We start from the raw sequence: 72089 nt of genomic DNA on the forward strand, positions 1-72089 counted from the left end.
TGACCAATTTCAGGCACAGAAATGACTTTAAAAACACTTATTTTAGTTGAAAAATTAATAATTCACATACAACAGTCATTTACAGTCAAAAGATTAAGGGGCAGATTTCTGAAGGACTTGCGCCGCCGGTGCGTCACTTTTAACATGGGAAAAAGTGACGCACCGGCGGCGCAAGTCCTTCATAAATCTGCCCCTAAATGTTTTCAATTTCATCAATAATGACCATTTTGGGAATATTCGACACGTCCGGGGTCATCGTTTTTCATCAGAAAACTTATTTTTTGGACTGTACCAATAATTATTCAAAATGTCAATTGGATCGTGCCTCATGTTGAATAACCACTTTTTAAACCCTCACAGTGACCAAAATTGACATTTTTACAGAGTTTTGCTTACTCCAAAGCTTCAATTTAGACCAATTTCAGGCACAGAAATGACTTTAAACACACTTATTTTAGTTGAAAAATTAATAATTCACATAAAACAGCCATTTACAGTCAAAAGATTAAATCTTTTAAATTTAATCAATAATGACCATTTTGGGAACGGTCGACAGGTCCGTGGTCATCGTTTTTCATCAGAAAATAGATTTTTTGGACTGTACCAAAAATGATTCAAAATGTCAATTGGATCGTGCCTCATGTTGAATAACCACTTTTTATACCCTCATAGCGACCAAAATTGCCTTTTTTACCGAGTTTTGCTTACTCAGAAGCTTCAATTTTGACCAATTTCAGGTACAGAAATGACTTTAAACACACTTATTTTAGTTGAAAAATTAATAATTCACATAAAACAGCCATTTACAGTCAAAAGATTAAATCTTTTAAATTTAATCAATAATGACCATTTTGGGAACGGTCGACAGGTCCGTGGTCATCGTTTTTCATCAGAAAATAGATTTTTTGGACTGTACCAAAAATGATTCAAAATGTCAATTGGTTAGTGCCTCATGTTGAATACCCACTTTTTAAACACTTTTGAAACCCTCAGAGTGACCAAAATTGCAATTTTTACAGAGTTTTGCCTACTTAGAAGATTCAATTTTGATCAATTTCAGGCACAGAAATGACTTTAAACACACTTATTTTAGTTGAAAAATTAATAATTCACATTCAACAGTCATTTACAGTCAAAAGATTAAATGTCAAAATTTCATCAATAATGACCATTTTGGGAACGTTCGACACGTCCGTGGTCATTGTTTTTCATCAGAAAATTGATTTTTTGGAATGTACCCAAAATGATTCAAAATGTCAATTGGATCGTGCCTCATGTTGAATAACTGCTTTTTATACCCTCACAGTGACCAAAATTGCCATTTTTACAGAGTTTTGCTTACTCCGAAGCTTCAATTTAGACCAATTTCAGGCACAGAAATTACTTTAAACACACTTATTTTAGTTGAAAAACTTAATAATTCACATACAACAGTCATTTACAGTCAAAAGATTAAATGATAAAATGTCATAAATATTGACCATTTTGGGAACGTTCGACACGTCCGTGGTCATTGTTTTTCATCAGAAAATTGATTTTTTTGGACTGTACCCAAAATGATTCAAAATGTCAATTGGATCGTGCCTCATGTTGAATAACCACTGTTTAAACCCTCACAGTGACCAAAATTGCCATTTTTACAGAGTTTTGCTTACTCAGAAGCTTCAATTTTGATCAATTTCAGGCACAGAAAGGACTTTAAACACACTTATTGTAGTTGAAAAATTAATAATTCACATACAACAGTCATTTAGAGTCAAAAGATTAAGGGGCATATTACCAAGGGCATTATGGCCGCATTGGCGGGACTTTTTCCCGCTAATGCGGCGATAATTTTATCGCCCTATTACCAAGCTGTCGCTAACACCAGTTAGCGACAGCTTGTAGGCGATAGCGGGCATTTAGGGGCCCACTTTGCATGTCAGCGATAATTATCGCTAATGACATGCAAAGTGGGCGTGCCAAGATGTTAGCGACTGAAAACAGTCGCTAACATCTCTAAATCCTATTAACAACTTTTGGAAATATTCGCGCTAAGCGCAAATATCTCCAAAAGCTAACGCCTGCTGAAAGCAGTTCTTAGCCATGTTATCCAATGGAAGGTGGATAACATGGCTAAGAGCATTGTCACGATAATGCAAGTATATCGCTGATTTTTCAGCGATATTCATGCATTTCGCAGGATTTTTACCGCTTTTGAGATAAACCTTGATAATATCAAGGTATCTCAGCGGTAAAAATCCTCGGCGATATTTGTTTCCCGCTAACCAAGCAATAGCGATAATTATCGCTATTGCTTAGTAATATGCCCCTAAATCTTTTAAATGTAATCAATAATGACCATTTTGGGAACGTTTCGACACGTCCGGGGTCATCGTTTTTCATCAGAAAACTTATTGTTTGGACTGTACCAAAAATGATTCAAAATGTCAATTGGATAGTGCCTCATGTTGAATAACCACTTTTTAAACCCTCATAGTGACCAAAATTGCAATTTTTACAGAGTTTTGCCTACTTAGAAGATTCAATTTTTACCAATTTCAGGCACAGAAATGACTTTAAACACACTTATTTTAGTTGAAAAATTAATAATTCACATTCAACAGTCATTTACAGTCAAAAGATTAAATGTTAAAATGTCATCAATAATGACCATTTTGGGAACGTTCGACATGTCCGTGGTCATTGTTTTTCATCAGAAAATTGATTTTTTGGACTGTACCCAAAATGATTCAAAATGTCAATTGGATCGTGCCTCATGTTGAATAACCACTTTTTATACCCTCACAGCGACCAAAATTGCCATTTTTAGAGAGTTTTGCTTACTCAGAAGATTCAATTTTGACCAATTTCAGGCACAGAAATTACTTTAAACACACTTATTTTATTTGAAAAAGTAATAATTCATCTCCAACAGTCATTTAGAGTCAAAAGATTAAATGTTAAAATGTCATCAATAATGACCATTTGGGAACGTTCGACACGTCCGGAGTCATCATTTTTCGTCAGAAAATTGATTTTTTGGACTGTACCAAAATGCTTCAAAATATCAATTGGATCGGGCCTCATGTTGAATAACCACTTTTTAAACCCTCACAGTTACCAAAATTGCCATTTTTTACAGAGTTTTGCTTACTCTGAAGCTTCAATTTTGACCAATTTCAGGTACAGAAATGACTTTAAACACACTTATTTTATTTGAAAAAGTAATAATTCACCTCCAACAGTCATTTAGAGTCAAAAGATTAAATGTTAAAATTTCATCAATATTTACAATTTTGGGAACGTTCGACAGGTCCGGGTCATCGTTTTTCATAAGAAAATTGATTTTTTGGACTGTACCAAAAAAGATTCAAAATGTCAATTGGATCGTGTCTCATGTTGAATAACCAGTTTTTAAACCCTCACAGTGACCAAAATTGACATTTTTACAGAGTTTTGCTTACTCAGAAGATTCAATTTTGACCAATTTCAGGTACAGAAATGACTTTAAACACACTTATTTTAGTTGAAAAACGTAATATTTCACATACAACAGTCATGTACAGTCAAAAGATTGAATGTTTTAAATGTCATCAATAATGACCATTTCGTTTTTTATCAGAAATTAGATTTTTTGGACTGTACCAAAAATGATTCAAAATGTCAATTGGATCATGCCTCATGTTGAATAACCACTTTTTAATCACTCACAGTGACCAAAATTGACATTTTTACAGAGTTTTGCTTACTCAGATGCTTCAATTTTGACCAATTTCAGGCACAGAAATGACTTTAAATACACGTATTTTATCTGAAAAATTAATAATTCACCTCCACCAGTCATTTAGAGTCAAAAGATTAAATGTTAACATTTTATCAACATTGACCATTTTGGGAACGTTCGACAGGTCGGGGGTCACCGATTTTCATCAGAAAATAGATTTTTTGGACTGTACCAAGAATGATTCAAAATGTCAATTGGATCGTGCCTCGTGTTGAATAACCACTTTTTAAATCCTCACATTGACCAAAATTGATATTTTTACAGAGTTTTGCTTACTCAGAAGCTTCAATTTTGACCAATTTCAGGCACAGAAATGACTTTAAACACACTTATTTCATTTGAAAAAGTAATAATTCACCTCCAACAGTCAGTTAGAGTCAAAAGATTAAATGTTAAAATGTAATCATTATTGACCATTTTGGGAACGTTTGACAGGTCGTGGGTCATCGTTTTTCATCAGCAAAAATTGATTTTTTGGACTGTACCAAAAAAAATTCAAAATGTCAATTGGATCGTGCCTCATGATTTATAACCACTTTTTAAACACTCACAGTGACCAAAATTGTCATTGTTACAGAGTTTTGCTTACTCAGAAGTTCCATTTTGACCAATTTCAGGCACAGAATTGACTTTAAATACACTTATTTTATTTGAAAAAGTAATAATTCACCTCCAACAGTCATTTAGAGTCAAAAGATTAAATGTTAAAATTTCATCAACATTGACCATTTTGAGAACGTTCGGCAGGTCCGGGGTCACCGTTTTTCATCAGAAAATTGATTTTTTGGACTGTACCAAAAAAGATTCAAAATGTCAATTAGATCGTGCCTCATGTTGAATAACCACTTTTTAAACCCTCACAGTCTTAAAAATTGCCATTTTTACAGAGTTTTGCTTACTCAGAAGATTCAATTTTGACCAATTTCAGGTACAGAAATGACTTTAAACACACTTATTGATTTTGAAAAAGCAATAATTCACCTCCAACAGTCATTTAGAGTCAAAAGATTAAATGTTAAAATTACATCAACATTGATCATTTTGGGAACGTTTGACAGGTCCGGGGTCATCCTTTTTCGTCAGAAACTAGATTTTTTGTGACTTTACAAAAAATTATTTAAAATGTCAATTGGATGGTGCCTCATGTTGAATAACCAATTTTTAAACCCTCACAGTGACCAAAATTGCCATTTTTACAGAGTTTTGCTTACTCCGAAGCTTCAATTTTGACCAATTTCAGGCACAGAAATTACATTAAACACACTTGTTTTATTTGAAAATGTAACAATTCACCTCCATCAGTCAATTACACTCAAAAGATTAAATGTTATCATTTCATCAATAATGACCATTTTGGGAACGTTCGACAGGTCCGGGGTCATCGTTTTTCATCAGAAAATTGATTTTTTGGACTGTACCAAAAATGATTAAAAATGTCAATTGGACCCTGCCTCATGTTGAATAAAGACTTTTTAAACCCTCACAGTGACCAAAATTGACATTTTACAGAGTTTTGCTGACTCAGAAGCATCAATTTTGACCAATTTCAGGCACAGAAATGACTTTAAATACCCTTATTTTATTTGAAAAACTAATAATTCACCTCCAACAATCATTTAGAGTCAAAAGATTAAATGTTAAAATGTTATCAATACTGACCATTTTGGGAACGTTCGACAGGTCCGGGGTCATCGTTTTTCATCAGAAAATTTTACTTTTTTGGACTGTACCAAAAATGATTCAAAATGTCAATTGGATTGTGCCTCATGTTGAATAACCACTTTTTAAACCCTCACAGAGACCAAAATTGCCAATTTTACAGTTTTGCTTACTCCGAAGCTTCAATTTAGACCAATTTCATGCACAGAAATTACTTTGAACACACGTATTTTATTTGAAAATGTAACAATTCACCTCCAACAGTCAATTACACTCAAAAGATTAAATGTTAACATTTCATCAATAATGACCATTTTGGGAATATTCGACACGTCCGGGGTCATCATTTTTCATCAGAAAACTTTTTTTTTGGACTGTATCAATAATTATTCAAAATGTCAATTGGATCGTGCCTCATGTTGAATAACCACTTTCCAAACCCTCACAGTGACCAAAATTGCAATTTTTACAGAGTTTTGCCTACTTAGAAGCTTCAATTTTGACCAATTTCAGGCACAGAAATTACTTTAAACAAACTTATTTTATTTGAAAAAGTAATAATTCATCTCCAACTGTCATTCAGTGTCAAAAGATTAAATGTTAAAATTTCATCAACATTGACCATTTTGGGAACGGTCGACAGGTCCGTGGTCATCGTTTTTCATCAGAAAATTGATTTTTTGGACTGTACCAAAAATGATTCAAAATGTCAATTGGATTGTGCCACATGTTGAATAACCACTTTTTAAACCCTCACAGAGACCAAAATAGCCAATTTTACAGTTTTGCTTACTCCGAAGCTTCAATTTTGACCAATTTCAGGCACAGAAATTACATTAAACATACTTATTTTATTTGAAAAAGTAATAATTCATCTCCAACAGTCATTTAGAGTCAAAAGATTAAATGTTAAAATGTCATCAATAATGACCATTTGGGAACGTTCGACACGTCCGGAGTCATCATTTTTCGTCAGAAAATTGATTTTTTGGACTGTACCAAAATGCTTCAGAATATCAATTGGATCGGGCCTCATGTTGAATAACCACTTTTTAAACCCTCACAGTTACCAAAATTGCCATTTTTACAGAGTTTTGCTTACTCTGAAGCTTCAATTTTGACCAATTTCAGGTACAGAAATGACTTTAAACACACTTATTTTATTTGAAAAAGTAATAATACACCTCCAACAGTCATTTAGAGTCAAAACATTAAATGTTAAAATGTCATCAATATTTACCATTTTGGGAACGTTCGACAGGTCCGGGTCATCGTTTTTCATAAGAAAATTGATTTTTTGGACTGTACCAAAAAAGATTCAAAATGTCAATTGGATCGTGCCTCATGTTGAATAACCAGTTTTTAAACCCTCACAGTGACCAAAATTGACATTTTTACAGAGTTTTGCTTACTCAGAAGATTCAATTTTGACCAATTTCAGGTACAGAAATGACTTTAAACACACTTATTTTAGTTGCAAAACTTAATATTTCACATACAACAGTCATTTACAGTCAAAAGATTAAATGTTTTAAATGTCATCAATAATGACCATTTCGTTTTTTATCAGAAATTAGATTTTTTGGACTGTACCAAAAATGATTCAAAATGTCAATTGGATCGTGCCTCATGTTGAATAACCACTTTTTAATCACTCACAGTGACCAAAATTGACATTTTTACAGAGTTTTGCTTACTCAGATGCTTCAATTTTGACCAATTTCAGGCACAGAAATGACTTTAAATACACGTATTTTATCTGAAAAATTAATAATTCACCTCCACCAGTCATTTAGAGTCAAAAGATTAAATGTTAACATTTTATCAACATTGACCATTTTGGGAACGTTCGACAGGTCGGGGGTCATCGTTTCTCATCAGAAAATTGATTTTTTGGACTGTACCAAAAAAGATTCAAAATGTCAATTGGATCGTGCCTCATGATTTATAACCACTTTTTAAACACTCACAGTGACCAAAATTGTCATTGTTACAGAGTTTTGCTTACTCAGAAGTTCCATTTTGACCAATTTCAGGCACAGAATTGACTTTAAATACACTTATTTTATTTGAAAAACTAATAATTCACCTCCAACAGTCATTTAGAGTCAAAAGATTAAATGTTAAAATGTTATCAATACTGACCATTTTGAGAACGTTCGGCAGGTCCGGGGTCACCGTTTTTCATCAGAAAATTGATTTTTTGGACTGTACCAAAAAAGATTCAAAATGTCAATTGGATTGTGCCTCATGTTGAATAACCACTTGTTAAACCTTCTCAGTGACCAAATTGCCAATTTTACAGTTTTGCTTGCTCCGAAGCTTCAATTTAGACCAATTTCATGCACAGAAATTACTTTGAACACACGTATTTTATTTGAAAATGTAACAATTCACCTCCAACAGTCAATTACACTCAAAAGATTAAATGTTAACATTTCATCAATAATGACCATTTTGGGAATATTCGACACGTCCGGGGTCATCATTTTTCATCAGAAAACTTATTTTTTGGACTGTACCAATAATTATTCAAAATGTCAATTGGATCGTGCCTCATGTTGAATAACCACTTTCCAAACCCTCACAGTGACCAAAATTGCAATTTTTACAGAGTTTTGCCTACTTAGAAGCTTCAATTTTGACCAATTTCAGGCACAGAAATTACTTTAAACAAACTTATTTTATTTGAAAAAGTAATAATTCATCTCCAACTGTCATTCAGTGTCAAAAGATTAAATGTTAAAATTTCATCAACATTGACCATTTTGGGAACGGTCGACAGGTCCGTGGTCATCGTTTTTCATCAGAAAATAGATTTTTTGGACTGTACAAAAAATGATTCGAAATGTCAATTGGATCGTGCCTCATGTTGCATAACCACTTTTTAAACCCTCACAGTGACCAAAATTGACATTTTTACAGAGTTTTGCTTACTCCGAAGCTTCAATTTAGACCAATTTCAGGCACAGAAATTACTTTAAACACACTTATTTTATTTGAAAATGTAACAATTGATCTCCAACAGTCATTCAGTGTCAAAAGATTAAATGTTAAAATTTCATCAACATTGACCATTTTGGGAACGGTCGACAGGTCCGGGGTCATCGTTTTTCATCAGAAAATTGATTTTTTGGACTGTACCAAAAATGATTCAAAATGTCAATTGGATTGTGCCACATGTTGAATAACCACTTTTTAAACCCTCACAGAGACCAAAATTGCCAATTTTACAGTTTTGCTTACTCCGAAGCTTCAATTTTGACCAATTTCAGGCACAGATATGACTTTTAACACACTTATTTTAGTTGAAAAATTAATAATTCACTTACAACAGTCATTTACAGTCAAAAGATTAAATGTTTTAAATTTCATCAATAATGACAATTTTGGGAATATTCGACACGTCCGGGGTCATCGTTTTTCATCAGAAAATTGATTTTTTTGGACAGTACCAAAAATTATTCAAAATGTCAATTGGATCGTGCCTCAAGTAGAATAACCACTTTTTAAACCCTCACAGTGACCAAAATTGCCATTTTTACAGAGTTTTGCTTACTTAGAAGCTTCAATTTTGACCAATTTCAGGCACAGAAATGACTTTAAACACACTTATTTTAGTTGAAAAATTAATAATTCACATACAACAGTCATTTACAGTCAAAAGATTAAGGGGCAGATTTATGAAGGACTTGCGCCGCCGGTGCGTCACTTTTAACATGGGAAAAAGTGACGCACCGGCGGCGCAAGTCCTTCATAAATCTGCCCCTAAATGTTTTAAATTTCATCAATAATGACCATTTTGGGAATATTCGACACGTCCGGGGTCATCGTTTTTCATCAGAAAACTTATTTTTTGGACTGTACCAATAATTATTCAAAATGTCAAATGGATCGTGCCTCGTGTTGAATAACCACTTTTTAAACCCTCACAGTGACCAAAATTGACATTTTTACAGAGTTTTGCTTACTCCGAAGCTTCAATTTTGACCAATTTCAGGCACAGAAATGACTTTAAATACACTTATTTAATTTGAAAAACTAATAATTCAACTCCAACAGTCATTTAGAGTCAAAAGAATAAATGTTAAAATGTTATCAATACTGACCATTTTGGGACCTTTCGACAGGTCCGGGGTCATCGTTTTTCATCAGAAAATTGATTTTTTGGACTACCAAAAATGATTCAAAATGTCAATTGGATTGTGCCTCATGTTGAATAACCACTTTTTAACCCCTTCTATGCTAATGACAAGGTCAGCTTGTCATGAGGCACACTGGAGCTGTGCTCATGACAAGGTGAACTTGTCATGTATAATGGGATTATCAATCAGTCAGTCGAGGACGGGAAAAGCCTTAGCAGCCAAGGTGTTAAACCCTCACAGAGACCAAAATTGCCAATTTTACAGTTTTGCTTACTCCAAAGCTTCAATTTAGACTAATTTCAGGCACATAAATTACTTTAAACACACTTATTTTATTTGAAAATGTGTCAATTCATCTCCAACAGTCATTTAGAGTCAAAAGATTAAATGTTAAAATGTCATCAATATTGACCATTTTGGGAACGTTCGACACGTCCGTGGTCATTGTTTTTCATCAGAAAATTGATTTTTTGGACTGTACCCAAAATGATTCAAAATGTCAATTGGATCGTGCCTCATGTTGAATAACCACTTTTTAAACCCTCACAGTGACAAAAATTGCCATTTTTACAGAGTTTTGCTTACTCAGAAGCTTCAATTTTGACCAATTTCAGGCACAGGAAGGACTTTAAACACACTTATTGTAGTTGAAAAATTAATAATTCACATACAACAGTCATTTACAGTCAAAAGATTAAATCTTTTAAATGTAATCAATAATGACCATTTTGGGAACGTTCGACACGTCCGGGGTCATCGTTTTTCATCAGAAAACTTAATTTTTTGGACTGTACCAAAAATGATTCAAAATGTCAATTGGATAGTGCCTCATGTTGAATAACCACTTTTTAAACCCTCATAGTGACCAAAATTGCAATTTTTACAGAGTTTTGCCTACTTAGAAGATTCAATTTTGACCAATTTCAGGCACAGAAATGACTTTAAACACACTTATTTTAGTTGAAAAATTAACATTTCACATACAACAGTCATTTACAGTCAAAAGATTAAATGTTAACATTTCATCAATAATGACCATTTTGGGAACGTTCGACACGTCCGTGGTCATTGTTTTTCATCAGAAAATTGATTTTTTGGACTGTACCCAAAATGATTCAAAATGTCAATTGGATCGTGCCTCATCTTGAATAACCACTTTTTATACCCTCACAGCGACCAAAATTGCCATTTTTAGGGAGTTTTGCTTACTCAGAAGATTCAATTTTGACCAATTTCAGGCACAGAAATTACTTTAAACACACTTATTTTATTTGAAAAAGTAATAATTCATCTCCAACAGTCTGTCAAAAGATTAAATGTTAAAATTTCATCAACATTGACCATTTTGGGAACGTTCGACAGGTTGGGGGTCACCGATTTTCATCAGAAAATTGATTTTTTGGACTATACCTAGAATGATTCAAAATGTCAATTGGATCGTGCCTCATGTTGAATAACCACTTTTTAAACACTCACCGTGACCAAAATTGACATTGTTACAGAGTTTTGCTTACTCAGAAGCTTCCATTTTGTCCAATTGCAGGCACAGAATTGACTTTAAATACACTTATTTTATTTGAAAATGTAACAATTCACCTCCATCAGTCATTTACAGTGAAAAGAATAAATGTTAAAATTTCATCAATATTGACCAATTTGGGAACGTTTCACAGGTCCGGGGTCATCCTTTTTCATCAGAAAATTGATTTTTTGGACTGTACCAAAAAAGATTCAAAATGTCAATTGGATCGAGCCTCATGTTGAATAACCACTTTTTAAACCCTCACAGTCACTAAAATTGACATTTTTACAGAGTTTTGCTTACTCAGAATCTTCAATTTTGACCAATTTCAGGCACAGAAATAACTTTAAACACACTTATGGTATTTGAAAAAGTAATAATTCTCCTCCAACAGTCATTTAGTCAAAAGATTAAATGTTAACATTTCTTCAATATTGACCATTTTGGGAATGTTCGACAGGTCCGGGGTCATCGTTTTTCATTAGAAAATTGATTTTTTTGGACTGTACCAAAAAGCTTCAAAATGTCAATTGGATCGGGCCTCATGTTGAATAACCACTTTTTAAACACTCACAGTGACCAAAATTTACATTGTTACAGAGTTTTGCTTACTCAGAAGCTTCCATTTTGTCCAATTTCAGGCACAGAATTGACTTTAAATACACTTATTTTATTTGAAAATGTAACAATTCACCTCCAACAGTCAATTAGAGTCAAAAGAATAAATGTTAAAATGTCATCAATATTGACAATTTTGGGGATATTTATCAGAACGGGAAGCTGACTGTGCCCTTTTTCCTTCCATTGAGCCTGCCTTTGCTGCTTGGGACGCCGCAGGGCAGTTCAAACCGCGCTACCACCACTGTGAAGGGGGTAGTTTACCTCGACCGGCAGGGCTGCGAGCACCGGCAGGGACTCCGAGGACCAGGAGTCCCTGCGCGCCCTAATTTGACCAGCTGGGCTGCTCTCCCTGCCGGCCCCGCCCGCCCGCCTGCAGTGTAAAAGGGCTGCCTTCTAAGAAGCGAGTGGGATATTTATCAGAACGGGAAGCTGACTGTGCCCTTTTTCCTTCCATTGAGCCTGCCTTTGCTGCCTGGGACGCCTCGCCGGACCCGCTTTGCGGGTACCGCAGCGCAGTTCAAACCGCGCCACCACCACTGTGAAGGGGGTAGTTTACCTCGACCGGCAGGTCTGTGAGCACCGGCAGAGGCTCCGAGGACCAGGAGTCCCTGCGCGCCGTAATTTGACCAGCTGGGCTGCTCTCCCTGCCGGCCCCACCCGCCCGCCTGCAGTGTAAAAGGGCTGCCTTCTAAGAAGCGAGTGAGATATTTATCAGAACGGGAAGCTGACTGTGCCCTTTTTCCTTCCATTGAGCCTGCCTTTGCTGCCTGGGACGCCTCGCCGGACCCGCTTCGCGGGTCCCGCAGCGCAGTTCAAACCGCGCCACCACCACTGTGAAGGGGGTAGTTTACCTCGACCGACAGGGCTGCGAGCACCGGCAGGGACTCCGAGGACCAGGAGTCCCTGCGTGCCCTAATTTGACCAGCTGGGCTGCTCTCCCTGCCGGCCCCGCCCACCCGCCTATCACAACTCTTGTTATTTAAAGAACGCCAAGATCCCGCTGCGCGGGAGCGCCCGGGGCTAAGCCCGGGCAAAGGGCGGGCCCTCTGAGGCCCTCGTAGGTCAGCGTAGGCTGGGCTGGGCCCATCCTCTAACGTCTGCTGATTGGAGCCCCTTGTTACAGGTTAGTCCAATGGCCATGACATCCGAAGAGGGGACACCTGGGAAGAAGGGAAGACTTCGTAATGGGTCACTGGACAAATATTTCCCCAAGGTCTTGACTGAGGGAGATAAGGAATTGACCATGGCTGAGCGAAGGGCTGAGCGGCGACGCTCAGTTGAAAGCCTGAAAAACAGATCCCTTACTGACATTGCTCCTTTTTCTATGACCCAGGAGGGGGAGGGAAACCGTTAGCCAAGAAGGTTTCCCCCTTCTGCTGCGTGATTGTACCCTCACCCCTTGTATGATCCCAGATCCTATTGTAATTGATTCTCCCACTCATAGTCTTTGTGGCAATACTATTTCTTCGAAGACTAGGAAAACGAAACCTAAACAACTAGTGGTAGCCCAGATACACGGCCCACCACCGAGTAAAAAAAGGAGGAAATTAAGGGTGGGGCTAGGCAAAGCAAAAACTCCCCACTCTGATTTTGGCAAAGGGCCTAAACTACCCACTACACATGTAAGGGCAACAGGGGAGGTGCCAGTATCATTAACACCTGACGCACCACCACCAGAGGTTACTCCGCCCGTTATGGTCCCAAACATAGTGGGTTCTGATATCAACCAGGGGCCCATAACACCAAATAGACTATCCCCCCCGTCACTAATGGGGAATTTGGAATTTCTATTGAGGTCTCTGCTCTTACCCATTAATGAGAGCATTAAGAAAGTTGAAATTAGACTGACACTAATAGAGTCTGCTATAAATAGTATGGTTACGTTAACCAAGGCCCAGGGGAGCGGGGGGGCTCAACTCATACCTGTCGTTAGGCTTCCGACTAATCAGACTGTTAAAACCCCAGTCAAAACTCCAACTGCCCCACTTCAGTTGCCTAAACAGATGTCACAGCCTCATGGTAGGGATGTGACTGGTATTCAAAAACCAAACCCCCTAAAACATACAAATATTCCAGCAGTAGGGACAGAGGGTAACTCTCAAAGGGTAGCGCCAAAGGCACCTGTAGTAAATAAACGAGAGGGTCAAGGGGAAGGGAGACACACTAGATGTCCAGTAACTAAGGTCCCACAAGTGGAGATTCCCCCACAAGCTGTGCCCTATGTAGTAGTTTTGACGGGGGTTCCGCCATTAGCAGAGAACAAGAAGGAGGGTCATGCCCAATTGAAAAATAAAATAATTCATTGGTTGAGGACTTACAGGCCTATAGCCCAAAATTTGGATGGAGATATAGTACATGTTAGGCGGATCACTTGGTTGGGCAGTAGACGTAAAGATATTGAAGGGGATCTAGTGGTGGTCAATTTTAGAGATCCTCGGGCAGTGGATTATATTCTTAACAGGCCCACTGGAGGTGGGGGAAATTGTATCTCACCTAGGGCTTTAACCTATTTCTACCCGAGGTCGGCTTTGCACCCCCCTAACCACCGGAAAGAGTTCTATCCTCCGAGGCCTATCCCACAATTAGTATATAGTAACATCTATCCTCTATACGGCCAGTATCCCTCCCAGGCCAATGATCAGTTTGGCTGGACTACGATACCTCAGAGACATAACTCAAATCACAATGGTGGGATGGAGCATTTAAGACCCTTCACCCCTCTGGACACTTGTAATAGGTTCTCGCAGCTCTCTGGTATGGAGGACTGCGATTGATGTTCACAGTCTAAGGAGGAGGGTTGTGGACAACAAGGTGTGGAACCCTCGCAAGCAGGGGGAACTGACGACAAGTGCCAGGAGGGTACCCCAGTAGATCTTAATAAGATTAGCATCTGTTCGAACGTGACTCCCCTTGAAGCTTTGGGTGTGTATAATATTGCTGGCTTTATAGCACCCCCCAAGCAATCTAGTTGTGTGGGTGATACTTGTATGAACAAGGTGGGAACTGGGGGGGGGAGAGGGTGTGCCTCTACTAGCTCCTAAGGGCCACCGAGTAATACACCTGTTATCTTGGAATGTAGCAGGGCTAAAAAGGAAGATGGGTATTCCAGAATGGCATGCATTCATCGAGAAGTTCGATGTCTGTCTGTTCCAGGAAACCTGGTCTCTGCTACCAATAGATAAATCGGGTTATACTACCTTTTTTTCCCCAGCGGCAAGTAGAGGGAAGGGCAGACCAGCAGGAGGTCTTATTGTCTGGATAAGAATTGATCTGGACTGGGACATGGCTATTCACGACCCTGAGTGTAGTGATATACTGCACCTTTCATCTAGGGGCCATATTGAGGGGAATAGGCTTGATCTATTTAATGTGTATGCTAGAGGTGCTCCGGGGGATAACACCTCTGCAACCATAATGAGTTTAGATTCTGCTTTAGCTAACTGCCCTCCTGCAGCTAAAATTATTGTGGGTGGGGATTTCAATTGTACGGTCGAAACCCTCCTTGGAGATGATCCCCTAGGCACTGAGGAAGAAGACTGCAAATGGTCTATCCCACTTTTGTTAGTACCACCCATTCGAAAATGGTCCGCAAGGGCAATCCAAATGAATGCCCTCACCAGGGAACACAAACTAAGAGCTCTTAATGGCAGGACCTTGTCTGACAAGACAGGTGCAATGACTTTTAATAGGCTTATGGGCCCGTCCAGAATAGATTACATCTTAATGGACGTTAGTATGTGGTCTGACCTTATCGATATGGAGGTGGTACCTACTCTGGATAGTGACCATAATCCTCTATGCAGTAAGTTTAAATGGGGGAAATGTAAAGAGAGGGGGGCGAGTGCGCTAATGAAAATAACTAAGGAGATTATCCCTTATAATAATAATCGAAGATTGAAATGGGATAAGGCTCATTTAAATGTAGACCAATTAGGGATCATTAAATCCTCCGTTGAAGATCTGTATCGAGACTTGGAGGTAAGGGAACGGGAGGATGGTAGTGCCCCGAACCCTACCTTCAGCCTTGATTCTGTTTATAAAGCCACGATAGACCAAGTGAGTCATTATTTTATTTCCAAAGGGAAAAGTTGTAGACCAAACAACACACCGCCCATCTCTAGCAACCCGTGGTATTCGGCCCAATGCAAGGGGAAAAGGAAAAATTTGGCAGCTGCCCTACTCTCAAAGAATCCAGTACTAGTTAGAGCGGCTAGGAAGGATTATTTGAGAGTAATAGCACTGGCCAAACGTGATTGGGAGGAAGAGCACTGGAAGGATATAACAGATGCTGTGAGCAAGAGGGATACGATGTTATTTTGGGACCTAATTAACAGAGCTAGACAGGGGAAATCCCAGCCTCTAGCTGCCCATATAACTAGCCAACAATGGTTTAATCACTTCTCAGCTCTATATGGTGGCAGTGAAGATACAACCTGTCCCATGGTAGTTAGCGGTGGGGGAGGGGAACCCCTCGGGGAGATTGAGTGTCCATTTACGGCCTCTGAAGTAGCAGTGGCTATTAGACACTTGACCCCAAAGAAGGCGGCCGGCCCGGATGGGATCCCAGGAGACCTCTTGATTGCAGAACCCTTGGCCTGGGCCAATCTTATTGCCACTATAATGAATTTGATAGTAAGGGGCCACCCCGTGCCAGACTCTTGGAAGGGCGCTGAGGTGGTCACTGTGTATAAGAAGGGGGCAAGAGACGACCCTGCCAACTACAGACCCATCAGTCTGATAGACATAATCCAATAAGTGGTTGGCAGGGTCATCATCTCAAGGGTGGGCGATTGGATGGAGGAGGAAAGTATTCTCTCTCATCTCCAGGCCGGTTTTCGCCGGAAGGTGGGCACGATGGACCAGGTCTTTCGCTTTTTTGGCATCTATTGGAAGACAGTTACCATCAAAAAGGGCAGCCTTTATATGGCCTTCATAGATCTCAGGACGGGTTTTGACCTGGTCCCTCGTGCTAAACTGTGGGAGATCCTGGAAAGTATGGGCTTCCCCGGTACACTCTTGAGTCTAATTGTAAGGCTCCATGAGGGGACTTATGCAAGGATCAGATGGGGTGCCCAGGGTCAGCTGACAGATAGGGTACCCGTGAGGAGTGGAGTCCGCCAGGGATGTGTCATGGCTCCGACCCTCTTCTCCTTGTTTGTGAATGGAGTGGTGGACCACCTAAGAGGAGAAGAGACGGATGCTCCATCCCTGGCGGGGGAAAAGATCCAGACCCTGCTCTTCGCCGATGACACCTTACTGATAGCCAAATCCCCGATAGGCCTGCAAAAACTCTTGCACCGATTTAGTTCATTTTGTATAGATAGAGGCCTAACCATCAATACCATGAAAACCAAATTGATGGCCTTTTCGCCCTCCCAAAAATTTAAAAACAACTTTCTGCTTAATGGGGCCCCCTTGGAGTTGGTTGACGCATTCGACTATTTAGGGGTCCGGATAAATAGCCGAATGAATTGGAAGGATCACCTGGCTAAAATGTCACTGGGCCACAAAAGAGTATCTGGGGTGACCCTGCGGGAGTATCGGGAATCGATTAGCAAACCAGTGACACCGGTTATGGCCACTTATGAGGGTCAGATACTCCCGGCTGCATTATACGGCTCCGAATTATGGGGTTTCGAAAATGTTACTGAGTTAACCTTAGCAGAAAATAAGTTTCTGAGAGATGTGGTGGCCCTCCCTGTTTCCACCCCGCTGATTCCCCTGCGGCTAGATCTTGGTAGACGAGCCCTAAAGGACCTAGTGAGGCTGCGCCCACTGCTCTTTTGGGTTCGTTTAAGAAGGACTAAGGAGCTGGCCAAATATGCTGAAGGGTTTAATCTCGCTTGATATCGGCAACAAAATTGGATGGCTGAATAACGTGAGGCACTTAGTCTTACAATTGGGTCTGAGAGATGTATGGGAGACTCAAACTCCCCCGCCCAAATTAGTGATCAAGAAGCTATATTGGGATTGGGTGCAGGCCGAGGCAACACGCAGCATGGCTGGGGGTTCACTCACGGAGCGTTTTCTTGAGTTCAAGTGGGCTAGAAAACTGGAACCCTTTTTTGATCTTATAACCAAGCCGCTAGATAGAGCCCTATATTTAAAACTAAGGTACGGGACCCTCCCAGTGCATGAATTCACCACAAGGTGGTCTAACTATGGTGGCCCATCGCGATCATGCCCGGGTTGTGCGGCTCCTCAGGAGTCTGTGGCCCACTTATTTTTTGCCTGCCCCGCTTATAAAGTGGCACGGAACATCTGGCTGAAACCAGTCTGCAGGGGCTTGAGGCTGAGGTGCCACAGATCGGCATTAAGAGTACTTTCTTCGGACTCATCATCTACCACCCTGATCTGCGGGGTGGCAACATTTTTGAGCAGTGCCTGGCTTATACGTTCAAGAATTCTGAAAATGAACTCTAGGCTACCAATTGATCAGATTGGAGATAACTGATGGTCATTTATCTAAAGGAATTGCTGAGAATCCTTGCTCGTGGCCTATATCAATTGTATTGTCTTGTGCTGTGTTTATATTTTAACCATGGTTTTTTCTCTTGATGATAGTCATTATTCCTTTAACTTGATGAAATGTATCTTTTAAAAGTGTATAATGTAATCTTTTATGGTGAGCAAATTTTACAGAATAAAGATATTCAACAACAACAACATAAATGTTAAATGTTTTATTAATATTGACCATTTTGGGAACGTTCAACAGGTCCGGGGTCACCGTTTTTCCTCAGAAAATTGATTTTTTGCACTGTACCAAGAATGATTCATAATGTCAATTGGATCGTGCCTCATGTTGATTAACCACTTTTTAATCCCTCACAGTCACTAAAATTGCCATTTTTACAGAGTTTTGCTTACTCAGAAGCTTCAATTTTGACCAATTTCAGGCACAGAACTTACTTTCAACACACTTATTTCATTTGAAAATGTTACAATTCACCTCCAACAGTCATTTACAGTCAAAAGATTAAATGTTAAAATGTCATCAATATTGACCATTTTTGGAATGTTCAACAGGTCCGGGGTCTCAGTTTTTCATCAGAAATTTTTTTGGGGGGACTGTACCAAAAATGATTCAAAATGTCAATTGGATCGTGCCTCATGTTGAATAACCACATTTTTAAACCCTCACAGTGTCCAAAATTGCCATTTTTACAGAGTTTTGATTACTCAGAAGCTTCAATTTCGACCAATTTCAGGTACAGAAATGACTTTAAACACACTTATTTTAGTTGAAAAATTAATACTTCACCTCCAACAGTCATTTACAGTCAAAAGATTACATGTTGAAATGTCATCAATATTGACCATTTTGGGGACCTTCGACAGGTCCGGGGTTATCGTTTTTCATCAGAAAAAAGATTTTTGGGACTGTACCAAAAAAGATTCAAAATGTCAATTGGATCGTGCCTCATGTTGAATAACCAGTTTTTAAACCCTCACAGTGACCAAAATTTACATTTTTACAGAGTTTTGCTTACTCAAAAGATTCATTTTTGACCAATTTCAGGTACAGAAATGACTTTAAACACACTTATTTTAGTTGAACAACTTAATAATTCACATACAACAGTCATTTACAGTGAAAAGATTAAATGTTTTAAATGTCATCAATAATGAGCATTTCGATTTTCATCAGAAAATTGATTTTTTGGACTGTACCAAGAATGATTCAAAATGCCAATTGGATCGTGCCTCATGTTGAATAACCACTTTTTAAACCCTCACAGTGACCAAAATTGACATTTTTACAGAGTTTTGCTTACTCAGAAGATTCAATTTTGACCAATTTCAGGCACAGAAATGACTTTAAATACACTTAATTTATCTGAAAAAGTAATAATTCACCTCCAACAGTCATTTAGAGTCAAAAGATTAAATGTTAAAATTTCATCAACATTGACCATTTTGGGAACGTTCGACAGGTCGGGGGTCACCGATTTTCATCAGAAAATTGATTTTTTGGACTATACCTAGAATGATTCAAAATGTCAATTGGATCGTGCCTCGTGTTGAATAACCACTTTTTAAACCCTCACAGTCACTAAAATTGCCATTTTTACAGAGTTTTGCTTACTCAGAAGCTTCGATTTTGACCAATTTCAGGCACAGAACTGACTTTCAACACACCTATTTCATTTGAAAATGTTACAATTCACCTCCAACAGTCATTTACAGTCAAAAGATTAAATGTTAAAATGTCATCAATATTGACCATTTTTTTTCCGATGAGGAAGATGGCGGCAGGCTGATGCCGGCTGCGAGAGCTCTGTCCCGAGCGAGTGATGCCAGACGGATAGAAGTGCCTCGATGCAGGGAGACGGAATTAAAAGACTCCAGCTAATATTTTAATGCGGTGCGATTGCGGGGGGTTTCGGCCGTAACGCTGAATAATTTCCGTATGTTAATTGGCTTTGTGCCTTTCATTCATTCCTTTTCGAGCTGTGAAGTGGTGAGCGCTAAGACCTTGAAGCCCGCGGGTGGCCTGGACTGGGAGGAGAACCCGAGCACGGAAGCAAGGTAGCAGATGACGTGGCTTTGGACAGTGGAGGCGGAGGCGGAGAACAGCAGGAGCAGTGTATGAGGGGCACACATCGTGCTAAAGCCTGGCGCAAAATTCGTACAGCAGCAGCACGAGCCTACTCACGGCATGCTACAATAGCGGTGAGCCAGTATTGTTTCAAATTTAGCCTGAAGCGGAAAAAGTCAGCCTTGTGCCCAGATGGTTTCAATATCATAAAATCAAATATTGAGGTGATTGTTAAGACAGCGGGGGAGTTAGATTCTTCTGAGCCAGAAGGCAGTAGGGGAATGGACATTACAACTGAAGGTACCCCCTCCTCATGTACAAGCGGAATCTCCTGGTCAGAGGGCAATCGGAAGAGAGTTGGAGGTTGGAAAGGGGGGAAGAACAGTAGGGGATGCATTTCAGTTAATTGTGCCGGCTCAATCAGCCCAATCCGCTCAATCAGCTGTCCCTATTGTTAGGAATAGATACCTCCTACGTTCACAACCAGAGAGAGCCCTGTTAGGCCCTGCAGCAGATCATATTACTAGTCAACGGGTTCCTTTGACCCCGCGCAGGAAGAAGAGGGAAAGAAGGGAGCGAAGTAAAACAGAGGAGACAAAAAAATCAAAGGGAAGCTTCACCACATTAAAACCTAAACAGACTCCCTCTTTAAAGACGTACTTCAATATAATGGAACGAGCCGTATCAGCTGCAGGAGGGGGAGGAAAATCAGTAGAATCACAATCAGGATTACAGAAGATTCCTCCACCTCAGAGTAAAACACCTGTTGTATTGCAAAATAAATATGCCCCGCTTCTGTCTGAACCGGACGCTGTACTAGATGAGGGTGGCATATTAGCTTCCGATTCAGAGTGTCCAGAGGTTAGCATAGAGGGAAACTCCCAACCTCCACTCCAGCCACTGGTAGCTACCTCTCAGCCCCTGGATATTCCTATCATCGCATCAACTATAGGGGTGCAGCGCAAAGAAAATGAAACTGGCAACATGGAGAGCTTATTTAGATCCCTACATGAAGACTTATTGGCAAAACTACTCCCCAAATTTGAAATTTCAGAGGGAAATCAGCGAGAGATAGCCGAAAAATGCACTAATCTAGAGAGCAAATTGGATGACATCTGTTCCCGAACGGAGGTCTTGGAAGGGGAAGTGGCTGTCCTCTCTAGGGTCTCCCAGGCGCACTCTAAGACTATTTCCGAACTAAAAGCTCAGAATAAATCCCTACAACTGGATATGGAACGTCTGGAGATACATGCCAGGAGGAATAATCTCAAATTTTTAAAAATCCCTGATAGAGCGGAAAATGGAGATGTGAAATCCCTAATATGTAAATTATTGAGAGAAGGTGTATTGAAGGACAGGCCAGATATCAACCTTGAGAATGAGATTCAACGGGCCCATAGGGATCCCTTTCGCCGGCATCCCGATAGGAGTGCCCCAAGGAAGATTCTGGTCAATTTCCAGACATATTCAGTAAAAGAGCTAATATTGACCAGAGCTCTGGTAGATCTATCTCTCCAGATTGACTCCTCTAAGTATTTAATCCGTTCGGATGTGGGGAGGGCCACTGCACATAGACAGTGGGAGTTGGGGTCTCGTATGACTGACCTGAGAAGCCAAGGAGCACAGGTTATGATGAAATTTCCTGCAGCATTAAAAGTAGTTTGGAGGAATAAAACATACAATTTCACCTCCACCCAAGAAGTAGACAGTTTCCTCATTAGTATGAAAGAATCAGCATCAGAAAAGTGATTTCTTATATATCCAACAGTGGTAGCCCCTGTGCTAAATAAATGGATTTGGAAATGAATAATGTAGATTAGACCCCTAGATTTAAGGCTTAGGAGTAGCTAAACACAAATGGGTGGTTAGGGGTAGATAATTTTTAACAGGGACAAAACACATAACATAATCACATTAAATGGTGAAAAAAAAAAGGGGGAGGGAGGAGAAAGTAATGAAAATATTCACATTTAAGGGTAGTAGGCACACCACTTAGTAAATACACGTAAGGAGGCAGAATCCGAGCTTGGGACAGGGTCTCACTATGGCGGCATGATCGCCAAAGTTCAAGGGGGGGGGTTCCTCAAGGAGGAGGGAGTGGGAGGGGAGGGAGAGGGGTTAATATTAGAAAAATATAATCCTCATAGAACCAAAAAACTGGAGAAACCTCTACTAAATAGAAATGTTAGGCCTAGTGTCGAGACATATTTGAAATACTCATTCAAATCTAATGGGTAGTACTACTAATAAAGTAAAAATAATAACATGGAACGTGAATGGCCTGAGAAAGAGAAAGAAGCTGAATAGAATTTGCGAGTTCTTGCATAAATCAGGGGCGTACATTTTCTTGTTAGAAGAGACCCATCTTGAATCATTAGAATGTAAGGAAGCTTTTAAAAACCAAAAGTGGATTCAAGACTTGCTTTGTTCTAGACAAAGTGGAAGCACTAAGGGAGTGGCAGTGATTATTCGGGCTAATTGTGGTATCCGAGTAGAAAGGTATGAAACAGATTGTTCAGGCAGATGGCTAACTGTCTCTCTGATTATGGGCAATGTTAGATTTGCCTGCGCAACATATTATGGACCTAATTTAGATTCTCCAGAGGCCCTTCTAAATTTGAAAATTAGCTTTTCCGACATGAGTATACCTGTCATTCTTGGAGGCGATTTTAATTTGGTTTTCGATCCAAGTTTAGACCGTACCTCCAGGGCAATTTTTTCCCCTCCTTACAAATCGAAAAGAGAATTGAAAAATATTATGAAAGATTTCAATTTAATCGATGTCTGGAGGATTAAAAATAGGGAAAAAGGGATTATTCGTTCTACAGCCATAGACACAGACACCATTCACGTATCGATTTTTTTTTAGTAGACCAAGGTTTTTTTTCCGCAGTTGATACTATTTCTTATATCCCTGCTATTCTATCTGACCAATCAATAGTTGAGTTAGTTATCAAGATCCAGCAAGAGACGCGGAGTAAACGGTGGACTCTAGATAGATCTTTACTTCTCCAAGAAGATCTAAAAGATGGTATCTTGAAGCAGATGGCAGAATATTTTAGATTTAATAGTGCTACTGCATCCGACCAAATAGTGTGGGAAGCTTTTAAATCGTACTTAAGGGGCTACCTCACTACCGCCATGATCAGCAGGAATAAGGCCAGGAGAAAAGCGGAGGAGGACTCTGTATCCTCAATAAAACTTAAGGAACAGCAGCTGCAGACAGCATCGTTAGATCAGCAGGAGAACCTGGTTTCTATCCAGAAAGAGCTGGAGGGATTAAAAGCTAAATATCAGGCTAGTCTAGACAAGATTATTAAGGATAGATGGGATGCGAGTAAGTTGCAGAACTTCTCATACGGAGAAAAGTGTGGACGTCTCTTAGCATGGAAGGCTAGGATGGATAGAGCCAGAAACCAAATAGGTGGGTTAAAAATCAATAGTACAGGTACCATATCATATAGTAATGACCAGATATCTGAAGAGGCTAAAACCTATATGCAAAAGCTATATACAGGGAATAGCGACCCGTTACCCCAAAGTGCAGGGAATTGGTTGGAACAACTTGACCTACCTCAGCTAACAGCGGCGGATAGTTCCTTTCTGAGTTCCAGTATTAAGGAGGGAGAGGTATATAACCAGCTGATAAAAATGGCTAAGGGAAAGGCAGCAGGCCCAGACGGGCTTCCAATTGAAGTTTACCAAATGGGTTCAGACATCGTAGTGCCTGTCCTCACAACTTTATTTAATAAAATATATTTGACAGGAGATCCTATTCCTCAAACTTGGTTGGAGGCCACAGTTACGTTGGTCTTGAAACCTAATAAAGATCCTCTGGCTATAGAGTCTTACCGGCCGATCTCGCTGCTCAACACGGATTATAAAATCTTTGCCGGGGTCTTGGCAGCGAGATTGGCCAAGGTAATTAAATCAGTTGTGCACGAGGATCAGAGGGGGTTAATGCCAGTGAGGCAGCTGAATGAATTAACCTTTCAGGCTATTGCCGCAATAGATTATGCTACAGACAAGAAACTCCCCTTAACAATTGTGGCGATAGATGCCGCTAAGGCATTTGATCAAGTTAGCTGGCCATACCTCTGGGAAGCTTTGACTGGATTTGGATTCCCCATAAACTTTATATTTTCAATCCAAATGTTATATCTAAACCCAAAAGCCAGAATTTTTGTTAATGGCGCTCTCACAGATTGGGTGAAAATATCTCGAGGTACAAGGCAGGGGTGTCCCCTGTCCCCCTTCTTGTTTAATTTATATATTGAACCGCTGGCCATCCAGTTAAGATCAGATATGTTGATTAGGCCTTTTCTTTTGAATGAATTAGCTTTAAAAATTGCATTATATGCAGATGACCTTTTAATGTTTACTACCAATCCTGAAGTGGCAATTTCCCGACTTTTTGATCAGGCTGAGGCTTTTGGTGAAATTTCAGGATATAAAATAAACAAGGATAAAATGGAGATCATGCAGTGGAATCAGGTAGCAGGATCGCATATAGCTAAGCCACAGATGAGATATCTTGGAATTCTTTTGACACAAGATATTACAGAGATATCAAGAACAAATCTCAGCAAAGTGTATAAAGAGGTCTGTGGGCTCTTACAGCGTTGGTCTGGCCTTCCCTTAAATATCTTCGGGAGAGTAAACCTGATAAAAATGGTCATCTTGCCTAAGGTGACCTTTTTGTTTAATTCAATACCACTGAGTTTTAGTCCCAAGGCTATAGCGATCATTCAGGGGAAAATAGGTTACTTTATATGGAATTCAAAATCCCCTCGTATCTCCTGGAAAAAACTAAGGAGGAAATTGAGGATGGGAGGGCTGGCACTGCCGGACATATTAATCTACTGTCATTCATTCCATCTAAAAAACTTTAGGTTAATGGCAGATAAAGCAGACACGTCCTCAATGGGTAGGTTATTTCAGGCGCTATTGCAGGGTATTCCGCAAGGTCATGAATATTTCCTGTTTAAATTTGGGGATCCTAGATTTTACAAAAAAGTGAGGTTGAAGATATTGGATACAGCCCTGAAGAATTGGGTATTCTTCAGGAGAAAGCTAGAGATCCCGTATTATATGCCTCAGGCTCCAATATGGGATTCCCCAGGGACACCTGAATGCCTGAAAGACCAATTATCAATTCCCCTTAGAATGGCGGGCATTTCACAATGGTAAGATCTCCAAAATAACTCACAGGTTTTAGATTGGGATACCATTTCTAATTTGACGGGTGAAACCTTAACTCGATTTAAGTACTACCAGCTGTCTAGCTGGTGGGCCACAATATCATGGGCCCCAGATGATTTAGTAGGTAAGGTAGATGTAGTAAATAGAAAGGGAAGGTGGAAAAGAGAGGTATCCTATTGGTACGAGACTATGTTAGAGACAGAGGGAATTACGCAACAAGAACTCCATAAACTATGGGGGGGTAGCGGTTTTGGATTTTAATAATTTAGAAAACTTGTGGAAGGATTCATTCATGATGCTACATACAATAGTGAAGTCCGCACCCCTAAAAAGGAATCACTTATTCACTCTGTATAGAGTATACTTTTCGCCCAAAAAACTTGCCAAGATCACGAATTCAGAATATCTCTGTCCAAGATGTAAAGCCCCCGCTGCGGATGACCTACACATGTTTTTGGAATGCCCCAGGCTTACAAGTTTTTGGTCACAAATAGAAGGATTTATAGCAGAAGTGTTGGACATACAATTTCCAATTACAGTCGTGACAGTTTTCTTTGGGCTGATTCCAGAGTGCCAGCTTAATGACCTGGAGACCAAATTTGTTTTCTATCTAATGGTCTTGGCAAGAAGGGAAATATGTAAGGCCTGGAAGAATATCAATCCACCTGTTTTTGCTGCATGTTTAAAATACATCATCTACATCTCGGAGTTGGACATAGCCTGCGATAGTACCAGCTATGATAAAATCTGGGCGGCCTTAGTGGCGTGGCGGAACAGATGAGCTAAAACTATATTCCGATGATTTCACCTGGGTTCTGCTGGTGCTTAGCCTCCAGTTAAACCGAGGGCCATGGACATACGAAGAACTGGAGTGGAAAGCAAGCAGAAGTGACCAGTGGGGTCTGCCAAATCTCTCTTATTTTCTCCTCTTGCTGAGGGCGGAACATCGTAACATTGGAGTGAAGAGAGGGGTTTCCCCATCTGGTAAACCCATTATTGGTATATGAGGAATAAAAAAAATTAAAAATAAAAAAAAAAAAAATATTGACCATTTTTGGAATGTTCAACAGGTCCGGGGTCACAGTTTTTCATCAGAAATTTTTGGGGGGGGACTGTACCAAAAATGATTCAAAATGTCAATTGGATCGTGCCTCATGTTGAATAACCACATTTTTAAACCCTCCCAGTGTCCAAAATTGCCATTTTTACAGAGTTTTGCTTACTCAGAAGCTTAAATTTCGACCAATTTCAGGTACAGAAATGACTTTAAACACACTTATTTTAGTTGAAAAATTAATACTTCACCTCCAACAGTCATTTACAGTCAAAAGATTAAATGTTGAAATGTCATCAATATTGACCATTTTGGGGACCTTCGACAGGTCCGGGGTTATCGTTTTTCATCAGAAAAAAGATTTTTGGGACTGTACCAAAAAAGATTCAAAATGTCAATTGGATCGGGCCTCATGTTGAATAACCAGTTTTTAAACCCTCACAGTGACCAAAATTGACATTTTTACAGAGTTTTGCTTACTCAAAAGATTCAATTTTGACCAATTTCAGGTACAGAAAAGACTTTAAACACACTTATTTTAGTTGAACAACTTAATAATTCACATACAACAGTCATTTACAGTGAAAAGATTAAATGTTTTAAATGTCATCAATAATGACCATTTCGATTTTCATCAGAAAATTGATTTTTTGGACTGTACCAAGAATGATTCAAAATGGCAATTGGATCGTGCCTCATGTTGAATAACCACTTTTTAAACCCTCACAGTGACCAAAATTGACATTTTTACAGAGTTTTGCTTACTCAGAAGCTTCAATTTTGACCAATTTCAGGCACAGAATTGACTTTAAATACACTTATTTTATTTGAAAAAGTAATAATTCACCTCCAACAGTCATAGAGAGTCAAAATATAAAATGTTGAAATGTCATCAATATTGACCATTTTGGGGACCTTGGACAGGTCCGGGGTTATCGTTTTTCATCAGAAAATTGATTTTTTGGACTGTACCAAAAAAGATTCAAAATGTCAATTGGATCGAGCCTCATGTTGAATAACCAGTTTTTAAACCCTCACAGTGACCAAAATTGACATTTTTACAGAGTTTTGCTTACTCAGAAGATTCAATTTTGACCAATTTCAGGTACAGAAATGACTTTAAACACACTTATTTTAGTTGAAAAACTTACTAATTCTCATACAACAGTCATTTACAGTCAAAAGATTAAATGTTTTAAATGTCATCAATAATGACCATTTCGTTTTTCATCAGAAAATTGATTTTTTGGACTATACCTAGAATGATTCAAAATGTCAATTGGATCGTGCCTCATGTTGAATAACCACTTTTTAAACCCTCACAGTGACCAAAATTGACATTTTTACAGAGTTTTGCTTACTCAGAAGCTTCAATTTTGATCAATTTCAGGCACAGAATTGACTTTAAATACACTTATTTTATTTGAAAAAGTAATAATTCACCTCCAACAGTCAATAAGAGTCAGAATATAAAATGTTAAAATTTCATCAACATTGACCATTTTGAGAACGTTCGGCTGGTCCAGGGTCACCGTTTTTCATCAGAAAAAAGATTTTTGGGACTGTAGCAAAAAAGATTCAAAATGTCAATTGGATCGTGCCTCATGTTGAATAACCACTTTTTAAACCCTCACAGTGTACAAAATTGCTATTTTTACAGAGTTTTGCTTACTCAGAAGCTTCAATTTTGACCAATTTCAGGCACAGAAATTACTTTAAACACACTTATTTAATTTGAAAAAGTAATAATTATCCTTCAACAGTCAATTAGAGTCAAAAGATTAAATGTTAACATTTCTTCAATATTGACCATTTTGGGAACGTTCGACAGGTCCGGGGTCATCGTTTTTCATTAGAAAATTGATTTTTTTGGACTCTACCAAAAAGCTTCAAAATGCCAATTGGATCGGGCCTCATGTTGAATAACCACTTTTTAAACACTCACAGTGACCAAAATTGACATTGTTACAGAGTTTTGCTTACTCAGAAGCTTCCATTTTGTCCAATTTCAGGCACAGAATTGACTTTAAATACACTTATTTTATTTGAAAATGTAACAATTCACCTCCATCAGTCATTTAGAGTCAAAAGATTAAATGTTCAAATTTCATCAACATTGACCATTTTGGGAACGTTCGACAGGTCGGGGGTCACCGATTTTCATCAGAAATTTGATTTTTTGGACTGTACCAAGAATGATTCAAAATGTCAATTGGACCGTGCCTCATGTTGAATAACCACTTTTTAAACACTCACAGTGACCAAAATTGACATTGTTACAGAGTTTTGCTTACTCAGAAGCTTCCATTTTGTCCAATTTCAGGCACAGAATTGACTTTAAATACACTTATTTTATTTGAAAATGTAACAATTCACCTCCATCAGTCATTTACAGTGAAAAGAATAAATGTTAAAATGTCATCAATATTGACCAATTTGGGAACGTTTCACAGGTCATGGGTCATCCTTTTTCATCAGAATATTCATTTTTTGGACTGTACCAAAAAAGATTCAAAATGCCAATTGGATCGGGCCTCATGTTGAATAACCACTTTTTAAACACTCACAGTGACCAAAATTGACATTGTTACAGAGTTTTGCTTACTCAGAAGCTTCCATTTTGTCCAATTTCAGGCACAGAATTGACTTTAAATACACTTATTTTATTTGAAAATGTAACAATTCACCTCCATCAGTCATTTAGAGTCAAAAGATTAAATGTTCAAATTTCATCAACATTGACCATTTTGGGAACGTTCGACAGGTCGGGGGTCACCGATTTTCATCAGAAATTTGATTTTTTGGACTGTACCAAGAATGATTCAAAATGTCAATTGGACCGTGCCTCATGTTGAATAACCACTTTTTAAACACTCACAGTGACCAAAATTGACATTGTTACAGAGTTTTGCTTACTCAGAAGCTTCCATTTTGTCCAATTTCAGGCACAGAATTGACTTTAAATACACTTATTTTATTTGAAAATGTAACAATTCACCTCCATCAGTCATTTACAGTGAAAAGAATAAATGTTAAAATGTCATCAATATTGACCAATTTGGGAACGTTTCACAGGTCATGGGTCATCCTTTTTCATCAGAATATTCATTTTTTGGACTGTACCAAAAAAGATTCAAAATGTCAATTGGATCGAGCCTCATGTTGAATAACCAGTTTTTAAACCCTCACAGTGACCAAAATTGACATTTTTACAGAGTTTTGCTTACTCAGAAGATTCAATTTTGACCAATTTCAGGTACAGAAATGACTTTAAACACACTTATTTTAGTTGAAAAACTTACTGATTCTCATACAACAGTCATTTACAGTCAAAAGATTAAATGTTTTAAATGTCATCAATAATGACCATTTCGTTTTTCATCAGAAAATTGATTTTTTGGACTATACCTAGAATGATTCAAAATGTCAATTGGATCGTGCCTCATGTTGAATAACCACTTTTTAAACCCTCACAGTGACCAAAATTGACATTTTTACAGAGTTTTGCTTACTCAGATGCTTCAATTTTGACCAATTTCAGAAACAGAAATGACTTTAAATATCTGAAAAAGTAATAATTCACCTCCAACAGTCATTTAGAGTCAAAAGATTAAATGTTAACATTTCATCAATATTGACCATTTTGGGAACGTTCGACAGGTCGGGAGTCACCGATTTTCATCAGAAAATTGATTTTTTAGACTATACCTAGAATGATTCAAAATGTCAATTGGATCGTGCCTCATGTTGAATAACCACTTTTTAAACCCTCGCAGTGACCAAAATTGACATTTTTACAGAATTTTGCTTACTCAGAAGCTTCAATTTTGACCAATTTCAGGCACAGAAATGACTTTAAACACACTTATTTCCTTTGAAAAAGTAATAATTCACCTCCACAATCATTCAGAGTCAAAAGATTAAATGTTAAAATGTCATCAATATTGACCAAAATGGCAACGTTCGACATGTCCGGGGTCATCGTTTTTCATCAGAAAATTGATTTTTTGGACTGTACCAAAATTGCTTCAAAATGTCAATTGAATCGTGCCTCATGTTGAAAAAACATATTTTAAACCCTCACAGTCACTAAAATTGCCAATTTTACAGAGTTTTGCTACTCAGAAGCTTCAATTTTGACCAATTTCAGGCACAGAAATGACTTTAAACAAACTTATTTTATTTTAAAAAGTAATAATTCTCCTCCAACAGTCATTTAGAGTCAAAAGATTTAATGTTAACATTTCATCAATATTGACCATTTTGGGAACATTCGACAGGTCCGGGGTCATCGCTTTTCATCAGAAAATTGATTTTTTGGACTGTACCAAAATGCTTCAAAATGTCATTTGGATCGTGCCTCATGTAGAAAAAAACACTTTTTAATCCCTCACTGTGACTAAAATTGACATTTTAAAGAGTTTTGCCTACTCAGAAGCTTCAATTTTGACGAATTTCAGGCACAGAAATTACTTTAAACACACTTATTTTATTTGAAAATGTAACAATTTACCTTCAACAGTCATTTACAGTCAAAAGATTAAATGATAAAATGTCATCAATATTGACCATTTTGGGAACGTTTCACAGGTCCGAGGTCATCATTTTTCATCAGAAAATTGATTTTTTGGACTGTACCAAAATGCTTGAAAATGTTAATTGGATCGTGCCTCATGTTGGAAAAACACTTTTTAAACCTTCACAGTGACTAAAATTGACATTTGAAAGAGTTTTGCCTACTCAGAAGCTTCAATTTTGACCAATTTCAGGCACAGAAATGACTTTAAATACACTTATTTCATTTGAAAAAGTAATAATCCACATACAACAGTCATTCAGAGTCAAAAGATTAAGGGGCAGATTTATGAGGCCCTTGCGCCACGTTTACGCCGCTGTTGCGTCAAGCAAGGCGGCGTAAACGTGGCGCATCCCTACGAACGATTTACAACGTGACGCATCTAGGCAGATGCGTCATGTTGTAAAGCCCTGCGCCGCTTGTGGGCGTTCCGGCGCAGGGTGGGCGTTCCGGGGCAGGTGCGCCTCGCAAAAGTGGCTGAGTGAAATCTATAAGATTTCACTCAGTCACTTTCAGGCCAATGCTGCATCAAAAGCCTGTGCCTGCTTGAAGCAGGCGTAGGTCTTGATGCAGCATTGGTCAGATAGGGCACCCCCAAGCCTTGCTGGAGCTGCGTCGCGCTTGCGACGCAACTCCAGCAATGCGTCGCCTTTACGGCACAGATGCGTCACGCATCTGTGCCGTTTTTGCCCCATGGTGCGCCGCATTGTAAATGCGGCGCACCATGGGTGGCGGAGCTGTGGCGCACTGTGGCGCACATTAACTGGCGCATCCCTGGGGATGCGCCAGTTAACATAAATCTGCCCCTAAATGTTAAAATGTCATCAATATTGACCATTTTGGGAACATTCGACAGGTCATCGTTTTTCATCAGAAAATTGATTTTTTGGACTGTCCCAAAATGCTTCAAAATGTCAATTGGTTCGTGTCTCATGTTGAAAAACCACTTTTTAAACCCTCACAGTGACCAAAATTGACATTTTTACAGAGTTTTGCTTACTCAAAAGATTCAATTTTGACCAATTTCAGGTACAGAAAAGACTTTAAACACACTTATTTTAGTTGAACAACTTAATAATTCACATACAACAGTCATTTACAGTGAAAAGATTAAATGTTTTAAATGTCATCAATAATGACCATTTCGATTTTCATCAGAAAATTGATTTTTTGGACTGTACCAAGAATGATTCAAAATGCCAATTGGATCGTGCCTCATGTTGAATAACCACTTTTTAAACCCTCACAGTGACCAAAATTGACATTTTTACAGAGTTTTGCTTACTCAGAAGCTTCAATTTTGACCAATTTCAGGCACAGAATTGACTTTAAATAGACTTATTTTATTTGAAAAAGTAATAATTCACCTCCAACAGTCATAGAGAGTCAGAATATAAAATGTTGAAATGTCATCAATATTGACCATTTTGGGGACCTTGGACAGGTCCGGGGTTATCGTTTTTCATCAGAAAATTGATTTTTTGGACTGTACCAAAAAAGATTCAAAATGTCAATTGGATCGAGCCTCATGTTGAATAACCAGTTTTTAAACCCTCACAGTGACCAAAATTGACATTTTTACAGAGTTTTGCTTACTCAGAAGATTCAATTTTGACCAATTTCAGGTACAGAAATGACTTTAAACACACTTATTTTAGTTGAAAAACTTACTGATTCTCATACAACAGTCATTTACAGTCAAAAGATTAAATGTTTTTAAATGTCATCAATAATGACCATTTCGTTTTTCATCAGAAAATTGATTTTTTGGACTATACCTAGAATGATTCAAAATGTCAATTGGATCGTGCCTCATGTTGAATAACCACTTTTTAAACCCTCACAGTGACCAAAATTGACATTTTTACAGAGTTGTGCTTACTCAGAAGCTTCAATTTTGACCAATTTCAGGCACAGAATTGACTTTAAATACACTTATTTTATTTGAAAAAGTAATAATTCACCTCCAACAGTCAATAAGAGTCAGAATATAAAATGTTAAAATTTCATCAACATTGACCATTTTGAGAACGTTCGGCAGGTCCAGGGTCACCGTTTTTCATCAGAAATTTAGATTTTTGGGACTGTAGCAAAAAAGATTTAAAATGTCAATTGGATCGTGCCTCATGTTGAATAACCACTTTTTAAACCCTCACAGTGACCAAAGTTGATATTTTTACAGAATTTGCTTACTCAGAAGATTCAACTTTGACCAATTTCAGGCACAGAAATAACTTTAAACACACGTATTTAATTTGAAAATGTAACAATTCACCTCCAACAGTCATTTACAGTCAAAAGATTAAACGTTAAAATGTCATCAATATTGACAATTTTGGGGACGTTCGACAGGTCCGGGGTTATCGTTTTTTATCGGAAAAAAGATTTTTTGGACTGTACCAAAAAAAGATTCAAAATGTCAATTGGATCGTGCCTCATGTTGAATAACCACTTTTTAAACTCTCACCGTGACCAAAATTGCCATTTTTGCAGAGTTTTGCTTACTCAGAAGCTTCAATTTTGACCAAATTCAGGCACAGAAATGACTTTAAAATCTCTTATTTTATTTGAAAAAGTAATAATTCACCTCCAACAGTCATTCAGAGTCAAAAGATTAAATGTTAAAATGTCATCAATATTGACCAATTTGGGAACGTTCGACAGGTCCGGGGTCATCGTTTTTCATCAGAAAATTTTTTTTTTGGACTGTACCAAAAATGCTTCAAAATGTCAATTGGATCATGCCTCATGTTGAAAAAACACTTTTTAAACCCTCACAGTGACTAAAATTGCCATTTTTACAGAGTTTTGCGTATTCAGAAGGTTTAATTTTGACCAATTTCAGGCACAGAAATGACTTTAAACACCCTTATTTTATATGAAAAAGTAATAATTCTCCTCCAACAGTCATTTCGAGTCAAAAGATTAAATGTTAAAATTTCATCAATATTGACCAATTTGGGAACGTTCGACAGGTCCGGGGTCATCGCTTTTCATCAGAAAATTGATTTTTTGGACTGTACCAAAATGCTTCAAAATGTCATTTGGATCGTGCCTCATGTAGAAAAAAACACTTTTTAATCCCTCACTGTGACTAAAATTGACATTTTAAAGAGTTTTGCCTACTCAGAAGCTTCAATTTTGACGAATTTCAGGCACAGAAATTACTTTAAACACACTTATTTTATTTGAAAATGTAACAATTTACCTTCAACAGTCATTTACAGTCAAAAGATTAAATGATAAAATGTCATCAATATTGACCATTTTGGGAACGTTTCACAGGTCCGAGGTCATCATTTTTCATCAGAAAATTGATTTTTTGGACTGTACCAAAATGCTTGAAAATGTTAATTGGATCGTGCCTCATGTTGGAAAAACACTTTTTAAACCTTCACAGTGACTAAAATTGACATTTGAAAGAGTTTTGCCTACTCAGAAGCTTCAATTTTGACCAATTTCAGGCACAGAAATGACTTTAAATACACTTATTTCATTTGAAAAAGTAATAATCCACATACAACAGTCATTCAGAGTCAAAAGATTAAATGTTAAAATGTCATCAATATTGACCATTTTGGGAACATTCGACAGGTCATCGTTTTTCATCAGAAAATTGATTTTTTGGACTGTCCCAAAATGCTTCAAAATGTCAATTGGTTCGTGTCTCATGTTGAAAAACCACTTTTTAAACCCTCACAGTGACCAAAATTGACATTTTTACAGAGTTTTGCTTACTCAAAAGATTCAATTTTGACCAATTTCAGGTACAGAAAAGACTTTAAACACACTTATTTTAGTTGAACAACTTAATAATTCACATACAACAGTCATTTACAGTGAAAAGATTAAATGTTTTAAATGTCATCAATAATGACCATTTCGATTTTCATCAGAAAATTGATTTTTTGGACTGTACCAAGAATGATTCAAAATGCCAATTGGATCGTGCCTCATGTTGAATAACCACTTTTTAAACCCTCACAGTGACCAAAATTGACATTTTTACAGAGTTTTGCTTACTCAGAAGCTTCAATTTTGACCAATTTCAGGCACAGAATTGACTTTAAATACACTTATTTTATTTGAAAAAGTAATAATTCACCTCCAACAGTCATAGAGAGTCAGAATATAAAATGTTGAAATGTCATCAATATTGACCATTTTGGGGACCTTGGACAGGTCCGAGGTTATCGTTTTTCATCAGAAAATAGATTTTTTGGACTGTACCAAAAAAGATTCAAAATGTCAATTGGATCGAGCCTCATGTTGAATAACCAGTTTTTAAACCCTCACAGTGACCAAAATTGACATTTTTACAGAGTTTTGCTTACTCAGAAGATTCAATTTTGACCAATTTCAGGTACAGAAATGACTTTAAACACACTTATTTTAGTTGAAAAACTTACTGATTCTCATACAACAGTCATTTACAGTCAAAAGATTAAATGTTTTAAATGTCATCAATAATGACCATTTCGTTTTCCATCAGAAAATTGATTTTTTGGACTATACCTAGAATGATTCAAAATGTCAATTGGATCGTGCCTCATGTTGAATAACCACTTTTTAAACCCTCACAGTGACCAAAATTGACATTTTTACAGAGTTTTGCTTACTCAGAAGCTTCAATTTTGACCAATTTCAGGCACAGAATTGACTTTAAATACACTTATTTTATTTGAAAAAGTAATAATTCACCTCCAACAGTCAATAAGAGTCAGAATATAAAATGTTAAAATTTCATCAACATTGACCATTTTGAGAACGTTCGGCAGGTCCAGGGTCACCGTTTTTCATCAGAAAAAAGATTTTTGGGACTGTAGCAAAAAAGATTCAAAATGTCAATTGGATTGTGCCTCATGTTGAATAACCACTTTTTAAACCCTCACAGTGTACAAAATTGCTATTTTTACAGAGTTTTGCTTACTCAGAAGCTTCAATTTTGACCAATTTCAGGCACAGAAATTACTTTAAACACACTTATTTAATTTGAAAAAGTAATAATTATCCTTCAACAGTCAATTAGAGTCAAAAGATTAAATGTTAACATTTCTTCAATATTGACCATTTTGGGAACGTTCGACAGGTCCGGGGTCATCGTTTTTCATTAGAAAATTGATTTTTTTGGACTCTACCAAAAAGCTTCAAAATGCCAATTGGATCGGGCCTCATGTTGAATAACCACTTTTTAAACACTCACAGTGACCAAAATTGACATTGTTACAGAGTTTTGCTTACTCAGAAGCTTCCATTTTGTCCAATTTCAGGCACAGAATTGACTTTAAATACACTTATTTTATTTGAAAATGTAACAATTCACCTCCATCAGTCATTTAGAGTCAAAAGATTAAATGTTCAAATTTCATCAACATTGACCATTTTGGGAACGTTCGACAGGCCGGGGGTCACCGATTTTCATCAGAAATTTGATTTTTTGGACTGTACCAAGAATGATTCAAAATGTCAATTGGACCGTGCCTCATGTTGAATAACCACTTTTTAAACACTCACAGTGACCAAAATTGACATTGTTACAGAGTTTTGCTTACTCAGAAGCTTCCATTGTGTCCAATTTCAGGCACAGAATTGACTTTAAATACACTTATTTTATTTGAAAATGTAACAATTCACCTCCATCAGTCATTTACAGTGAAAAGAATAAATGTTAAAATGTCATCAATATTGACCAATTTGGGAACGTTTCACAGGTCATGGGTCATCCTTTTTCATCAGAATATTCATTTTTTGGACTGTACCAAAAAAGATTCAAAATGTCAATTGGATCGAGCCTCATGTTGAATAACCAGTTTTTAAACCCTCACAGTGACCAAAATTGACATTTTTACAGAGTTTTGCTTACTCAGAAGATTCAATTTTGACCAATTTCAGGTACAGAAAGGATTTAAACACACTTATTTTAGTTGAAACACTTACTAATTCTCACACAACAGTCATTTACAGTCAAAAGATTAAATGTTTTAAATGTCATCAATAATGACCATTTCGTTTTTCATCAGAAAATAGATTTTTGGGACTCTGCCAAAAATGATTCAAAATATCAATTGGATCGTGCCTCATGTTGAATAACCACTTTTTAAACCCTCACAGTGACCAAAATTGACATTTTTACAGAGTTTTGCTTACTCAGATGCTTCAATTTTGACCAATTTCAGAAACAGAAATGACTTTAAATATCTGAAAAAGTAATAATTCACCTCCAACAGTCATTTAGAGTCAAAAGATTAAATGTTAAAATTTCATCAATATTGACCAAAATGGCAACGTTCGACATGTCCGGGGTCATCGTTTTTCATCAGAAAATTGATTTTTTGGACTGTACCAAAATTGCTTCAAAATGTCAATTGAATCGTGCCTCATGTTGAAAAAACATATTTTAAACCCTCACAGTCACTAAAATTGCCATTTTTACAGAGTTTTGCTACTCAGAAGCTTCAATTTTGACCAATTTCAGGCACAGAAATGACTTTAAACAAACTTATTTTATTTTAAAAAGTAATAATTCTCCTCCAACAGTCATTTAGAGTCAAAAGATTTAATGTTAACATTTCATCAATATTGACCATTTTGGGAACATTCGACAGGTCCGGGGTCACCATTTTTCATCAGAAAATTGATTTTTTGGACTGTACCAAAAAAGTTTCAAAATGTCATTTGGATCGTGCCTCATGTTGAATAACCACTTTTTAAACCCTCACAGTGACCAAAATTGACATTGTCACAGAGTTTTGCTTACTCAGAAGCTTCCATTTTGACCAATTTCAGGCACAGAAATGACTTTAAATACACTTATTTTATTTGAAAAAGTACTGATTCACCTCCAACAGTCATTTAGAGTCAAAAGATTAAATGTTAAAATTGTATCAACATTGACCATTTGGAGAATGTTCGGCAGGTCCGGGGTCACCGTTTTTCATCAGAAAATTGATTTTTTAGACTGTACCAAAAAGTATTCAAAATGTCAGTTGGATCGTGCCTCATGTTGAATAACCACTTCTTAAACCCTCACAGTGACCAAAATTGTCATTTTTGCAGAGTTTTGCTCACTCAGAAGTTTTAATTTTGACCAATTTCAGGCACAGAATTGACTTTAAACACACTTATTTTCTTTGAAAATGTAAAAATTCACCTTCAACAGTCATTTACAGTGAAAAGAATAAATGTTAAAAATTCATCAATATTGACAATTTTAGGATCGTTTCACAGGTCCGGGGTCATCGTTTTTCAACAGAAAATCGATTTTTTGGACTTTACCGAAAATGATTCAAAATGTCAATTGGATCATGCCTCATGTTGAATAACCACTTTTTAAACCCTCACAGTGACCAAAGTTGATATTTTTACAGAATTTGCTTACTCAGAAGCTTCAACTTTGACCAATTTCAGGCACAGAAATAACTTTAAACACACGTATTTAATTTGAAAATGTAACAATTCACCTCCAACAGTCATTTACAGTCAAAAGATTAAACGTTAAAATGTCATCAATATTGACAATTTTGGGGACGTTGGACAGGTCCGGGGTTATCGTTTTTTATCGGAAAAAAGATTTTTTGGACTGTACCAAAAAAAGATTCAAAATGTCAATTGGATCGTGCCTCATGTTGAATAACCACTTTTTAAACTCTCACAGTGACAAAAATTGCCATTTTTGCAGAGTTTTGCTTACTCAGAAGCTTCAATTTTGACCAAATTCAGGCACAGAAATGACTTTAAAATCTCTTATTTTATTTGAAAAAGTAATAATTCACCTCCAACGGTCATTCAGAGTCAAAAGATTAAATGTTAAAATGTCATCAATATTGACCAATTTGGGAACGTTCGACAGGTCCGGGGTCATCGTTTTTCATCAGAACATTTTTTTTTTGGACTGTACCAAAAATGCTTCAAAATGTCAATTGGATCATGCCTCATGTTGAAAAACCACTTTTTAAACCCTCACAGTGACTAAAATTGCCATTTTTACAGAGTTTTGCTTATTCAGAAGGTTTAATTTTGACCAATTCCAGGCACAGAAATGACTTTAAACACCCTTATTTTATATGAAAAAGTAATAATTCTCCTCCAACAGTCATTTCGAGTCAAAAGATTAAATGTTAAAATTTCATCAATATTGACCAATTTGGGAACGTTCGACAGGTCCGGGGTCATCGCTTTTCATCAGAAAATTGATTTTTTTGGACTGTACCAAAATGCTTCAAAATGTCATTTGGATCGTGCCTCATGTAGAAAAAAACACTTTTTAATCCCTCAATGTGACTAAAATTGACATTTTAAAGAGTTTTGCCTACTCAGAAGCTTCAATTTTGACGAATTTCAGGCACAGAAATTACTTTAAACACACTTATTTTATTTGAAAATGTAACAATTTACCTTCAACAGTCATTTACAGTCAAAAGATTAAATGATAAAATGTCATCAATATTGACCATTTTGGGAACGTTTCACAGGTCCGAGGTCATCATTTTTCATCAGAAAATTGATTTTTTGGAGTGTACCAAAATGCTTGAAAATGTTAATTGGATCGTGCCTCATGTTGAAAAAACACTTTTTAAACCTTCACAGTGACTAAAATTGACATTTGAAAGAGTTTTGCCTACTCAGAAGCTTCAATTTTGACCAATGTCAGGCACAGAAATGACTTTAAATACACTTATTTCATTTGAAAAAGTAATAATCCACATACAACAGTCATTCAGAGTCAAAAGATTAAATGTTAAAATGTCATCAATATTGACCATTTTGGGAACATTCGACAGGTCATCGTTTTTCATCAGAAAATTGATTTTTTGGACTGTCCCAAAATGCTTCAAAATGTCAATTGGTTCGTGTCTCATGTTGAAAAACCACTTTTTGAACCCTCACAGTGACCAAAATTGACATTTTTACAGAGTTTTGCTTACTCAAAAGATTCAATTTTGACCAATTTCAGGTACAGAAAAGACTTTAAACACACTTATTTTAGTTGAACAACTTAATAATTCACATACAACAGTCATTTACAGTGAAAAGATTAAATGTTTTAAATGTCATCAATAATGACCATTTCGATTTTCATCAGAAAATTGATTTTTTGGACTGTACCAAGAATGATTCAAAATGCCAATTGGATCGTGCCTCATGTTGAATAACCACTTTTTAAACCCTCACAGTGACCAAAATTGACATTTTTACAGAGTTTTGCTTACTCAGAAGCTTCAATTTTGACCAATTTCAGGCACAGAATTGACTTTAAATACACTTATTTTATTTGAAAAAGTAATAATTCACCTCCAACAGTCATAGAGAGTCAGAATATAAAATGTTGAAATGTCATCAATATTGACCATTTTGGGGACCTTGGACAGGTCCGGGGTTATCGTTTTTCATCAGAAAATTGATTTTTTGGACTGTACCAAAAAAGATTCAAAATGTCAATTGGATCGAGCCTCATGTTGAATAACCAGTTTTTAAACCCTCACAGTGACCAAAATTGACATTTTTACAGAGTTTTGCTTACTCAGAAGATTCAATTTTGACCAATTTCAGGTACAGAAATGACTTTAAACACACTTATTTTAGTTGAAAAACTTACTGATTCTCATACAACAGTCATTTACAGTCAAAAGATTAAATGTTTTAAATGTCATCAATAATGACCATTTCGTTTTTCATCAGAAAATTGATTTTTTGGACTATACCTAGAATGATTCAAAATGTCAATTGGATCGTGCCTCATGTTGAATAACCACTTTTTAAACCCTCACAGTGACCAAAATTGACATTTTTACAGAGTTTTGCTTACTCAGAAGCTTCAATTTTGACCAATTTCAGGCACAGAATTGACTTTAAATACACTTGTTTTATTTGAAAAAGTAATAATTCACCTCCAACAGTCAATAAGAGTCAGAATATAAAATGTTAAAATTTCATCAACATTGACCATTTTGAGAACGTTCGGCAGGTCCAGGGTCACCGTTTTTCATCAGAAAAAAGATTTTTGGGACTGTAGCAAAAAAGATTCAAAATGTCAATTGGATCGTGCCTCATGTTGAATAACCACTTTTTAAACCCTCACAGTGTACAAAATTGCTATTTTTACAGAGTTTTGCTTACTCAGAAGCTTCAATTTTGACCAATTTCAGGCACAGAAATTACTTTAAACACACTTATTTAATTTGAAAAAGTAATAATTATCCTTCAACAGTCAATTAGAGTCAAAAGATTAAATGTTAACATTTCTTCAATATTGACCATTTTGGGAACGTTCGACAGGTCCGGGGTCATCGTTTTTCATTAGAAAATTGATTTTTTTGGACTCTACCAAAAAGCTTCAAAATGCCAATTGGATCGGGCCTCATGTTGAATAACCACTTTTTAAACACTCACAGTGACCAAAATTGACATTGTTACAGAGTTTTGCTTACTCAGAAGCTTCCATTTTGTCCAATTTCAGGCACAGAATTGACTTTAAATACACTTATTTTATTTGAAAATGTAACAATTCACCTCCATCAGTCATTTAGAGTCAAAAGATTAAATGTTCAAATTTCATCAACATTGACCATTTTGGGAACGTTCGACAGGTCGGGGGTCACCGATTTTCATCAGAAATTTGATTTTTTGGACTGTACCAAGAATGATTCAAAATGTCAATTGGACCGTGCCTCATGTTGAATAACCACTTTTTAAACACTCACAGTGACCAAAATTGACATTGTTACAGAGTTTTGCTTACTCAGAAGCTTCCATTTTGTCCAATTTCAGGCACAGAATTGACTTTAAATACACTTATTTTATTTGAAAATGTAACAATTCACCTCCATCAGTCATTTACAGTGAAAAGAATAAATGTTAAAATGTCATCAATATTGACCAATTTGGGAACGTTTCACAGGTCATGGGTCATCCTTTTTCATCAGAATATTCATTTTTTGGACTGTACCAAAAAAGATTCAAAATGTCAATTGGATCGAGCCTCATGTTGAATAACCAGTTTTTAAACCCTCACAGTGACCAAAATTGACATTTTTACAGAGTTTTGCTTACTCAGAAGATTCAATTTTGACCAATTTCAGGTACAGAAAGGATTTAAAACACACTTATTTTAGTTGAAAAACTTACTAATTCTCATACAACAGTCATTTACAGTCAAAAGATTAAATGTTTTAAATGTCATCAATAATGACCATTTCGTTTTTCATCAGAAAATAGATTTTTTGGACTCTGCCAAAAATGATTCAAAATATCAATTGGATCGTGCCTCATGTTGAATAACCACTTTTTAAACCCTCACAGTGACCAAAATTGACATTTTTACAGAGTTTTGCTTACTCAGATGCTTCAATTTTGACCAATTTCAGAAACAGAAATGACTTTAAATATCTGAAAAAGTAATAATTCACCTCCAACAGTCATTTAGAGTCAAAAGATTAAATGTTAAAATTTCATCAACATTGACCATTTTGGGAACGTTCGACAGGTCGGGGGTCACCGATTTTCATCAGAAAATTGATTTTTTAGACTATACCTAGAATGATTCAAAATGTCAATTGGATCGTGCCTCATGTTGAATAACCACTTTTTAAACCCTCACAGTGACCAAAATTGTCATTTTTACAGAATTTTGCTTACTCAGAAGCTTCAATTTTGACCAATTTCAGGCACAGAAATGACTTTAAACACACTTATTTCCTTTGAAAAAGTAATAATTCACCTCCACAATCATTCAGAGTCAAAAGATTAAATGTTAAAATGTCATCAATATTGACCAAAATGGCAACGTTCGACATGTCCGGGGTCATCGTTTTTCATCAGAAAATTGATTTTTTGGACTGTACCAAAATTGCTTCAAAATGTCAATTGAATCGTGCCTCATGTTGAAAAAACATATTTTAAACCCTCACAGTCACTAAAATTGCCATTTTTACAGAGTTTTGCTACTCAGAAGCTTCAATTTTGACCAATTTCAGGCACAGAAATGACTTTAAACAAACTTATTTTATTTTAAAAAGTAATAATTCTCCTCCAACAGTCATTTAGAGTCAAAATATTTAATGTTAACATTTCATCAATATTGACCATTTTGGGAACATTCGACAGGTCCGGGGTCACCATTTTTCATCAGAAAATTGATTTTTTGGACTGTACCAAAAAAGTTTCAAAATGTCATTTGGATCGTGCCTCATGTTGAATAACCACTTTTTAAACCCTCACAGTGACCAAAATTGACATTGTCACAGAGTTTTGCTTACTCAGAAGCTTCCATTTTGACCAATTTCAGGCACAGAAATGACTTTAAATACACTTATTTTATTTGAAAAAGTACTGATTCACCTCCAACAGTCATTTAGAGTCAAAAGATTAAATGTTAAAATTGTATCAACATTGACCATTTGGAGAATGTTCGGCAGGTCCGGGGTCACCGTTTTTCATCAGAAAATTGATTTTTTAGACTGTACCAAAAATTATTCAAAATGTCAGTTGGATCGTGCCTCATGTTGAATAACCACTTCTTAAACCCTCACAGTGACCAAAATTGTCATTTTTGCAGAGTTTTGCTCACTCAGAAGTTTTAATTTTGACCAATTTCAGGCACAGAATTGACTTTAAACACACTTATTTTCTTTGAAAATGTAAAAATTCACCTTCAACAGTCATTTACAGTGAAAAGAATAAATGTTAAAAATTCATCAATATTGACGATTTTAGGATCGTTTCACAGGTCCGGGGTCATCGTTTTTCAACAGAAAATCGTTTTTTTGGACTTTACCGAAAATGATTCAAAATGTCAATTGGATCATGCCTCATGTTGAATAACCACTTTTTAAACCCTCACAGTGACCAAAGTTGATATTTTTACAGAATTTGCTTACTCAGAAGCTTTAACTTTGACCAATTTCAGGCACAGAAATAACTTTAAACACACGTATTTAATTTGAAAATTTAACAATTCACCTCCAACAGTCATTTACAGTCAAAAGATTAAACGTTAAAATGTCATCAATATAGACAATTTTGGGGACGTTCGACAGGTCCGGGGTTATCGTTTTTTATCGGAAAAAAGATTTTTTGGACTGTACCAAAAAAAGATTCAAAATGTCAATTGGATCGTGCCTCATGTTGAATAAACACTTTTTAAACTCTCACAGTGACCAAAATTGCCATTTTTGCAGAGTTTTGCTTACTCAGAAGCTTCAATTTTGACCAAATTCAGGCACAGAAATGACTTTAAAATCTCTTATTTTATTTGAAAAAGTAATAATTCACCTCCAACAGTCATTCAGAGTCAAAAGATTAAATGTTAAAATGTCATCAATATTGACCAATTTGGGAATGTTCGACAGGTCCGGGGTCATCGTTTTTCATCAGAAAATTTTTTTTTTGGACTGTACCAAAAATGCTTCAAAATGTCAATTGGATCATGCCTCATGTTGAAAAACCACTTTTTAAACCCTCACAGTGACTAAAATTGCCATTTTTACAGAGTTTTGCTTATTCAGAAGGTTTAATTTTGACCAATTTCTGGCACAGAAATGACTTTAAACACCCTTATTTTATATGAAAAAGTAATAATTCTCCTCCAACAGTCATTTACAGTCAAAAGATTAAATGTTAAAATTTCATCAATATTGACCAATTTGGGAACGTTCGACAGGTCCGGGGTCATCGCTTTTCATCAGAAAATTGATTTTTTGGACTGTACCAAAATGCTTCAAAATGTCAATTGGATCGTGCCTCATGTTGAAAAAACACTTTTTAAACCCTCACAGTGACTAAAATTGCCATTTTTACAGAGCTTTGCTTTACTCCGAAGCTTCAATTTTTACCAATTTCAAGCACAGAAATTACTTTAAACACACTTATTTTATTTGAAAAAGTAATAATTCTCCTCCAACAGTCATTTAGAGTCAAAAGATTAAATGTTAAAATTTCATCAATATTGACCAGTTTGGGAAAGTTCGACAGGTCCGGGGTCATCGCTTTTCATCAGAAAATTGATTTTTTGGACTGTACCAAAATTGCTTCAAAATGTCAATTGAATCGTGCCTCATGTTGAAAAAACATATTTTAAACCCTCATAGTCACTAAAATTGCCATTTTTACAGAGTTTTGCTACTCAGAAGCTTCAATTTTGACCAATTTCAGGCACAGAAATGACTTTAAACAAACTTATTTTATTTTAAAAAGTAATAATTCTCCTCCAACAGTCATTTAGAGTCAAAAGATTTAATGTTAACATTTCATCAATATTGACCATTTTGGGAACATTCGACAGGTCCGGGGTCACCATTTTTCATCAGAAAATTGATTTTTTGGACTGTACCAAAAAAGTTTCAAAATGTCATTTGGATCGTGCCTCATGTTGAATAACCACTTTTTAAACCCTCACAGTGACCAAAATTGACATTGTCACAGAGTTTTGCTTACTCAGAAGCTTCCATTTTGACCAATTTCAGGCACAGAAATGACTTTAAATACACTTATTTTATTTGAAAAAGTACTGATTCACCTCCAACAGTCATTTAGAGTCAAAAGATTAAATGTTAAAATTGTATCAACATTGACCATTTGGAGAATGTTCGGCAGGTCCGGGGTCACCGTTTTTCATCAGAAAATTGATTTTTTAGACTGTACCAAAAATTATTCAAAATGTCAGTTGGATCGTGCCTCATGTTGAATAACCACTTCTTAAACCCTCACAGTGACCAAAATTGTCATTTTTGCAGAGTTTTGCTCACTCAGAAGTTTTAATTTTGACCAATTTCAGGCACAGAATTGACTTTAAACACACTTATTTTCTTTGAAAATGTAAAAATTCACCTTCAACAGTCATTTACAGTGAAAAGAATAAATGTTAAAAATTCATCAATATTGACGATTTTAGGATCGTTTCACAGGTCCGGGGTCATCGTTTTTCAACAGAAAATCGATTTTTTGGACTTTACCGAAAATGATTCAAAATGTCAATTGGATCATGCCTCATGTTGAATAACCACTTTTTAAACCCTCACAGTGACCAAAGTTGATATTTTTACAGAATTTGCTTACTCAGAAGCTTCAACTTTGACCAATTTCAGGCACAGAAATAACTTTAAACACACGTATTTAATTTGAAAATTTAACAATTCACCTCCAACAGTCATTTACAGTCAAAAGATTAAACGTTAAAATGTCATCAATATAGACAATTTTGGGGACGTTCGACAGGTCCGGGGTTATCGTTTTTTATCGGAAAAAAGATTTTTTGGACTGTACCAAAAAAAGATTCAAAATGTCAATTGGATCGTGCCTCATGTTGAATAAACACTTTTTAAACTCTCACAGTGACCAAAATTGCCATTTTTGCAGAGTTTTGCTTACTCAGAAGCTTCAATTTTGACCAAATTCAGGCACAGAAATGACTTTAAAATCTCTTATTTTATTTGAAAAAGTAATAATTCACCTCCAACAGTCATTCAGAGTCAAAAGATTAAATGTTAAAATGTCATCAATATTGACCAATTTGGGAATGTTCGACAGGTCCGGGGTCATCGTTTTTCATCAGAAAATTTTTTTTTTGGACTGTACCAAAAATGCTTCAAAATGTCAATTGGATCATGCCTCATGTTGAAAAACCACTTTTTAAACCCTCACAGTGACTAAAATTGCCATTTTTACAGAGTTTTGCTTATTCAGAAGGTTTAATTTTGACCAATTTCTGGCACAGAAATGACTTTAAACACCCTTATTTTATATGAAAAAGTAATAATTCTCCTCCAACAGTCATTTACAGTCAAAAGATTAAATGTTAAAATTTCATCAATATTGACCAATTTGGGAACGTTCGACAGGTCCGGGGTCATCGCTTTTCATCAGAAAATTGATTTTTTGGACTGTACCAAAATGCTTCAAAATGTCAATTGGATCGTGCCTCATGTTGAAAAAACACTTTTTAAACCCTCACAGTGACTAAAATTGCCATTTTTACAGAGCTTTGCTTTACTCCGAAGCTTCAATTTTTACCAATTTCAAGCACAGAAATTACTTTAAACACACTTATTTTATTTGAAAAAGTAATAATTCTCCTCCAACAGTCATTTAGAGTCAAAAGATTAAATGTTAAAATTTCATCAATATTGACCAGTTTGGGAAAGTTCGACAGGTCCGGGGTCATCGCTTTTCATCAGAAAATTGATTTTTTGGACTGTACCAAAATTGCTTCAAAATGTCAATTGAATCGTGCCTCATGTTGAAAAAACATATTTTAAACCCTCATAGTCACTAAAATTGCCATTTTTACAGAGTTTTGCTACTCAGAAGCTTCAATTTTGACCAATTTCAGGCACAGAAATGACTTTAAACAAACTTATTTTATTTTAAAAAGTAATAATTCTCCTCCAACAGTCATTTAGAGTCAAAAGATTTAATGTTAACATTTCATCAATATTGACCATTTTGGGAACATTCGACAGGTCCGGGGTCACCATTTTTCATCAGAAAATTGATTTTTTGGACTGTACCAAAAAAGTTTCAAAATGTCATTTGGATCGTGCCTCATGTTGAATAACCACTTTTTAAACCCTCACAGTGACCAAAATTGACATTGTCACAGAGTTTTGCTTACTCAGAAGCTTCCATTTTGACCAATTTCAGGCACAGAAATGACTTTAAATACACTTATTTTATTTGAAAAAGTACTGATTCACCTCCAACAGTCATTTAGAGTCAAAAGATTAAATGTTAAAATTGTATCAACATTGACCATTTGGAGAATGTTCGGCAGGTCCGGGGTCACCGTTTTTCATCAGAAAATTGATTTTTTAGACTGTACCAAAAATTATTCAAAATGTCAGTTGGATCGTGCCTCATGTTGAATAACCACTTCTTAAACCCTCACAGTGACCAAAATTGTCATTTTTGCAGAGTTTTGCTCACTCAGAAGTTTTAATTTTGACCAATTTCAGGCACAGAATTGACTTTAAACACACTTATTTTCTTTGAAAATGTAAAAATTCACCTTCAACAGTCATTTACAGTGAAAAGAATAAATGTTAAAAATTCATCAATATTGACGATTTTAGGATCGTTTCACAGGTCCGGGGTCATCGTTTTTCAACAGAAAATCGATTTTTTGGACTTTACCGAAAATGATTCAAAATGTCAATTGGATCATGCCTCATGTTGAATAACCACTTTTTAAACCCTCACAGTGACCAAAGTTGATATTTTTACAGAATTTGCTTACTCAGAAGCTTCAACTTTGACCAATTTCAGGCACAGAAATAACTTTAAACACACGTATTTAATTTGAAAATTTAACAATTCACCTCCAACAGTCATTTACAGTCAAAAGATTAAACGTTAAAATGTCATCAATATAGACAATTTTGGGGACGTTCGACAGGTCCGGGGTTATCGTTTTTTATCGGAAAAAAGATTTTTTGGACTGTACCAAAAAAAGATTCAAAATGTCAATTGGATCGTGCCTCATGTTGAATAAACACTTTTTAAACTCTCACAGTGACCAAAATTGCCATTTTTGCAGAGTTTTGCTTACTCAGAAGCTTCAATTTTGACCAAATTCAGGCACAGAAATGACTTTAAAATCTCTTATTTTATTTGAAAAAGTAATAATTCACCTCCAACAGTCATTCAGAGTCAAAAGATTAAATGTTAAAATGTCATCAATATTGACCAATTTGGGAATGTTCGACATGTCCGGGGTCATCGTTTTTCATCAGAAATTTTTTTTTTGGACTGTACCAAAAATGCTTCAAAATGTCAATTGGATCATGCCTCATGTTGAAAAACCACTTTTTAAACCCTCACAGTGACTAAAATTGCCATTTTTACAGAGTTTTGCTTATTCAGAAGGTTTAATTTTGACCAATTTCTGGCACAGAAATGACTTTAAACACCCTTATTTTATATGAAAAAGTAATAATTCTCCTCCAACAGTCATTTACAGTCAAAAGATTAAATGTTAAAATTTCATCAATATTGACCAATTTGGGAACGTTCGACAGGTCCGGGGTCATCGCTTTTCATCAGAAAATTGATTTTTTGGACTGTACCAAAATGCTTCAAAATGTCAATTGGATCGTGCCTCATGTTGAAAAAACACTTTTTAAACCCTCACAGTGACTAAAATTGCCATTTTTACAGAGCTTTGCTTTACTCCGAAGCTTCAATTTTTACCAATTTCAAGCACAGAAATTACTTTAAACACACTTATTTTATTTGAAAAAGTAATAATTCTCCTCCAACAGTCATTTAGAGTCAAAAGATTAAATGTTAAAATTTCATCAATATTGACCAGTTTGGGAAAGTTCGACAGGTCCGGGGTCATCGCTTTTCATCAGAAAATTGATTTTTTGGACTGTACCAAAATGCTTCAAAATGTCATTTGGATCGTGCCTCATGTTGAAAAAACACTTTTTAAACCCTCACTGTGACTAAAATTGACATTTTAAAGAGTTTTGCCTACTCAGAAGCTTCAATTTTGACCAATTCCAGGCACAGAAATGACTTTAAATACACTTATTTCAATTGAAAAAGTAATAATTCACATACAACAGTCATTCAGAGTCAAAAGATTAAATGTTAAAATGTCATCAATATTGACCATTTTGGGAACATTCGACAGGTCATCGTTTTTCATCAGAATATTGATTTTTTTGGACTGTACCAAAATGCTTCAAAATGTCAATTGGTTCGTGTCTCATGTTGAAAAACCACTTTTTAAACCCTCACAGTGACTAAAATTGCCATTTTTGCAGAGTTTTGCTTACTCCGAAGCTTCAATTTTGACCAATTTCAGGCACAGAAATTACTTTGAACACACTTATTTTATTTGAAAATGTAACAATTCACCTCCAACAGTCATTTACAGTCAAAAGATTAAATGTTAAAATTTCATCAATATTGACCAATTTGGGAACGTTCGACAGGTCCGGGGTCATCCCTTTTCATCAGAAAATTGATTTTTTAGACTGTACCAAAAATATTCAAAATGTCAATTGGATCGTGCCTCATGTTGAATAACCACTTTTTAAACCCTCACAGTGACCAACATTGTCATTTTTGCAGAGTTTTGCTTACTCAGAAGTTTTAATTTTGACCAATTTCAGGCACAGAATTGACTTTAAACACACTTATATTATTTGAAAATGTAAAAATTCACCTTCAACAGTCATTTACAGTGAAAAGAATAAATGTTAAAAATTCATCAATATTGACAATTTTAGGATCGTTTCACAGGTCCGGGGTCATCGTTTTTCATCAGAAAATCGATTTTTTGGACTTTACCGAAAATTATTCAAAATGTCAATTGGATCATGCCTCATGTTGAATAACCACTTTTTAAACCCTCACAGTGACCAAAGTTGATATTTTTACAGAATTTGCTTACTCAGAAGCTTCAACTTTGACCAATTTCAGGCACAGAAATAACTTTAAACACACGTATTTAATTTGAAAATGTAACAATTCACCTCCAACAGTCATTTACAGTCAAAAGATTAAACGTTAAAATGTCATCAATATTGACCATTTTGGGGACGTTCGACAGGTCCGGGGTTATCGTTTTTTATTGGAAAAAAGATTTTTTGGACTGTACCAAAAAAGATTCAAAATGTCAATTGGATCGTGCCTCATGTTAAATAACCACTTTTTAAACTCTCACAGTGACCAAAATTGCCATTTTTGCAGAGTTTTGCTTACTCAGAAGCTTCAATTTTGACCAAATTCAGGCACAGAAATGACTTTAAAATCTCTTATTTCATTTGAAAAAGTAATAATTCACCTCCAACAGTCATTCAGAGTCAAAAGATTAAATGTTAAAATTTCATCAATATTGACCAATTTGGGAACGTTCGACAGATCCGGGGTCATCGTTTTTCATCAGAAAATGTATTTTTTGGACTGTACCAAAAATGCTTCAAAATGTCAATTGGATCATGCCTCATGTTGAAAAACCAGTTTTTAAACCCTCACAGTGACTAAAATTGCCATTTTTACAGAGTTTTGCTTACTCCAAAAATTCAATTTTGACCAATTTCAGGCACAGAAATTACTTTAAACATTTATTTTATTTGAAAATGTAACAATTCACCTCCAACAGTCATTTACAGTCAAAAGATTAAATGTTAAAATTTCATCAATATTGACCAATTTGGGATCGTTCGACAGGTCCGGGGTCATCGCTTTTCATCATAAATTGATTTTTTGGACTGTCCCAAAATGCTTCAAAATGTCAATTGGATCGTGCCTCATGTTGAAAAAAACACTTTTTAAACCCTCACAGTGATTAAAATTGACATTTTAAAGAGTTTTGCCTACTCAGAAGCTTCAATTTTGACCAATTTCAGGCACAGAAATGACTTTAAATACACTTATTTCATTTGAAGAAGTAATAATTCACATACAACAGTCATTCAGAGTCAAAAGATTAAATGTTAAAATGTCATCAATATTGACCATTTTGGGAACATTCGACAGGTCATCGTTTTTCATCAGAAAATTGATTTTTTGGACTGTACCAAAATGCTTCAAATTGTCAATTGGTTCGTGTCTCATGTTGAAAAACCACTTTTTAAACCCTCACAGTGACTAAAATTGCCATTTTTACAGAGTTTTGCTTACTCCGAAGCTTCAATTTTGACGAATTTCAGGCACAGAAATTACTTTAAACACACTTATTTTATTTGAAAATGTAACAATTTACCTTCAACAGTCATTTACAGTCAAAAGATTAAATGATAAAATGTCATCAATATTGACCATTTTGGGAACGTTTCACAGGTCCGAGGTCATCATTTTTCATCAGAAAATTGATTTTTTGGACTGTACCAAAATGCTTGAAAATGTCAATTGGATCGTGCCTCATGTTGAAAAAACAATTTTTAAACCCTCACAGTGACTAAAATTGCCATTTTTACAGAGTTTTGCTTTACTCCGAAGCTTCAATTTTTACCAATTTCAAGCACAGAAATTACTTTAAACACACTTATTTTATTTGAAAAGTAATAATTCTCCTCCAACAGTCATTCAGAGTCAAAAGATTAAATGTTAAAATGTCATCAATATTGACCAATTTGGGAACGTTTGACAGGTCCGGGGTCATCGTTTTTCATCAGAAAATTTATTTTTTTGGACTGTACCAAAAATGCTTCAAAATGTCAATTGGATCATGCCTCATGTTGAAAAACCACTTTTTAAACCCTCACAGTGACTAACATTGCCATTTTTACAGAGTTTTGCTTATTCAGAAGGTTTAATTTTGACCAATTTCAGGCACAGAAATGACTTTAAACACCCTTATTTTATATGAAAAAGTAATAATTCTCCTCCAACAGTCATTTCGAGTCAAAAGATTAAATGTTAAAATTTCATCAATATTGACCAATTTGGGAACGTTCGACAGGTCCGGGGTCATCGCTTTTCATCAGAAAATTGATTTTTTGGACTGTACCAAAATGCTTCAAAATGTCATTTGGATCGTGCCTCATGTAGAAAAAAACACTTTTTAAACCCTCACTGTGACTAAAATTGACATTTTAAAGAGTTTTGCCTACTCAGAAGCTTCAATTTTGACGAATTTCAGGCACAGAAATTACTTTAAACACACTTATTTTATTTGAAAATGTAACAATTTACCTTCAACAGTCATTTACAGTCAAAAGATTAAATGATAAAATGTCATCAATATTGACCATTTTGGGAACGTTTCAGAGGTCCGAGGTCATCATTTTTCATCAGAAAATTGATTTTTTGGACTGTACCAAAATGCTTGAAAATGTTAATTGGATCGTGCCTCATGTTGAAAAAACACTTTTTAAACCTTCACAGTGACTAAAATTGACATTTGAAAGAGTTTTGCCTACTCAGAAGCTTCAATTTTGACCAATTTCAGGCACAGAAATGACTTTAAATACACTTATTTCATTTGAAAAAGTAATAATCCACATACAACAGTCATTCAGAGTCAAAAGATTAAATGTTAAAATGTCATCAATATTGACCATTTTGGGAACATTCGACAGGTCATCGTTTTTCATCAGAAAATTGATTTTTTGGACTGTCCCAAAATGCTTCAAAATGTCAATTGGTTCGTGTCTCATGTTGAAAAACCACTTTTTAAACCCTCACAGTGACTAAAATTGCCATTTTTACAGAGTTTTGCTTACTCCAAAGCTTCAATTTTTGACCAATTTCAGGCACAGAAATTACTTTAAACACACTTATTTTATTTGAAATTGTAACAATTCACCTCCAACAGTCATTTACAGTCAAAAGATTAAATGATAACATTTCATCAATATTGACCATTTTGGGAACGTTTCACAGGTCCGAGGTCATCATTTTTCATCAGAAAATTGATTTTTTGGACTGTACCAAAAAAGTTTCAAAATGTCATTTGGATCGTGCCTCATGTTGAATAACCACTTTTTAAACCCTCACAGTGACCAAAATTGACATTGTTACAGAGTTTTGCTTACTCAGAAGCTTCCATTTTGACCAATTTCAGGCACAGAAATGACTTTAAATACACTTATTTTATTTGAAAAAGTACTAATTCACCTCCAACAGCCATTTAGAGTCAAAAGATTAAATGTTAAAATTGTATCAACATTGACCATTTGGAGAATGTTCGGCAGGTCGGGGGTCACAGTTTTTCATCAGAAAATAGATTTTTTGGACTGTACCAAAATGCTTGAAAATGTCAATTGGGTCGTGCCTCATGTTGAAAAAATACTTTTTAAACCCTCACAGTGACTAAAATTGCCATTTTTACAGAGTTTTGCTTTACTCCGAAGCTTCAATTTTTACCAATTTCAAGCACAGAAATTACTTTAAACACACTTATTATATTTGAAAAGTAATAATTCTCCTCCAACAGTCATTCAGAGTCAAAAGATTAAATGTTAAAATGTCATCAATATTGACCAATTTGGGAACATTCGACAGGTCCGGGGTCATCGTTTTTCATCAGAAAATTTATTTTTTGGACTGTACCAAAAATGCTTCAAAATGTCAATTGGATCATGCCTCATGTTGAAAAACCACTTTTTAAACCCTCACAGTGACTAAAATTGCAATTGTTACAGAGTTTTGCTTATTCAGAAGGTTTAATTTTGACAAATGCAGGCACAGAAATGACTTTAAACACCCTTATTTTATATGAAAAAGTAATAATTCTCCGCCAACAGTCATTTCGAGTCAAAAGATTTAATGTTAAAATTTCATCAATATTGACCAATTTGGGAACGTTCGACAGGTCCGGGGTCATCGCTTTTCATCAGAAAATTGATTTTTTTGGACTGTACCAAAATGCTTCAAAATGTCAATTGGATGGTGCCTCTTGTTGAAAAAACACTTTTTAAACCCTCACAGTGACTAAAATTGCCATTTTTACAGAGTTTTGCTTTCTCCGAAGCTTCAATTTTTACCAATTTCAAGCACAGAAATTACTTTAAACACACTTATTTCATTTGAAAAAGTAATAATTCTCCTCCAACAGTCATTTAGAGTCAAAAGATTAAATGTTAAAATGTCATCAATATTGACCAATTTGGGAACGTTCGACAGGTCCGGGGTCATCGCTTTTCATCAGAAAATTTATTTTTGGGACTGTACCAAAAATGCTTCAAAATGTCAATTGGATCATGCCTCATGTTGAAAAACCACTTTTTAAACCCTCACAGTGACTAAAATTGCCATTTTTACAGAGTTTTGCTTATTCAGAAGGTTTAATTTTTGACCAATTTCAGGCACAGAAATGACTTTAAACACCCTTATTTTATATGAAAAAGTAATAATTCTCCTCCAACAGTCATTTACAGTCAAAAGATTAAATGATAACATTTCATCAATATTGACCATTTTGGGAACGTTTCACAGGTTCGAGGTCATCATTTTTCATCAGAAAATTGATTTTTTGGACTGTACCAAAAAAGTTTCAAAATGTCATTTGGATCGTGCCTCATGTTGAATAACCACTTTTTAAACCCTCACAGTGACCAAAATTGACATTGTTACAGAGTTTTGCTTACTCAGAAGCCTCCATTTTGACCAATTTCAGGCACAGAAATGACTTTAAATACACTTATTTTATTTGAAAAAGTACTAATTCACCTCCAACAGTCATTTAGAGTCAAAAGATTAAATGTTAAAATTGTATCAACATTGACCATTTGGAGAACGTTCGGCAGGTCCAGGGTCATCGTTTTTCATCAGAAAATTAATTTTTTAGACTGTACCAAAAATTATTCAAAATGTCAATTGGATCGTGCCTCATGTTGAATAACCACTTTTTAAACCCTCACAGTGACCAAAATTGTCATTTTTGCAGAGTTTTGCTTACTCAGAAGTTTTAATTTTGACCAATTTCAGGCACAGAATTGACTTTAAACACACTTATATTATTTGAAAATGTAAAAATTCACCTTCAACGGTCATTTACAGTGAAAAGAATAAATGTTAAAAATTCATCAATATTGACAATTTTAGGATCGTTTCACAGGTCTGGGGTCATCGTTTTTCATCAGAAAATCGATTTTTTAGACTGTACCAAAAATTATTCAAAATGTCAATTGGATCGTGCCTCATGTTGAATAACCACTTTTTAAACCCTCACAGTGACCAAACTTGATATTTTTACAGAATTTGCTTACTCAGAAGCTTCAATTTTGACCAATTTCAGGCACAGAAATAACTTTAAACACACGTATTTAATTTGAAAATGTAACAATTACCCTCCAACAGTCATTTACAGTCAAAAGATTGAACGTTAAAATGTCATCAATATTGACCATTTTGGGGACGTTCGACAGGTCCGGGGTCATCGTTTTTCATCAGAAAATTAATTTTTTGGACTGTACCAAAAATGCTTCAAAATGTCAATTGGATCATGCCTCATGTTGAAAAAACACTTTTTAAACCCTCACAGTGACTAAAATTGCCATTTTTACAGAGTTTTGCTTATTCAGAAGGTTTAATTTTTGACCAATTTCAGGCACAGAAATGACTTTAAACACCCTTATTTTATATGAAAAAGTAATAATTCTCCTCCAACAGTCATTTACAGTCAAAAGATTAAATGATAACATTTCATCAATATTGACCAATTTGGGAACGTTTCACAGGTCCGAGGTCATAATTTTTCATCAGAAAATTGATTTTTTGGACTGTACCAAAAAAGTTTCAAAATGTCATTTGGATCGTGCCTCATGTTGAATAACCACTTTTTAAACCCTCACAGTGACCAAAATTGACATTGTTACAGAGTTTTGCTTACTCAGAAGCCTCCATTTTGACCAATTTCAGGCACAGAAATGACTTTAAATACACTTATTTTATTTGAAAAAGTACTAATTCACCTCCAACAGTCATTTAGAGTCAAAAGATTAAATGTTAAAATTGTATCAACATTGACCATTTGGAGAACATTCGGCAGGTCCGGGGTCATCGTTTTTCATCAGAAAATTGATTTTTTAGACTGTACCAAAAATTATTCAAAATGTCAATTGGATCGTGCCTCATGTTGAATAACCACTTTTTAAACCCTCACAGTGACCAAAATTGTCATTTTTGCAGAGTTTTGCTTACTCAGAAGTTTTAATTTTGACCAATTTCAGGCACAGAATTGACTTTAAACACACTTATATTATTTGAAAATGTAAAAATTCACCTTCAACAGTCATTTACAGTGAAAAGAATAAATGTTAAAAATTCATCAATATTGACAATTTTAGGATCGTTTCACAGGTCTGGGGTCATCGTTTTTCATCAGAAAATCGATTTTTTAGACTGTACCAAAAATTATTCAAAATGTCAATTGGATCGTGCCTCATGTTGAATAACCACTTTTTAAACCCTCACAGTGACCAAACTTGATATTTTTACAGAATTTGCATACTCAGAAGCTTCAATTTTGACCAATTTCAGGCACAGAAATAACTTTAAACACACGTATTTAATTTGAAAATGTAACAATTCACCTCCAACAGTCATTTACAGTTAAAAGATTAAACGTTAAAATGTCATCAATATTGACCATTTTGGGGACGTTCGACAGGTCCGGGGTCATCGCTTTTCATCAGAAAATTGATTTTTTGGACTGTACCAAAATGCTTCAAAATGTCAATTGGATCGTGCCTCATGTTGAAAAAACACTTTTTAAACCCTCACGTTGACTAAAATTGCCATTTTTACAGAGTTTTGCTTTACTCCGAAGCTTCAATTTTTACCAATTTCAAGCACAGAAATTACTTTAAACACACTTATTTTATTTGAAATTGTAACAATTTACCTTCAACAGTCATTTACAGTCAAAAGATTAAATGATAAAATGTCATCAATATTGACCATTTTGGGAACGTTTCAGAGGTCCGAGGTCATCATTTTTCATCAGAAAATTGATTTTTTGGACTGTACCAAAATGCTTGAAAATGTTAATTGGATCGTGCCTCATGTTGAAAAAACACTTTTTAAACCTTCACAGTGACTAAAATTGACATTTGAAAGAGTTTTGCCTACTCAGAAGCTTCAATTTTGACCAATTTCAGGCACAGAAATGACTTTAAATACACTTATTTCATTTGAAAAAGTAATAATCCACATACAACAGTCATTCAGAGTCAAAAGATTAAATGTTAAAATGTCATCAATATTGACCATTTTGGGAACATTCGACAGGTCATCGTTTTTCATCAGAAAATTGATTTTTTGGACTGTCCCAAAATGCTTCAAAATGTCAATTGGTTCGTGTCTCATGTTGAAAAACCACTTTTTAAACCCTCACAGTGACTAAAATTGCCATTTTTACAGAGTTTTGCTTACTCCAAAGCTTCAATTTTTGACCAATTTCAGGCACAGAAATTACTTTAAACACACTTATTTTATTTGAAATTGTAACAATTCACCTCCAACAGTCATTTACAGTCAAAAGATTAAATGATAACATTTCATCAATATTGACCATTTTGGGAACGTTTCACAGGTCCGAGGTCATCATTTTTCATCAGAAAATTGATTTTTTGGACTGTACCAAAAAAGTTTCAAAATGTCATTTGGATCGTGCCTCATGTTGAATAACCACTTTTTAAACCCTCACAGTGACCAAAATTGACATTGTTACAGAGTTTTGCTTACTCAGAAGCTTCCATTTTGACCAATTTCAGGCACAGAAATGACTTTAAATACACTTATTTTATTTGAAAAAGTACTAATTCACCTCCAACAGCCATTTAGAGTCAAAAGATTAAATGTTAAAATTGTATCAACATTGACCATTTGGAGAATGTTCGGCAGGTCGGGGGTCACAGTTTTTCATCAGAAAATAGATTTTTTGGACTGTACCAAAATGCTTGAAAATGTCAATTGGGTCGTGCCTCATGTTGAAAAAATACTTTTTAAACCCTCACAGTGACTAAAATTGCCATTTTTACAGAGTTTTGCTTTACTCCGAAGCTTCAATTTTTACCAATTTCAAGCACAGAAATTACTTTAAACACACTTATTATATTTGAAAAGTAATAATTCTCCTCCAACAGTCATTCAGAGTCAAAAGATTAAATGTTAAAATGTCATCAATATTGACCAATTTGGGAACATTCGACAGGTCCGGGGTCATCGTTTTTCATCAGAAAATTTATTTTTTGGACTGTACCAAAAATGCTTCAAAATGTCAATTGGATCATGCCTCATGTTGAAAAACCACTTTTTAAACCCTCACAGTGACTAAAATTGCAATTGTTACAGAGTTTTGCTTATTCAGAAGGTTTAATTTTGACAAATGCAGGCACAGAAATGACTTTAAACACCCTTATTTTATATGAAAAAGTAATAATTCTCCGCCAACAGTCATTTCGAGTCAAAAGATTTAATGTTAAAATTTCATCAATATTGACCAATTTGGGAACGTTCGACAGGTCCGGGGTCATCGCTTTTCATCAGAAAATTGATTTTTTTGGACTGTACCAAAATGCTTCAAAATGTCAATTGGATGGTGCCTCTTGTTGAAAAAACACTTTTTAAACCCTCACAGTGACTAAAATTGCCATTTTTACAGAGTTTTGCTTTCTCCGAAGCTTCAATTTTTACCAATTTCAAGCACAGAAATTACTTTAAACACACTTATTTCATTTGAAAAAGTAATAATTCTCCTCCAACAGTCATTTAGAGTCAAAAGATTAAATGTTAAAATGTCATCAATATTGACCAATTTGGGAACGTTCGACAGGTCCGGGGTCATCGCTTTTCATCAGAAAATTTATTTTTGGGACTGTACCAAAAATGCTTCAAAATGTCAATTGGATCATGCCTCATGTTGAAAAACCACTTTTTAAACCCTCACAGTGACTAAAATTGCCATTTTTACAGAGTTTTGCTTATTCAGAAGGTTTAATTTTTGACCAATTTCAGGCACAGAAATGACTTTAAACACCCTTATTTTATATGAAAAAGTAATAATTCTCCTCCAACAGTCATTTACAGTCAAAAGATTAAATGATAACATTTCATCAATATTGACCATTTTGGGAACGTTTCACAGGTTCGAGGTCATCATTTTTCATCAGAAAATTGATTTTTTGGACTGTACCAAAAAAGTTTCAAAATGTCATTTGGATCGTGCCTCATGTTGAATAACCACTTTTTAAACCCTCACAGTGACCAAAATTGACATTGTTACAGAGTTTTGCTTACTCAGAAGCCTCCATTTTGACCAATTTCAGGCACAGAAATGACTTTAAATACACTTATTTTATTTGAAAAAGTACTAATTCACCTCCAACAGTCATTTAGAGTCAAAAGATTAAATGTTAAAATTGTATCAACATTGACCATTTGGAGAACGTTCGGCAGGTCCAGGGTCATCGTTTTTCATCAGAAAATTAATTTTTTAGACTGTACCAAAAATTATTCAAAATGTCAATTGGATCGTGCCTCATGTTGAATAACCACTTTTTAAACCCTCACAGTGACCAAAATTGTCATTTTTGCAGAGTTTTGCTTACTCAGAAGTTTTAATTTTGACCAATTTCAGGCACAGAATTGACTTTAAACACACTTATATTATTTGAAAATGTAAAAATTCACCTTCAACGGTCATTTACAGTGAAAAGAATAAATGTTAAAAATTCATCAATATTGACAATTTTAGGATCGTTTCACAGGTCTGGGGTCATCGTTTTTCATCAGAAAATCGATTTTTTAGACTGTACCAAAAATTATTCAAAATGTCAATTGGATCGTGCCTCATGTTGAATAACCACTTTTTAAACCCTCACAGTGACCAAACTTGATATTTTTACAGAATTTGCTTACTCAGAAGCTTCAATTTTGACCAATTTCAGGCACAGAAATAACTTTAAACACACGTATTTAATTTGAAAATGTAACAATTACCCTCCAACAGTCATTTACAGTCAAAAGATTGAACGTTAAAATGTCATCAATATTGACCATTTTGGGGACGTTCGACAGGTCCGGGGTCATCGTTTTTCATCAGAAAATTAATTTTTTGGACTGTACCAAAAATGCTTCAAAATGTCAATTGGATCATGCCTCATGTTGAAAAAACACTTTTTAAACCCTCACAGTGACTAAAATTGCCATTTTTACAGAGTTTTGCTTATTCAGAAGGTTTAATTTTTGACCAATTTCAGGCACAGAAATGACTTTAAACACCCTTATTTTATATGAAAAAGTAATAATTCTCCTCCAACAGTCATTTACAGTCAAAAGATTAAATGATAACATTTCATCAATATTGACCAATTTGGGAACGTTTCACAGGTCCGAGGTCATAATTTTTCATCAGAAAATTGATTTTTTGGACTGTACCAAAAAAGTTTCAAAATGTCATTTGGATCGTGCCTCATGTTGAATAACCACTTTTTAAACCCTCACAGTGACCAAAATTGACATTGTTACAGAGTTTTGCTTACTCAGAAGCCTCCATTTTGACCAATTTCAGGCACAGAAATGACTTTAAATACACTTATTTTATTTGAAAAAGTACTAATTCACCTCCAACAGTCATTTAGAGTCAAAAGATTAAATGTTAAAATTGTATCAACATTGACCATTTGGAGAACATTCGGCAGGTCCGGGGTCATCGTTTTTCATCAGAAAATTGATTTTTTAGACTGTACCAAAAATTATTCAAAATGTCAATTGGATCGTGCCTCATGTTGAATAACCACTTTTTAAACCCTCACAGTGACCAAAATTGTCATTTTTGCAGAGTTTTGCTTACTCAGAAGTTTTAATTTTGACCAATTTCAGGCACAGAATTGACTTTAAACACACTTATATTATTTGAAAATGTAAAAATTCACCTTCAACAGTCATTTACAGTGAAAAGAATAAATGTTAAAAATTCATCAATATTGACAATTTTAGGATCGTTTCACAGGTCTGGGGTCATCGTTTTTCATCAGAAAATCGATTTTTTAGACTGTACCAAAAATTATTCAAAATGTCAATTGGATCGTGCCTCATGTTGAATAACCACTTTTTAAACCCTCACAGTGACCAAACTTGATATTTTTACAGAATTTGCATACTCAGAAGCTTCAATTTTGACCAATTTCAGGCACAGAAATAACTTTAAACACACGTATTTAATTTGAAAATGTAACAATTCACCTCCAACAGTCATTTACAGTTAAAAGATTAAACGTTAAAATGTCATCAATATTGACCATTTTGGGGACGTTCGACAGGTCCGGGGTCATCGCTTTTCATCAGAAAATTGATTTTTTGGACTGTACCAAAATGCTTCAAAATGTCAATTGGATCGTGCCTCATGTTGAAAAAACACTTTTTAAACCCTCACGTTGACTAAAATTGCCATTTTTACAGAGTTTTGCTTTACTCCGAAGCTTCAATTTTTACCAATTTCAAGCACAGAAATTACTTTAAACACACTTATTTTATTTGAAATTGTAACAATTCACCTCCAACAGTCATTTACAGTCAAAAGATTAAATGATAACATTTCATCAATATTGACCATTTTGGGAACGTTTCACAGGTTCGAGGTCATCATTTTTCATCAGAAAATTGATTTTTTGGACTGTACCAAAAAAGTTTCAAAATGTCATTTGGATCGTGCCTCATGTTGAATAACCACTTTTTAAACCCTCACAGTGACCAAAATTGACATTGTTACAGAGTTTTGCTTACTCAGAAGCCTCCATTTTGACCAATTTCAGGCACAGAAATGACTTTAAATACACTTATTTTATTTGAAAAAGTACTAATTCACCTCCAACAGTCATTTAGAGTCAAAAGATTAAATGTTAAAATTGTATCAACATTGACCATTTGGAGAACATTCGGCAGGTCCGGGGTCATCGTTTTTCATCAGAAAATTGATTTTTTAGACTGTACCAAAAATTATTCAAAATGTCAATTGGATCGTGCCTCATGTTGAATAACCACTTTTTAAACCCTCACAGTGACCAAAATTGTCATTTTTGCAGAGTTTTGCTTACTCAGAAGTTTTAATTTTGACCAATTTCAGGCACAGATTTGACTTTAAACACACTTATATTATTTGAAAATGTAAAAATTCACCTTCAACAGTCATTTACAGTGAAAAGAATAAATGTTAAAAATTCATCAATATTGACAATTTTAGGATCGTTTCACAGGTCTGGGGTCATCGTTTTTCATCAGAAAATCGATTTTTTAGGCTGTACCAAAAATTATTCAAAATGTCAATTGGATCGTGCCTCATGTTGAATAACCACTTTTTAAACCCTCACAGTGACCAAACTTGATATTTTTACAGAATTTGCTTACTCAGAAGCTTCAATTTTGACCAATTTCAGGCACAGAAATAACTTTAAACACACGTATTTAATTTGAAAATGTAACAATTCACCTCCAACAGTCATTTACAGTCAGAAGATTAAACGTTAAAATGTCATCAATATTGACCATTTTGGGGACGTTCGACAGGTCCGGGGTTATCGTTTTTTATCGGAAAAAAGATTTTTTGGACTGTACCAAAAAAGATTCACAATGTCAATTGGATCGTGCCTCATGTTGAATAACCACTTTTTAAACTCTCACAGTGACCAAAATTGCCATTTTTGCTGAGTTTTGCTTACTCAGAAGCTTCAATTTTGACCAAATTCAGACACAGAAATTACTTTAAAATCTCTTATTTTATTTGAAAAAGTAATAATTCACCTGCAACAGTCATTTCGAGTCAAAAGATTAAATGTTAAAATTTCATCAATATTGACCAATTTGGGAACGTTCGACAGGTCCGGGGTCATCGTTTTTCATCAGAAAATTTATTTTTTGGACTGTACCAAAAATGCTTCAAAATGTCAATTGGATCATGCCTCATGTTGAAAAAACACTTTTTAAACCCTCACAGTGACTAAAATTGCCATTTTTACAGAGTTTTGCTTATTCAGAAGGTTTAATTTTGACCAATTTCAGGCACAGAAATGACTTTAAACACCCTTATTTTATATGAAAAAGTAATAATTCTCCTCCAACAGTCATTTCGAATCAAAAGATTAAATGTTAAAATTTCATCAATATTGACCAATTTGGGAACGTTCGACAGGTCCGGGGTCATCGCTTTTCATCAGAAAATTGATTTTTTGGACTGTACCAAAAAGCTTCAAAATGTCAATTGGATCGTGCCTCATGTTGAAAAAAGACTTTTTAAACCCTCACAGTGACTAAAATTGCCATTTTTACAGAGTTTTGCTTTACTCCGAAGCTTAAATTTTTACCAATTTCAAGCACAGAAATTACTTTAAACACACTTATTTCATTTGAAAAAGTAATAATTCTCCTCCAACAGTCATTTAGAGTCAAAAGATTAAATGTTAAAATTTCATCAATATTGACCAATTTGGGAACGTTCGACAGGTCCGGGGTCATCGCTTTTCATCAGAAAATTGATTTTTTGGACTGTACCAAAATGCTTCAAAATGTCAATTGGATCGTGCCTCATGTTGAAAAAACACTTTTTAAACCATCACAGTGACTAAAATTGCCATTTTTACAGAGTTTTGCTTTACTCCGAAGCTTCAATTTTTACCAATTTCAAGCACAGAAATTACTTTAAACACACATATTTCATTTGAAAAAGTAATAATTCTCCTCCAACAGTCATTTAGAGTCAAAAGATTAAATGTTAAAATTTCATCAATATTGACCAATTTGGGAACGTTCGACAGGTCCGGGGTCATTGCTTTTCATCAGAAAATTGATTTTTTGGACTGTACCAAAATGCTTCAAAATGTCATTTGGATCATGCCTCATGTTGAAAAAACACTTTTTAAACCCTCACTGTGACTAAAATTGACATTTTAAAGAGTTTTGCCTACTCAGAAGCTTCAATTTTGACCAATTTCAGGCACAGAAATGACTTTAAATACACTTATTTCATTTGAAAAAGTAATAATTCACATACAAGTCATTCAGAGTCAAAAGATTAAATGTTAAAATGTCATCAATATTGACCATTTTGGGAACATTCGACAGGTCATCGTTTTTCATCAGAAAATTGATTTTTTTGGACTGTACCAAAATGCTTCAAAATGTCAATTGGTTTGTGTCTCATGTTGAAAAACCACTTTTTAAACCCTCACAGTGACTAAAATTGCCATTTTTACAGAGTTTTGCTTACTCCGAAGCTTCAATTTTGACCAATTTCAGGCACAGAAATTACTTTAAACACACTTATTTTATATGAAAATGTAACAATTCACCTCCAACAGTCATTTACAGTCAAAAGATTAAATGTTAAAATTTCATCAATATTGACCAATTTGGGAACGTTCGACAGGTCCGGGGTCATCGCTTTTCATCAGAAAATTGATTTTTCGGACTGTACCAAAATGCTTCAAAATGTCATTTGGATCATGCCTCATGTTGAAAAAACACTTTTTAAACCCTCACTGTGACTAAAATTGATATTTTTACAGAGTTTTGTTTACACAGAACCAATTTCAGGCACAGAAATGACTTTAAATACACTTATTTTATTTGAAAATGTAACAATTTACCTTCAACAGTCATTTACAGTCAAAAGATTAAATGATAAAATGTCATCAATATTGACCATTTTGGGAACGTTTCACAGGTCCGAGGTCATCATTTTTCATCAGAAAATTTATTTTTTGGACTGTACCAAAATGCTTGAAAATGTCAATTGGATCGTGCCTCATGTTGAAAAAACACTTTTTAAACCCTCACAGTGACTAAAATTGCCATTTTTACAGAGTTTTGCTTTACTCCGAAGCTTCAATTTTTACCAATTTCAAGCACAGAAATTACTTTAAACACACTTATTTCATTTGAAAAAGTAATAATTCTCCTCCAACAGTCATTTAGAGTCAAAAGGTTAAATGTTAAAATGTCATCAATATTGACCAATTTGGGAACGTTCGACAGGTCCGGGGTCATCGCTTTTCATCAGAAAATAGATTTTTTGGACTGTACCAAAATGCTTCAAAATGTCATTTGGATCGTGCCTCATGTAGAAAAAAACACTTTTTAAACCCTCACTGTGACTAAAATTGAAATTTTAAAGAGTTTTGCCTACTCAGAAGCTTCAATTTTGATGAATTTCAGGCACAGAAATTACTTTAAACACACTTATTTTATTTGAAAATGTAACAATTTACCTTCAACAGTCATTTACAGTCAAAAGATTAAATGATAAAATGTTATCAATATTGACCAATTTGGGAACGTTCGACAGGTCCGGGGTCATCGCTTTTCATCAGAAAATTGATTTTTGGGACTGTATCAAAATGCTTCAAAATGTCAATTGGATCGTGCCTCATGTTGAAAAAACACTTTTTAAACCCTCACAGTGACTAAAATTGACATTTGAAAGAGTTTTGCCTACTCAGAAGCTTCAATTTTGACCAAATTCAGGCACAGAAATGACTTTAAAATCTCTTATTTTATTTGATACAGTTTTGAAAAAAAAAATCTCTTATTTTATTTGAAAAAGTAATAATTCACCTCCAACAGTCATTTCGAGTCAAAAGATTAAATGTTAAAATTTCATCAATATTGACCAATTTGGGAACGTTCGACAGGTCCGGGGTCATCGCTTTTCATCAGAAAATTGATTTTTTGGACTGTACCAAAAAGCTTCAAAATGTCAATTGGATCGTGCCTCATGTTGAAAAAAGACTTTTTAAACCCTCACAGTGACTAAAATTGCCATTTTTACAGAGTTTTGCTTTACTCCGAAGCTTCAATTTTTACCAATTTCAAGCACAGAAATTACTTTAAACACACTTATTTCATTTGAAAAAGTAATAATTCTCCTCCAACAGTCATTTAGAGTCAAAAGATTAAATGTTAAAATTTCATCAATATTGACCAATTTGGGAACGTTCGACAGGTCCGGGGTCATCGCCTTTCATCAGAAAATTGATTTTTTGGACTGTACCAAAATGCTTCAAAATGTCAATTGGATCGTGCCTCATGTTGAAAAAACACTTTTTAAACCATCACAGTGACTAAAATTGCCATTTTTACAGAGTTTTGCTTTACTCCGAAGCTTCAATTTTTACCAATTTCAAGCACAGAAATTACTTTAAACACACATATTTCATTTGAAAAAGTAATAATTCTCCTCCAACAGTCATTTAGAGTCAAAAGATTAAATGTTAAAATTTCATCAATATTGACCAATTTGGGAACGTTCGACAGGTCCGGGGTCATCGCTTTTCATCAGAAAATTGATTTTTTGGACTGTACCAAAATGCTTCAAAATGTCATTTGGATCATGCCTCATGTTGAAAAAACACCTTTTAAACCCTCACTGTGACTAAAATTGACATTTTAAAGAGTTTTGCCTACTCAGAAGCTTCAATTTTGACCAATTTCAGGCACAGAAATGACTTTAAATACACTTATTTCATTTGAAAAAGTAATAATTCACATACAACAGTCATTCAGAGTCAAAAGATTAAATGTTAAAATGTCATCAATATTGACCATTTTGGGAACATTCGACAGGTCATCGTTTTTCATCAGAAAATTGATTTTTTTGGACTGTACCAAAATGCTTCAAAATGTCAATTGGTTTGTGTCTCATGTTGAAAAACCACTTTTTAAACCCTCACAGTGACTAAAATTGCCATTTTTACAGAGTTTTGCTTACTCCGAAGCTTCAATTTTGACCAATTTCAGGCACAGAAATTACTTTAAACACACTTATTTTATATGAAAATGTAACAATTCACCTCCAACAGTCATTTACAGTCAAAAGATTAAATGTTAAAATTTCATCAATATTGACCAATTTGGGAACGTTCGACAGGTCCGGGGTCATCGCTTTTCATCAGAAAATTGATTTTTCGGACTGTACCAAAATGCTTCAAAATGTCATTTGGATCATGCCTCATGTTGAAAAAACACTTTTTAAACCCTCACTGTGACTAAAATTGATATTTTTACAGAGTTTTGTTTACACAGAACCAATTTCAGGCACAGAAATGACTTTAAATACACTTATTTTATTTGAAAATGTAACAATTTACCTTCAACAGTCATTTACAGTCAAAAGATTAAATGATAAAATGTCATCAATATTGACCATTTTGGGAACGTTTCACAGGTCCGAGGTCATCATTTTTCATCAGAAAATTTATTTTTTGGACTGTACCAAAATGCTTCAAAATGTCAATTGGATCGTGCCTCATGTTGAAAAAACACTTTTTAAACCCTCACAGTGACTAAAATTGCCATTTTTACAGAGTTTTGCTTTACTCCGAAGCTTCAATTTTTACCAATTTCAAGCACAGAAATTACTTTAAACACACTTATTTCATTTGAAAAAGTAATAATTCTCCTCCAACAGTCATTTAGAGTCAAAAGGTTAAATGTTAAAATGTCATCAATATTGACCAATTTGGGAACGTTCGACAGGTCCGGGGTCATCGCTTTTCATCAGAAAATTGATTTTTTGGACTGTACCAAAATGCTTCAAAATGTCATTTGGATCGTGCCTCATGTAGAAAAAAACACTTTTTAAACCCTCACTGTGACTAAAATTGACATTTTAAAGAGTTTTGCCTACTCAGAAGCTTCAATTTTGACGAATTTCAGGCACAGAAATTACTTTAAACACACTTATTTTATTTGAAAATGTAACAATTTACCTTCAACAGTCATTTACAGTCAAAAGATTAAATGATAAAATGTTATCAATATTGACCAATTTGGGAACGTTCATCGCTTTTCATCAGAAAATTGATTTTTGCGACTGTATCAAAATGCTTCAAAATGTCAATTGGATCGTGCCTCATGTTGAAAAAACACTTTTTAAACCCTCACAGTGACTAAAATTGACATTTGAAAGAGTTTTGCCTACTCAGAAGCTTCAATTTTGACCAAATTCAGGCACAGAAATGACTTTAAAATCTCTTATTTTATTTGAAAAAGTAATAATTCACCTCCAACAGTCATTTCGAGTCAAAAGATTAAATGTTAAAATTTCATCAATATTGACCAATTTGGGAACGTTCGACAGGTCCGGGTCATCGTTTTTCATCAGAAAATTTATTTTTTGGACTGTACTAAAAATGCTTCAAAATGTCAAATGGATCATGCCTCATGTTGAAAAAACACTTTTTAAACCCTCACAGTGACTAAAATTGCCATTTTTACAGAGTTTTGCTTATTCAGAAGGTTTAATTTTGACCAATTTCAGGCACAGAAATGACTTTAAACACCCTTATTTTATATGAAAAAGTAATAATTCTCCTCCAACAGTCATTTCGAGTCAAAAGATTAAATGTTAAAATTTCATAAATATTGACCAATTTGGGAACGTTCGACAGGTCCGGGGTCATCGCTTTTCATCAGAAAATTGATTTTTTGGACTGTACCAAAATGCTTCAAAATGTCAATTGGTTCGTGTCTCATGTTGAAAAACCACTTTTTAAACCCTCACAGTGACTAAAATTGCCATTTTTACAGAGTTTTGCTTACTCCGAAGCTTCAATTTTGACGAATTTCAGGCACAGAAATTACTTTAAACACACTTATTTTATTTGAAATTGTAACAATTCACCTCCAACAGTCATTTACAGTCAAAAGATTAAATGATAACATTTCATCAATATTGACCATTTTGGGAACGTTTCACAGGTTCGAGGTCATCATTTTTCATCAGAAAATTGATTTTTTGGACTGTACCAAAAAAGTTTCAAAATGTCATTTGGATCGTGCCTCATGTTGAATAACCACTTTTTAAACCCTCACAGTGACCAAAATTGACATTGTTACAGAGTTTTGCTTACTCAGAAGCCTCCATTTTGACCAATTTCAGGCACAGAAATGACTTTAAATACACTTATTTTATTTGAAAAAGTACTAATTCACCTCCAACAGTCATTTAGTCAAAAGATTAAATGTTAAAATTGTATCAACATTGACCGTTTGGAGAACATTCGGCAGGTCCAGGGTCATCGTTTTTCATCAGAAAATTGATTTTTTAGACTGTACCAAAAAATATTCAAAATGTCAATTGGATCGTGCCTCATGTTGAATAACCACTTTTTAAACCCTCACAGTGACCAAAATTGTCATTTTTGCAGAGTTTTGCTTACTCAGAAGTTTTAATTTTGACCAATTTCAGGCACAGAATTGACTTTAAACACACTTATATTATTTGAAAATGTAAAAATTCACCTTCAACAGTCATTTACAGTGAAAAGAATAAATGTTAAAAATTCATCAATATTGACAATTTTAGGATCGTTTCACAGGTCTGGGGTCATCGTTTTTCATCAGAAAATCGATTTTTTAGACTGTACCAAAAATTATTCAAAATGTCAATTGGATCGTGCCTCATGTTGAATAACCACTTTTTAAACCCTCACAGTGACCAAACTTGATATTTTTACAGAATTTGCTTACTCAGAAGCTTCAATTTTGACCAATTTCAGGCACAGAAATAACTTTAAACACACGTATTTAATTTGAAAATGTAACAATTCACCTCCAACAGTCATTTACAGTCAGAAGATTAAACGTTAAAATGTCATCAATATTGACCATTTTGGGGACGTTCGACAGGTCCGGGGTTATCGTTTTTTATCGGAAAAAAGATTTTTTGGACTGTACCAAAAAAGATTCACAATGTCAATTGGATCGTGCCTCATGTTGAATAACCACTTTTTAAACTCTCACAGTGACCAAAATTGCCATTTTTGCTGAGTTTTGCTTACTCAGAAGCTTCAATTTTGACCAAATTCAGACACAGAAATTACTTTAAAATCTCTTATTTTATTTGAAAAAGTAATAATTCACCTGCAACAGTCATTTCGAGTCAAAAGATTAAATGTTAAAATGTCATCAATATTGACCATTTTGGGAACATTCGACAGGTCATCGTTTTTCATCAGAAAATTGATTTTTTTGGACTGTACCAAAATGCTTCAAAATGTCAATTGGTTTGTGTCTCATGTTGAAAAACCACTTTTTAAACCCTCACAGTGACTAAAATTGCCATTTTTACAGAGTTTTGCTTACTCCGAAGCTTCAATTTTGACCAATTTCAGGCACAGAAATTACTTTAAACACACTTATTTTATATGAAAATGTAACAATTCACCTCCAACAGTCATTTACAGTCAAAAGATTAAATGTTAAAATTTCATCAATATTGACCAATTTGGGAACGTTCGACAGGTCCGGGGTCATCGCTTTTCATCAGAAAATTGATTTTTCGGACTGTACCAAAATGCTTCAAAATGTCATTTGGATCATGCCTCATGTTGAAAAAACACTTTAAACCCTCACTGTGACTAAAATTGATATTTTTACAGAGTTTTGTTTACACAGAACCAATTTCAGGCACAGAAATGACTTTAAATACACTTATTTTATTTGAAAATGTAACAATTTACCTTCAACAGTCATTTACAGTCAAAAGATTAAATGATAAAATGTCATCAATATTGACCATTTTGGGAACGTTTCACAGGTCCGAGGTCATCATTTTTCATCAGAAAATTTATTTTTTGGACTGTACCAAAATGCTTCAAAATGTCATTTGGATCGTGCCTCATGTAGAAAAAAACACTTTTTAAACCCTCACTGTGACTAAAATTGAAATTTTAAAGAGTTTTGCCTACTCAGAAGCTTCAATTTTGATGAATTTCAGGCACAGAAATTACTTTAAACACACTTATTTTATTTGAAAATGTAACAATTTACCTTCAACAGTCATTTACAGTCAAAAGATTAAATGATAAAATGTTATCAATATTGACCAATTTGGGAACGTTCGACAGGTCCGGGGTCATCGCTTTTCATCAGAAAATTGATTTTTGGGACTGTATCAAAATGCTTCAAAATGTCAATTGGATCGTGCCTCATGTTGAAAAAACACTTTTTAAACCCTCACAGTGACTAAAATTGACATTTGAAAGAGTTTTGCCTACTCAGAAGCTTCAATTTTGACCAAATTCAGGCACAGAAATGACTTTAAAATCTCTTATTTTATTTGAAAAAGTAATAATTCACCTCCAACAGTCATTTCGAGTCAAAAGATTAAATGTTAAAATTTCATCAATATTGACCAATTTGGGAACGTTCGACAGGTCCGAGGTCATCGCTTTTCATCAGAAAATTGATTTTTTGGACTGTACCAAAAAGCTTCAAAATGTCAATTGGATCGTGCCTCATGTTGAAAAAAGACTTTTTTAACCCTCACAGTGACTAAAATTGCCATTTTTACAGAGTTTTGCTTTACTCCGAAGCTTCAATTTTTACCAATTTCAAGCACAGAAATTACTTTAAACACACTTATTTCATTTGAAAAAGTAATAATTCTCCTCCAACAGTCATTTAGAGTCAAAAGATTAAATGTTGAAATTTCATCAATATTGACCAATTTGGGAACGTTCGACAGGTCCGGGGTCATCGCATTTCATCAGAAAATTGATTTTTTGGACTGTACCAAAATGCTTCAAAATGTCAATTGGATCGTGCCTCATGTTGA

This window comes from Lissotriton helveticus, chromosome 6, assembly GCF_964261635.1.
Source record: "Lissotriton helveticus chromosome 6, aLisHel1.1, whole genome shotgun sequence".
Lineage (NCBI taxonomy): Eukaryota > Metazoa > Chordata > Amphibia > Caudata > Salamandridae > Lissotriton > Lissotriton helveticus.